Source organism: Abrus precatorius, unplaced genomic scaffold (genome assembly GCF_003935025.1).
Source record: "Abrus precatorius isolate BTA unplaced genomic scaffold, Abrus_2018 Scaffold11, whole genome shotgun sequence".
Classification (NCBI taxonomy): Eukaryota; Viridiplantae; Streptophyta; class Magnoliopsida; order Fabales; family Fabaceae; genus Abrus; species Abrus precatorius.
The window spans coordinates 2,639,681-2,701,318 of NW_020874303.1; the positions used below are offsets into that span (position 1 = coordinate 2,639,681).

A 61,638-nucleotide genomic window follows, 5' to 3' on the forward strand; every position below is an offset into this window, starting at 1 on the left:
TCATACCACTAGCTTTCAAGGCAAACAAAAATGTAACATCCACCCTTCCATTAAAGGATGTATTTTACTGTGTTTTTTGTGTATACCCAATACCCATATGTAAATAGTTTGGAGAACCATGAGATTGAATTTTGTCCAAGCAATGCTTAAAGCAATGTCTTTACAACTGATAAAGAATGCAAATGATGATCAACAAAAAATAATTTCTAATGATAAAGAATGAAGAAAATGATGGATGATATATGAGAGGTTTTAAAAATTATGGATTAAAATGTCTATTAGTGATAATCTCATGAACTAAAATATCTGTCGAATGATAATTTTAAGAATTAACATGAAATAAAAATATATATCATATTATATATAACGATATTTTTATCATATAATCTATCATACACGATACATGTATCAATATTTTGTTACTATCCATTGACAATGTGTGCATAAGGACTAAAATATTTAAAATTTAAACTAAAATCTCTAACACTTAGTACTTGAAGATTTATTCTGTAATATCGCATCAAATGTAACATATAGGTACATCTTCAACACACAGTTTACACATAGCAACCTATAACTTAGAACTGAACCTAAACTACATTCACAGTGTCAATGATGTTGACGCTGCATTGCATAATTTGCATGTGCCCATAGCTGTAAAAGGCTTGTTGGGACTCTTCTTTCCTTTTCTGCACTTTGTAGTTTCCACGAATGTGAATGCAATTAGTCACAGAGAGACCTCTAATTTTTTAGTATTACCTACCAGAATTTAAATCTTTGGTGGCTTACCTCACATCATATAAATGCCCATAACGTTGAAGCTGCATTGCATGTGCCCATAGTTACTTCATATATTTTTTATAAGAGAAAGAGAAAAATTAGAGACATGTAAGTGAATACTTAAATATTTGGAGAAAAAACTTCGATATGATACTCATGGTTACAGAAAATATATGTGATCTAGACATTTTTTTTTACTATTATCACCGAGTTACAGACATATTATAAGAATGCAATTTATCTATTTTACACGCATTAAATTTAAGTAAAGAATCAACATAAAAATTATTTATCTCAATTTTTGCACAAGAAACTTTGAATCTATTTAATAACAGCACACTGTACTTGTTACAATTGTCCAACAATGAGTTTTATATATACAACCTTTACTCCAAATCAAATCAAAGTTGACCATTCAGCATAACAAGATGTGACAAATGTTGTTAACAGTTTTTAATATAGGCATGCAAAGTTTCAAAGTTAATTGTCATAAGACCCTGAATTAACCCTCAAAATTATCAATATTAAGATTACATTAGTGAAGGAAAGAGATCACCAAACTAGACTAATAGGAAAGAGATCATGCAATAAATAGTAAATTATCAATTGAGTTTGTGACTTATGCTATAAAACATTGTTTTTTCAGTCACACTTACCATGAGTTCATGCTTGATTGCTTGATGTTGAATTTTATTTCCTATTAATTCTACTCGTATGATTGTTAATCTGAAAAAGTAACTTAAGAATCTAAAAAATTTATAGTTAAAATGCTCTTAGAATTATTTTTTTTTTCTCATTATATACATTGTCCTTCCAACTAATGCAAATAAAAACGTACAATGAAGAAAATAAAGAACTGGAAGAAAACTAGGATGAGTAATCTATTTACTTGAGGATGAAGCAAAGTGAAACTTATTCTATTTAATATTTTTTATTAACAATAAATTTTTTTATTTAATTATTTAATTAAAAGTTTATATCAAAATTTTAAAATCATATATAATTTAAAAATTAATTAATACTTTACTTAATTTTATTTTTTAATATATAATATTTTAAAATATAAACAAATATAAGCTATAAGATTATATAAATATTTAATTTATTTAAAATTTAATGTACATGATAATTAATACGATATCATATAATTCAAAGATTAATTTATTAAATTTATATTTTACAAAAAAATACATGAAGGTTACCATTTTTCATATTTTATTTTAGACAATATTTAAGCTCTCTTTGTTAAAGTATTTTTAAATTATGAATAGTAATGTATTTTAATTTTTAAATTTAATTAATTTTGCTTTTAACAAACTCATTTATGTGTTCTCTTTCCTTTTTTTGTCTCTATGCTATGGAAATTTCTCACCAACAATGAAAACATTTTCTATATTTCGTATCACAAGTCTCTTAAATTCCTTTATCAAATAAAATAGTAAGGTTTTTGACTTTGTAATTTGTGAGTTAATGGTTCTTCCACTTTGGCTGTATTGCCTCCAAAGAAAAGTGCAATATAATATAAACTTTTGGAAGCTAAGTGCTATTATTTCCCAGAATTGTGGTCCGAGAAATCTGATTTAAGTAACAGGAAAAATAAAATATATTAATTAAACTATAAAAAGATATTATTATCCATTAATTAAAAGTTTAATGCTAAAATGTAAGAAATTCTTAATCATGAAATTAAATAATACAAAGCGACCAAACTCGTTTTTAAACCACACTCCTTTGGTATGGTTATTGTTCTCATGTGTTAATACTTAACCTTTTATAAGTATTCAATAAATCCACTATTAAATTAAAAATTTTCATTAAATAAATATATTTTCAAAATTTTATGTAATTAGTTTAAAAATAAATTATTTTCTCAGTTAATTAAATAGAGGATCAAAATTTGTAAGCTTTTGGAGTTGCTAAGTCTCCTTGTTTTTAAAATTTAACAAATATAATTCTATCATGATTTTTTTTATTTATAATTTTTTTCTCTAATTACATGCATCCTTTTTTTTATATATATAAATAATTCTGTTTGAAACTGGTCATTTTAAAAAATATTAAATATAACTAAGGAACTAAAATGAATTCAAAGAAAATATCCATTTTACAAAAAATGCAAAAATATAAAAATTACTTTCTAATTAATAGGATGAAACACACTCACATATATGAAAAACACAAAGATCATATCGTGAGTTGATCAATTATGAAGAAAATAAATAAATAAATAAATAAATCCTAGTATGAGAATAAATTTCAAATTACTAAGGGATAACTAATCACATGCCCTAAATTACATGATTATAAAATGTCATGTTTGCATAAATTCCATTAAAATACTAAATTTATTTAAGCTCTATTTGAAAAGCTTACATAAATATATCGTGAAAATTTAGGATTATTATATTATCACAAATTATATGATTAATAAGATGCCATGTAAAAGAAATAAATCATTTTAAAACATAAAATTTATTTAAAACTTAGTTTAAAATATTCATAAATGATTTGTAAATTTTATTCGTATTATTATTGTCATATTTAAATTAATATCTTTAAAATATTAAATTTATTTAAGACCTATTTTAAAATAATCACAAATATATAATGAAAATTTATATTTACTAAACTTTTACAACTAAAATATTTCAAATAAAAAATCAATAATAATTTTTTTAATTAAAAAACAGACTGATGAATCTTAATAGTGAGTAAAAACATTGATTACACACACACACAAAAAAAAAATCATATATAATGATCGTAAAAATCACGAACGCATACAATTCATACAAAAATTTCAAATCAATAGAATTCTTTCATTTTTCTCCTTGATATTTCTGCATCTTTTTTATTCTGTATTTTGTATTATTATTTTCATGTTTTATAATTATTTCTTTTATCTTCTAATCTTATTCTAATTAAAACAAACCCGTAATAAAAATTCAATTAAAAACCCCGAAACAACTCTGTCTTAATTTTTTTTTTTCACTATTATCGGATTAACCCATTAGCCCAACACCGTTTTTTTTTTTTATATTTAATTTTACTTTTTCTTTGGGTCAAGAAAATAAAACTAACGCACAACACAACATTCATACTTCTCTACAGAAAAATTTAGCCCATTTTGCATGTGTTGGCCCAATGATCTTGACAAAAATATAGTGCTCGTGTTGACTTGACCAAAAAAGAAAGTACTCGAGAATATGTTTTTGGTATCGTCCATTGTTTTTTTATTATCTTTTGAATTATTTTGTTTCCTTAAATTAAATTTTAAAAGTGAATATGAATTCAATTTTTAATTTTTGAAAGAAAATTTAATGCATTCTAAATATTGAATCCTAAAATAATGATTTATATATTATCTCCAAAATTAATTTCTTAAAACAATATTTTTAAATATTCCACAGTAAAATTTCTAGATAGAAGAGGGGTGGTAAAAATAATAAATGGTAAAAAATATTTAAATAATTTTATTCTTAAAATTTTGTCAAAAGAGATTAAATTTATTAAAGACTAGCTTGTCCAATGCTGATGTTTTATGCTGGGTCTTTGTAAACAAATATTCAAGAAAGTCATGGCTCAAAGCCACATCTTCCTTAATTAACAAGTTATACTAATTTTGAAGATTGCCTTATATGGTTAATTTTAAGTAGTTACTATATACTGGTAAAGCAAAATGAAAAAAAAATAAATTATTCGTTTTAAAATGTAGTACCCGTTTAACAAATCGTTTTAATTAGTGAAAATAAAAGAATTAACAAATATTTTAAATATATTTTTAATTTCTGAATTCTAATTTTAATATATAATATTTGTATCTAATTTTTAATTTTATGAATAACATGTTGTAGTTTTTATCATTAAATTTTTCTTTATTAAGCAGTGAGGTGACAAATGAATTATTAACATACAGCATGATTTAATTATGTCCCATTATTAATTTGACGTTGCATGTATTTTTATAAAATTAGGATCAAATAACTTTTTTACATAGAAATTAAGATAAAAATGACCTTTTTTTTAAAGATAACAACATATTTTACCTTAATTTTTTTAGTATTTAAAAAATTAATTTTAGTATACTATTAACATAAAAACTTATACTTTTAGCTAATTAAAATACTCTGAAAATTAATGATATAACAATCCATAATTTAGTGACAGTATTAATTTTTTTTGCACTGTTAATATATTTAACTCAATTTTATTTAAAAAGTAGAAAACCATTTAATACCTTTTTAAAACTTTTTTATTTGTACATGTTTGGATGGACAATAAAATACTATATGATTACATTTTATCAAAATATAGATGTTTAAGGTATGTTTATTTTTAATTTTTAAGAAGAGAAAGCTCTTTTAAAAATTGGAAAAGTTATTTTTAATTAGAATTGATTGTTTTTAAACTCATACTTAAATCAACTTAATAAATTAAAATTTTAAGTTTAAAAACTTATAATCAATATTACTGTTAAATAACTTTTAAAAAAATAAATAAATTACATGACATTTCATTTTTAAAATAAAATAAAATAAATTTAAACTTAACTAGGTAAAGCATCATGAAGATGGATTTTATCTGATTTCTGTATTTGGCCAATCAAAATGGTTTTCTGCAGCCATGATTGACTATTGTCTATATTAAGTTTGGATAATCTGAGGGCATTGTTTCTGCTATCTGTGTCAGCAAAATACACACAAGTTATTCCACCCTTATTTGGCCAATGTGCCTTGAAACAAATATAGTGGAGTGGTGTTTTGAATATACAACACTTAGCTATAGCCATCACTTGAAAGTTTCTAGGTGTCTAACTTTTCTTGGATATAAATGGTTAAAAAAGTTATAGATTAATACACAAGTAATGCATATTGTGCAAATTATGGCATAGTATGAATTGTCATTGAGATGTGGATTAGGATTAGTGCATGCAAAAGTAATGTATATAATTTGACTTTCTTATAACATTCTTTTTGTTGGATGGGTTTAATGTGCACAAACAATATTTTCTAGTCAATTATTAAATATCAATTTCTTTTTAAGTGTATATGTCATTAAAATCGATTTTATTTCTTTCAATAAAATCTTCTTTTATCTACATTACTAAACATTAAAGCTGATTTAGTATACTTAAAAGCTTTAACTTTTTATTAATTGTGATTGACTTTATTATGGATATGTGATGATCATTTCTATAATTTGTGGCTTGGTGCTTACCATGACTCAATTCCATTTATATATCAGTTAATGAAATTGATAGAGGGTTTATCTATTAGGAGGTGTAATTTGATTGACATTAAAAAGGTGAAAAGCATGGATGACAAATTATCATTCATCATTAATAGAAGATAAAAGAACCATTGCTATATCTTTTCCTTGGCTGGATCACAATTTGGAAACTAGACTGCAAACTAAATATTGTATTATCATATCCTTTCTTTTTTCCTGTTAATCTGAAAATCTTTATGTAGATTTTTGTTTTTGTTTTTAGGACAAATATAAGGGTTGAAAAGAGCCATATAGCCATTAATTAAGAGTTAAGGTTAACGTTATTTTTTAAGCTTTACAAAGCAATTTTATGTTTTTTAAACATTATTTAATTATTTTAGTCTAAAGATAAAAAATTACTCTCTTTTTCTTCAGAAATCCGACTCCCAAATACATCCCTTACTGTAACTATTAGCTAACATTCTGTATATTTAATTTGTTAATGCAAAATATAAGTTATTTAATTTTCAATTAATTATTATCTGTTCAAGATTGACATAAATAGTTTTTGTTTGTTTGTATTTTTACATTTTTTTTTGTGTATTTGGTTGAATAGTTTAATAAATATAATTGTGAAACTAATTCTTAAGTTGAAAGTTGCTCCAAAATTCAAATATCTAATATCATAGTTATGTCTAAAATGATAGTTGATTACTTTTACTGCATCTAATTATTATTAAATAATAAATGAATATATTGAGAATAAAATTATATTTTTCGTAATGAATATTTTCATTTCCCTCTTGTATTGAAAACATATGAGAATTTGATGTGCATTTCAATTAACATGGTGTTGATTCCCATTTAGATAGGGTTCTTGAGGGTATGCCGTGTTCTATACTCCAGACAATGAACAGAACCCAATCAATGGTTTTGGGGGACCACCACTAATTCAAGTGTGTCTTTGAAATGCAAATTTGGCTTCAAAGATTCTCAATAAGTCCTAAATAAAACAATACTCTAATCTAAAAGGGTTTTCTAGTTCAATAAATTAATGTAAATTCATATAAGGAGTTAGCTCAGTAATTAAAATAAAAAACATTTATACTTGAACTAATCAACCATTAATAAATGACCTATGTGGTACAGTTAATTATATCTCTTGAACCAATTAACCCTAGAAAACATGTATTTTTTACTTTAAATTATTCAAGTTTAAACTTTGAGTTGGCACAAGAAAATTATATTTCCTGGTTAAATAGTAAACATGAGAAAATATGTTCTAGTTATGTTTGTGTTTCAAAATAAAACAAAACAAAGCATATATTGTTAACTACACATCACATGTTATTTTTATTTTGGACCATATCTCATACTTGCTTGATAATTAAACAATAATTTTTAGTGATAACACAAAAAAAGTGTTAAAAATGTTTTTAAAAATATTTTAATAACATTTCCCATAACATTTTATGTGTCATATGATCTTTGAATTCTCTGGTGTTGCTTACTTACCTCATCTATCAAAGTGTCTAAACGTCACTTTTTCATACTTTAGAGCCAAATGCCAATTGCCAAGCTTAAGATTCTCTTTCTGATGTGGTAATGGATGCACAAATCACTTAATCACAACCTTAGCCAACACATTGATAAGCAAAAGAAGGTGATATTGATCTTAGTCAGCTTCAAAATTGCTATCTGTCATGTGAGTGGTTTTAGCTGACTCTGACTCAGAAGGATTTGATTCATTTTCACAAAGATTAAACAATGTTTGATTGTATTTAGTTTAATCTACTTTAGATTACGTGTAATTTTTTGTTTCTTAATTTTTTTCCTGAATTAATTAAGTTTCTTCATTTTTAAAATTAAGTAAATTTAGTTTCCCATAAATATTTTTTCTTAATATTCATAATTTTTTTTAGTCTAAATTTTTACAAATTAAATTATTTTCTACTACAGAATTAGTAATCAAAATATAAAATTAAAAAAATATTATCCAAATTTTCAGTCTTCAAAGTTTTATTTTATTTTATTTTATATAATATCCCTCAAATTTTATCGAGTGTTAACTAAATTTCCTGATTATAAACTTTTATAATTATTTTATATCCTAATTTCATCTTACAACGTTAAATATTTAGATAAAAATAATAATACGGGAATTTAAAGTAAAAGAAAATGATCAAAGAAGAAAATTTACTTAATTTTAAAACTAGAGACTTAGTTTTTTTTTTAAATAAGAATAACTTAAAAAGGATTTGTTTTTCAAATTGAGGTAAGAATTACAGAAATACATCATAAAAATTAAGACATGTTATTTTTATTGTTACGTGTCAATATTTAATTTTAAAAAATAAATTTAAGCTGGAATTGGTTAAAATAGCAATAATTATAAAATATAATTTATCTTAAAAAATAAATTACTTTAATTTAATATTGGGTATCAAAATGTTAAGTTATAATTAAATTTTAAAAATATTATTGAAAAAGAAAAAACAAAATTAACTGATTAGTACTATTGGAGCCATGTGGCTTAGTACCCATGAAAAATAACTCCTAATTTTTTTTAGGCATTATAAATCAAATTTATAATTTAAAAATATATTAATAAATAAAAAGAGAGTAATCTCTCTTTTTGAGTCAAAATAATTCACCATATGATTAATTTGGATGACATTAATGTAGAGCCACTTTTATGTAGCAAGTAACAGTTGGTTCACTACACGTTAATCAAGTTTGAAACTTCAAAAAAATTGACTTCATTCATGACTATGACTGACCAAGAGTTACTGGTTTGTGCTATCCACGTAGTACACCTTTTTAACAACTGCAATAGCATAGATATTAAGATCATTGAGTAATTCATATTCTATATATATATATATTGCTGCTAACTTTTCATAATTTGACAGTGATATTTCTTTTGTGTGAGAATTTTCTTAGAATTTTCAGCACCCACAATTTTATTAGTACTTTTTGTTGACTTATGTTATACATTTAATACACAATTTCCATGGTTTTTCCTTCTCTCTCTTTTCATATATATAACTCATGACACTTTTATATCTCTATATATGCACATACAGAACCACACCCTCATTCCTACTACTCCCAAATACCTCTAGTTCATCTTATCCTTGCTTGTTGCTAACTTTTTTCTCATTCACCAAAGCCATGAACAAGTTTAAGAAATCTCAAGTTCTAGTGCTCTTTGTTCTACTTGTTCTTCTTGTGATCATACCCTCTTTACCTTCTTCTCTGAGGCCTACTTATTTGTACTTCATCACAAACTTCCTCATCATAGCACTTGGTGCTGAAGCAGGCCTTCTTTCAGTTTTTGCTAAGCCTTTAGAAGATAAAAAGCAATCTTCTTCTGTTACCATTAAGCCTGTGATGCCCTCAGAAGCCTCTCCTGAGAAAAGGGAAGCTTCCAATTCCATCACAACATGTGTTAGTGTTGTCTCAGATCATGCTGAAAATTGTGCATCTGATAGTGGAGTTTGTGTCACCAAAGTGGACAAGGTGCAAAAGGGTCCTTCAGTGCCTAGCCTTTTCTTCATAGGGAGTGGAGAAGCTGAGGAAGATGTTATGATTGAAGAAGAGCTTGAAGCTGAAGAGGACATTGGAGGAATTAATGGGCAAGAGCTGTTTGCAAAGGCTGAAGCCTTTATTAGGAACTTTTACAAGCAATTGAAGATGCAGAGAGAGGAGTCATGGATTTATCAGAAAGCCTTGTAGGAAGATGCATTAGCTTTTACTATAGAATAATGTGATTTCTTTAATGTTAGATTAGATTAGATTAAATTAAAAACAACGGTTCTAATTTCCATTTTGTACATATCTACAACTTTTGAGTTCAGAGGGGTCAGGTTTGTTTCCTAATTTGTATTATCATCAGATAAAGTTCTAGTTAAGAGGGTTTTAGTTTGGTGGTGTTGTTAGATTCTTTCATACATAAGAGAAAGAGGAAAAGGAAGATGTTATGAATGATATGGTCTGTGTATATGATATTGTATTTAGTGTCTGTTAGATTGATTAATTATTAAAAGCATGTCAGAGTAATATATACTTGTTTTAGGACTAATTGAATTGCTTTGCCACTTTTTTTAAAGTCCTGTGACCAAATTGAGAAATATTACATTTAAAAAAGCATGATGCAATTGGATTAATTTACAAAATTATGTTAAATAACTCTACAATTTTTACTTCTTACCCAAAATAAAGATGAGGAAATAAATGTATGGAGGCAGCTTCATGGGAAGAAAAGAAGATGGGAAAATTTACAATGAGAGAATTCAAGCTTGTTGGGGTGATACAAGTGTCAAGAATCTGTCACATTCATGTAAGTGACTTAGAATAGTTTAAGAGTGAAATATATGGCCTCTAATGTTAAGCAGGGGACAGTGTCCTAATCTGATGGGGGACCATGTTCTGGTCCCTATATGTATTTCAATATAAACCATTGGCACAATTGGAGAAGAGCTCTCATCTGCTTGATTTTTTGTTTCCAAGGTCGTCTTATGTACACAGCATGCATGCTTGTTTGAACACAAAGTGGATACAAGCACTAAATCTTTCATTTATATTATTTTTAGAATCTATTAAATCAAAAGTTCTTCTTAAATTTATAAAGTCTAAAAAAAATACCTTATTCTCGAAGGATTGAAGGTAAAATACTTAAATTTGACTGACATTTAAGTTTACAAAGTTTCATCCATACATAGAATGGGTTTTTGATTGTCCTTATCTGACTCAAATATTTGCTAAGAATATTTTTTGGACTTGAACTTGATGCGATTAAGACACAGTAATGGTGGAACAGGACCAGTTCAACACAATATTATTATAACTAAATCATAAAAATTAATGAAGTATAACATAAAAATATATTTTACAGTATATATAATTTAAAATATTATCTATTAAATCTTATTATTAATATATAATTATTTTTTTTTGAAAAAAAGCTTTACATGATAAAAGAACATCATATCGAACCGGATTTGGTCAATCCAAAATATAACTTGAACATTTCTTTAAAAAATATCGAATCTAATTTGAAAAATCTGAACTTGTAAAATTAACATGAAATGGAGACGAGTTTAAGGTAAAAATAAAAATCGAATTTAAAGTATTCGTTTTGGTTCACAGAGAACTATATTGTATTCACCATTCATAAATTTGTGCATAAACCCACGATGAACACAAGAATGTTTGGTGTAATTGACGTAGGTAAACACGTTACGAGATCTACCGTTCATAAGATAGAGAAAAACAGTAGTAGGTGCACTACAAACCCTGGTTGTAGAACAAGCTGCTAAATATCAATGATATATATATATATATATATTACTGAATGAAATTTAAGATAAAAAAACTTTAGTATTTAAAAATTATAAATACTAAACACAAATAGTTAAAATTGCAAGTATCAAAATTATAAATAGGCTAAAGTATGAAAACTAAACCTACAATATTTAGACCTTGTTTATATTTAAAAAATTTATCATGTAAGAATTTGTTTTTTAATAGTTGCACTATTTTCTCTGCCCTATCTTTTTTTTAATTACCTATTAACTTCAAAATAAGATACATTATAAAATTAACTAATTTTATTTATAACTTTTTTATTATTATTTTAGAATATTCTCTTATAAAGAAGGTATTTAGTCCTTATAATAGTCTTACTCAACTTAATCTAAATTAGTCATATATATATATATATATATATATTTAAGTATTTATTGTTTTGAGTGGCAAACAACTTAACATTGTAAAATCTCTAGTAATAGACTTATCTACCATATCTAAGTGTTTCTGGTGGTAGAGTTTCTCACCACATTTAGTAGATGCACGATTTGAATGAAATTTAGATTTAATGAAAAAAAATCTAATATTTAATTACTAAATAATCATAAGTAAAAAAAATCTTATCTTATAAATAATAGATTAATTTTAGTATGTCTAATCACTTGCAAGAACTCCTTCTGAATATTAGAGCCTAGAGTTACATGACTAGTTAAGGGTTCAAGTCCCTTTCACTCGAACTAACACATTTTAACTAGATAAAGATGTTAATTAATTCAAATTTATTTTACAGATTAAATCAAATCGTTTAATTCAAAGCATTTCTAAATTTTGCTTTATATGTTTTTTTTTTTTTCAATATTTCCCTTTCTCAAACAGATTTGTAAGTTGTGACCTTAATTTGACGAGTCACAACAATGCAGAATTGGCCTTTTCTCTTCTCTAAAAGGAAAGATATTAAGTAATCAGCTATTTTGGTGTTTTAGTGGGGTCAAATGCCTAGAATGTTCATCCAGATTTTCTTTTTCTATGGCGTTATGCATATATTTATATATATTATTCATATGCTATATGTTTCTTATAAGGTTGAATTCCTTTTTATTTCTTTTCATGATCTGTGTACATTAGTGTGATGATGTGGTCATGAAACAAAATGCAGAATATTCTTTCTTTACTTTCAGACAAGAAATTTCACTTTTGATTTGATATGTGGGCTACATGGAGAGGTTGCCATTTATCCTTATCTTATTTTTTCATGGAATATTATTCCCACTATTCTTTAACTGATTAGTTTCATGGTCTTACCTCAAAATCTTTTACATATGTGAGCTACTATGTCATTTTATGATAAAATTGATTTCCAAGTTGCTAAAATATTAATTATAATTAACCTTTGTTTCTAAACAATTAAGGGAATGCAAAATATTAATTATAATTATACCCTTCCACTTGCATCGTTATAGAAGGTTCATTGCAAGCTGTCAATCTTTGATATATAGAAAATCGATAGTTTAAGTGCACACTCAACTCAATAAACAAACAACCCTTTATACAAATGCTTAGGAATTTACTTATAAATTTACTTAAATGTGACACATCAAGTAGCTACCTAATATAAAGATCGATATGAATGACGTTCATAAATATATCAACTTCCAAAACAAGTAGACGTGACTACGTAATACATCTTCGTTGTCATTATTGGAAATACTTCTAAGATAAGCTCAGTTTGAATCCAAGGGAACAAAAAACCACGATGTTTCGTGGTTTGGCTAACATATCTTGTACAAGTTATGGGTGTTTTCCATGTAGCCGTAAGATTTGTCGTTTTTTAATACTGTTGTTACTCACAAATGACACAAAACAAGTTAAACATTAATAGTTTGGTTATTGAGGTGAGCATGTACCTCAATGCATTTTGTTAACCCTAGTTAATTAGATTACCTTAAAAATTTAGAAATTATGTCAATTTTTTATTTAACTTTTTATAGCCAAAAATGTATTATTCCACCTAGGATAAAGTTATTTACTCATGGGATAAGTTTACAAATCTTCCTTACAAAAGTTGTACAATTTGGACTTAATTCTTACAATTTTTGCTAGGATATAATTTATACTTTTTTTTACAAACTATTATTTTTACTATCTCTAGTTGATATGGTTTATTGAAATATTGTTGAGTATTAGCTTCTTGTTGGAACACATCAGGATTAAAATAATAGTTTATAAAAAAATTAAGAATTATATTTTAACAAAATAATTTATAAGAATAAATCTAAATTATATAACTTTTATAAGGATTAAATACGTAAGTAAGCATTATATTCAATAATAATATTTTATTACATATTGATGAGTATTTTTATTTAAGTGAATAAAAATTAAATTGCTTACAAGCTTGAGTTGTCGGCAAATTAATTCTAAGTATTAGGTTAATATTTGAATTAGTGGAGTTAGTGTTGTAATTAACCAACTACCTCTTTAGCCGAGTGATATGCATTTGCACATCATGGTCCCTTTGTGGATTCCCATGACTAAAAGGGGAAATACACCTTTAATTCATGCTTCAGGAAATATTCTTAGGTGGTGGCCTTGTAGAAGAGAACATCTCTTGCTTTATGGACGTTTCATATATTTAGTCTTGGTCATAATGTCTCCAAAGTAAGATAAATCAATGGTAATTCAAAGAGAAATCACCTAATTCAAAAGTTTAACATCAATATTTTAAGACTTAACATTAATATTTTAAAAATGAAATTAGAGACTGATCGACATATCTTGCTACAATGATTGAATTCATTCAACCAATTATATATAATTAAACTGAATAATATTAAAAAAAAATTGCCAATTTAAAATTTTAATTTATTTAAAAAGGATATCTTAATTTCAGTTGAACTAACTTTAGTTGTCACCTAACAGTTATTTCTATTATTCATTTTAAGAGTTTGGTTGATTCCTCCATTCAATAGTGGAAGCGTGAGCACCTAAAAGAGGGAAAGGGGATAAACTACTTAGAAGGGCCTTAGCATCACGGAATAATACTACCAGTACACTCAAATATTCCCAACAAAAAAGTATACATAAAAGTTTCTCCACATGTGCTTAAGAATATATCAAGTGTCCCTTCATTGGCTTTATTGAAGCCATTACCAAATTAGATGATTGTCAAAAGACCTCTAGTAGTATTACGGCAGCAACTAATCATAGAATTCTATAATGAACTTATTAAATTACTTCTCTTATTAAGGTTGTTTTTTCTTTAAAAAAAGTTATTGTAAACCTCTCAATAGAACATTTGAAATAAAATTATAAAGCATCTATAAAAATAGCTTATAACTCATAAGTTATATTTAACTTATTTTAATAAATTTTATAGCAAAATTGACAAGTCTTTCAATGGAAAAAAAACTATTATTGAATAAACACTTAATTTTTACCCTAAGGTACTCCAAACTTTATTGGTAATAAATAAAGATCGCGTTTGTTGGAGTAATATAAAAGGCCACCTTTCATGAATGCCTCGATCGAAATATTTGATACCATAATATACCTACTCAAAGTTGATTAAGGTGAAAAAACCATATAAATGTCTTAAATACAAGGGGGTAAAGAGAACCACCTAGTTGGCTACATACAAATTATTAAAATACAGAAAAGAAAGTCTTTAGTTTCCATGCACCAATAATTACAACCTTCCTTTTCCTCTTAACACCCGAGTTTCATGAAATATAAATATAACAGGACCCAAAAAGCGATGATGGTAAGGCCAGCAATGAAGCATGATCTATAGTTTATACTCAGGTCACAATCATATGATCGAAACCTCCTCCAGCTTGCAGTGCAGGAACACGATTCACTCCAACATTGTGAAGCAATTGTTGTAGCCACCTCCTAGTTGTGGGGTCTTCCTGAATAAGTACAACAAAGACCAGATAATGTAAAAATAAAGTATGAGTATTCTTCTGAGATCATGGAAAATCTCTGGCTACAGATTTGGTGAATAGGATGAACATTTCTAAGGTGTGTTTGAATAGATAGTTTCTTTAAACATTTATTCAATAAGCGCTTTTTAAATGATGAGCTATGCCATAAATTTGACAATGAAACTTATTGAAATAAGCTGAAAATAATTTATTTTGATAAGATATATCAAAAAATTTATTAAAATATGTCAGCTCATAGGAGTCGTAAGCTATTTTTCATAAGCTCTTTGAAACATGTGCCTAGTCACTTCACTACCTTTCTCATCAACCTTTCTTTAATCTAGCCATCCATTCTATTGGTTAATTCAAATTTGTATGCTATTAATATCATGAGAACTGTAAGTACTTACACGAAGGCAACTGCTGAAAGTAGCATCTCTTAACATGTCGGGCAGACAGCTTCTTAATGCATCACAGGCCCTGTTTTAACCGGACCCCAAAGTTTAAATAGAGATGACATTTGAAACTTAAAAAGAAAGGAAAGAGCATGACAAGAGCAAATAAGATGGAAGGGGAGAAGGAACAAGCATTGAGTTGCAAATCACTAACCAACCTTGGATTATCAGACAGGCGAAGATAGCATCGAATGATATGCTTCAAAAGACGAGATGAGGGTTGCTCAGCAAGAGCTGCCACCATGTTTCCCAAAACTCGACCTACCGCAAAAAAGCGCTCAGCTGTAGTACAAATGTAGTCCAAGCCCACATCATCCAACAGAATTTTTTGAACAATAAATGTTGCAACCTGTGTTGGTAGAGCTCTGATTAGACATCCATGATCCATTTCTATTTAATATACATATAGATGATTGAGATTGGCAATTTAAAATGATCAAGAAGCTCAACATCCACAGGACACAAGATCTTTCCACATTCACAACACACCCGTGAATCTATGTCAAATATTTGGCTTAACGATAAAGAATTGTATTTGAACCCATAATACAGTACAGGATGCCAGTGTGCAAATTATATCTTGATGAAAAAACATCCAGGGAAAAGTTAAAACAGTCTGGTGACTATAGCTAAAAGCTTAAATTGAGGCAAATTATTCAAAAGGCAAAGCATGAATCTCATAACACAAGCAGTCTCCTCTAGTAAGCAGCTCATGTGTCAATTTATCTTATGCTAATAAAAGTCAGAGGACGGTTAGTTTCAATTTTTTGGAATTTTATAAAATATAAATAAGTTCTATTATACATATAAAAAATTTGATGTAAAAAAAATTGTAAGTTCAATAAATTTGAGGTTTGGTGCTGGTATGTTGCTAGTACGGTGCAGGGCTGGAGCAAAGAAACCACACCAGCCCTGCACTGAGTTCACAGTCATCCAAATGTTGAAGAATAACAGAGAATGGCTCTCAAGTCTCATCTCAATGAAATTGCAGAAACAAGAAGACAGATTAACACAGTTAAGAACCTATCTTTGGTTTAGAAAATGACAGTGGTTAGGAACTGCTCTCTTTACTATTAATCAAGGTACCAATGCATAAGCAGATATATCATAACTACATATAGCACTATTCATACATGCATTTCAAACAAAAATAAAATAAAATGCAATTAGGCCTTTTTTGCAAGAAAATTTGTAACAAGTTTTAATAGATTGCACAAGTACAGTTGCTGATACGATACAGTGCTAGTGCAGTTGCACAAGTACTAGCACCAGCACTTGCATTACACCAGCACCACACCACTGCAGCACCACACTGAATTCCCAATCAATACAAATGTTGAAGAATAAGATAAAGTGGTTCTCAAGTCTCATCTCAATGAAATTGCAGAAACAACAAGACATATTGATGCAGCTTCGAACCTCTCTCTGCTTTAGAAAATGATAGTGGTTAAGAATTGAGATATTTACTATTAATCAATGTACAAACGCATAAGTAGATGAATCATACGTATGTTTAGCACTGTATTGGCAGAAGCAAGATAGCTTCACACACATACACGCCCATCAGACAAAAAATGCAAGCATTAATGCCAACGAAGCGTAGACCAGAGAATTGTAGCTCATAAATATTAAGAAGGAAATAGAAACTTGAGTCCAATTTCCAAAAGTTTACGCAAGACTAAAAACAAAGATTCGATAAACTCAACTGTTTTTGATAGTTCACTACCCATTTCCATGGTGCGCAAGCACAGAGGAATTATCTCTGTTGAAAGAAGGAAACTTATAACTTCTGTATCATCAACCTGGAAAATAAAATCAATCAGAAAAAATTGTTATCATTAACAAAAACACAGGCACAGATGATGTATGAACGACAGTAGTGTAACATAAATAGGGGGGACTATAATTAGTTGCTTTATATTAGTGATGAACTCATCCTAATAGGTTGGTTTCTGTTCCATTATATATAGATTTATTGGTCAAGGATTTTGTTGATAAATCTTTTTGACAGGTTTTTTGTGACAATACTTTAGAAATAAAAAATGTAGTTTTTGCCGCACAAATATTGCCGCATGAATTTTTTTTTACTTGTAGCTATTTGCATCCAACAACAGAATCAGCAAGGAAGTACCTTCACCAATGCACCAATGACACCAAGACTGGTAAGCCTCAAGTACTCAAATGGTCTTGATTTGCTTGTTGTATTAAGGAAGGGATACAGATATAGAGGTATATGAGCTGCAAAGGAGAAAAAGCAAGTGCAACAATTTGTTGCACGAAATATCAAACAGTTAATGTTCTATTATTTAGAGCAGAAGTCATAATGGATATAGTTGCATCAAAGAAATCTCCTAATTCAATATAAATAAGGTAATACAACCTAAATGCTTCTAGGTTAGCTTGTTTGTGGATAGGATAAAGGTATAGGATAGAATAACTTTTTCTAATCTATCCTATTTTTAATGTTTGTTTAATCAATAACTTTATTCTATCATTCTGTAGTGTAAATTTTATCATATGAGTGGAGGGGCTTGGTTTAAAAATAAACAGGATAAGATTACATAACATATTTAGTTCGATATTTTGGTATGCATCAAACATAAAATAAGATAAGAACCTATAGTACTCTTCTCCTATCCTATTTTTATCCAGTTCTCATATCCCATCCTTTTCTACTGTCACACCATTTTATAACTGCCTAAATAACTGCACAAAGACAAAAAAATATAGACAATAATAACAATACAAATCCACAAATACCCAAAGAACTACCTGAAGACACAAACCCTAATAATTCAGGCCCACTGAGTCTCAGTTTGCTTCTTAGTTCTTATCTTGCTCACATGGTCTATATCATATTACACCCATTTTCATCTTGATCTTATTGTTTCCAGAGGTTTCCAATTCATCATATTACCTTTACCCAGATGGCGCCAACCAAATCTAAAGGAGCTGATAGCATCTCCCAAAGAACTTGAGCAAACAGAAAATGCTTATTTTACGAACTTCCTAGTTCTACCACAATCAGAATGTATAATGCAAAGGTTATAAGTACAAAATCAGACAAAAGTGAAGAGTCCTTTAGAGAATGAGGAAAGTGATATTACCATTGAGGAATAGCATCCTTGTGTCAGGGTGAGATGCTACACACTGAAAGAAAATTACAAGGAAAAAATAAACAAAGCAGCATCAGTTTCTGATTCATTTTAGCATGTTTTGGAAGAAGAGAAGGAGACAAAAAGATCACACTTAAAGAATAATATATATGGCTCGTTCATTTCCTAAGCAATAAAAAACTTAAAAAACACTGCTCATCAATGTCATCTTCTCTTTGGTTGTATTTTACAAAAGCAGGGATCAAACAGTCACCTGACTCGCACAATATATTCTGTTAAAAGTCTTTTTGATTTCAGTAGGTATAAATGTATTTGACAGATGCATATGTGAACGTCGATGCTTACGTAGAGAATTTTTGTCATGTATAATTCACAGATTCAGAATCATGTTGGATGTAGATATAATTTTATCTTATAGGCAATAGTTTACAGCTTTTGGCCCACCACACAGTTCACATAGTTTAAGTAACAGAATCTAATGCACTAGAACTAGAGTGCAGTTAAGTTCAAACAACTTTGGTATGTATGTATGCTTTTATCTAGGTTATGACATTACAAGAATCAAGCTTTTTCCACTAGGCGGGGTTGGCTACATAGATCAAATGATACTATTATGTTCTATAGTGAATCATGTCTATAGACAAATCATTGACTTTTAAATCCTCAATGGTTGCCTAAAGTTTTTCTCAGTCATCCTAGTTATAGGGCTATCCTCCATCTAATCCACTCTTCTTATTGAGAACTCTAAAGGTCTTCTCCACATGCCCAAACCACCTAATGCAAGATTTCTACCATTCTCTCTACATTAGATGTTACCTCAACTTCCTCTCCATTGCATTCATTCATAATCCTGTCTTGTCTATACTATATCTCAACTGTCTTGCCTCCTTGACATTTTTATTAATTATTTATTACAAAACATTTAAAATTTCAATTGCATAGTTTGGTGATCTAAAGTACAAGTCATATAAGGAACATATTCATCAACAAATAAAATGAATGTCACAGTAAAATACTGGACAAAACTTCAATCGGACAAAGTTATCTAACCTGAAGAAGAGCAAGAGCATTGCACACTCGATTTGATTGTGCGGGGGTAAGATTTGGTGGAGAAAGAACAGGATATATTGAAACTATTTCCTGAAACAAAATAAAGTACCAAATTCTCCTAAGTGGAGGACAATTGAGAGAAAACTTTATATTGGAAAACAACTACCTAATAAAATCCAATGCTTAAAGAATGAAATGAGATAGTTTATTTGAGGATAATGCATAAAAAATAAAATATCAATACAAATTAAATTTGGAGAAACAAAGGGCTGTTTGGTTTGAAAAATGTTTCGTTTTCACTTTTAATCACAAAAATGGAACCTTTTTCTTTAATTTGTTTCCCGTTTTAGAAAAATTGTATAGAAAACAATCAAAACAATAAAAGTTGTCTTCATTGTTTCCTATACAAATATTTGAAAAATAAAATAAAATGGAAACAACATAACGTTTTTGTTATTAAAATTGAAACAGAAATTGAAAATGAAAAATATTTTTTTAAACCAAATAGCCCATAAAGGTGTAGTGTACATAGCATGCTCAGACTATCAAATATAAAACAAAATTTAAATAAGGAGCAACTACAAGTGGAGTATGCAGAGTATGAGGAGTGACTAAAAGGTCACTAATTTCCAAGAGAATGACTGGCTTATGTATTACGACAAATTTTTAGTATTAATGGTTTTAAACAAGTATTAAATTAAATCACTCCATTACCATTTATTTCAAACTCCCCATCATCATCCTGTCAGTTTTTTGACAAATTATGATGACAGAAATTTGGTTTACAAAGGAAAATAGTTGAAAGTAAGTAAGACATCATCTTGTCAAAAGCTATAACAGATAATAATGGATTGGTAGGTAATTAAAGCATAAAGATAAAAGAGAAATGTATAACATCAAAATCATAAAAATTAAGTAAAAGTTCACACTAAAGATTAAATAAAGAAAACTATGCGAAACACTAGAGACAAGGAATATGTAATGCAAGTCAGATAGCATACCTGCAAAAGTGCGGCAATAGTACCAAATGAATTCCATAACAATGGAGCAAGATCTTGAAACAGCTCTCTTTTCTAAAGTACCATAAAAAAAAAACATGAAATAAAAAGAACTCTGAGATACAAGTACTTAAGCAATACCAAACAATAGCAAGAAAAGCCAAATCACGATATAATTGCAATACTAAATCTAAAACCAGACAAGAGCTTGTAAACAGTAGTCAGCGCATAAAAAAATAAAGAAAGAATTGAAGTGAAATGGTAGCCATGATTGTTAAACTCACAAGTTAACTCACCTACAAAGCACAGACTCATTTCATCATAGACTCAAGTAGAATTGATCAAACTTGCACAAAAAATTGGAAATTTAGCTGTAGGAGAACAGGTCTTAATGGGGATCTAATATCTTCCCCAAATTGCCAAAACAACTAAATTGCTAAGAAACCCTATCATACAGTTGATAATGAAATTCAAAGAAAGTTGTGAAGAACACAAATCCCTCGTGAACCCAGCATCCAGCCATCACAAACCCAGCTTACCCACGGTCCAGCTGTCTGGAACCTAGCTTTTGCAAATCAATTGAAGCTATGATGAACCCATCTCCTGCTAATTGATCAAAGCTGCTGTGAACCCAAGTTCAACACAGCATGAACTCAGCCTATTTTGAACCTAGCATTCTGCTTGGGTTTTATTTCTAATATTTCAAATTTGAACCCAAGTTCAACACAGCATGAACTCAAAGCCTATTTGAACCTAGCCTTATATTATCCCACCATCTTGTATTTGAAATGGAACAAATAATGTTTAAAATATGATATAAATTATATGCAAATTACAAATTACTCTTGTGAGAGAAATACATATAATTTTTTGACAATACTTTTTAAGTGTTTCACATACACTTTCTCTCCTAAACAATCATAATTGTTTGAGTTTCCATCATGGTATTTCTGATTATGCCGAGGTGTTTTACTAGAGGAGGAGGAGGAGATCCAATGCATGAAGTAAAGGCATATTTTTAGTTGGGGGCACATAGACCATTAGATCAATCATGACAAAAAAAAAAAGTGTCTTCTAGTTTGTAAAAACTGCTTTGTCTCTCTACCAATAGTCTATGACTGAAATTCTCACTAGCAATAGGTGTGTAACCAGATTGGGTTGAGTTTGAGGGAAAGTAAATCCAAACTAATTAAAAATGTTCATTTTGGGTTTGGGAAATTATTTTGGGCAACCCTAACCAACCCAATCAAATTCAAGTGGTTCAGGTTGGGGTCATTATGTTGGGGGCATGACTATAATTTTTAAAAATTAAATTTACTTAAAAATATAAAAAAAACAAAAGTGAATAAAAAAGATTAAAATTATATATCTGGTTGGGTTGGTTGGCTTTAAAATTCTCTAACCTAGGACTCAACCCATCATAGACCAGGCTTGATCTCCCCTCCCATCATGAACCAATTTTCCCCCCCATTGGGTGGGAATGGGTTCGATTGGTTGTGGATGAATTCATTACCCACTCTCACCCTTAGTCAATGACATCTTGCTAGCCTTCACCTTTGAACATACTGCTGGGGGTAAGTTTTGAGATTCGACATTTCAACCAACTAAAATTTTGTTCATATAGGCCAAACTTAAAAATTATCAAAAGTGTGAAAAAAAGTCATAATATTTTTTTATAACAAAAAACTATTTATTGCTATATATAACTAATCATAAACCACATACTTTAACAGACCATTACTGAATTAGGCCTTAGGAATTTTCCACTCTGTTATTCTATATATGGTGTAAAGCAATAATAACTCACAAGTCAACTTTACCTTTTAACTGTTCAATTTTCTCTCCATGAATTTACTCTACCTTATACCTATCATAGAATACCAATAGCTTGAAGCTCAATTGGTTCCAACCCTAATCTTTAAGAGTGGGGTATTGAACTTCCACTAGACCACCATCCCCTCCCCTAGTGCTTCCATCCAGCCTGCCTGCTTCTACTCAGATTATTACCCTTTCAGGCTGACATTGTTCCAATAAAATAATGACTCTCCATTCTTTCAACCTAACAGATTTTTTATCTATTGCAGTCAAGTGTGAATTAGTTTGACATGGAATGAGATATGGGCAAGTTAAGGGTCTTTAAGGAGATGGACTCATGCATCCATTACCCTAAGGTTTTGGAGTTGCATTGTGATATACTAGCCCTTGTGAGACTCTCTACCTAAAAAATTTTTCTATACCCAACAGTGGTATTAGAGTTAGGTCAATCCAGATGATCAGCTAAGACGAGTAAATGAACTACGGCAAAGAGTGTCAATGGTATGGCACCTATGGTCAGTGTGAAAATACACCACAAAGGAAACGATGACACTAGATGAGCCTTAGTAGAGAGCTGGTAGCACCCACGTGTGGACAGTGTGAAGCTCAAAAAATGTCGTTGAATGGACGGTAGCTCACATAGAAGAGAGCAAGACTTGCTCTAGTGTAGACCATGAATACTCGTGGATGAAAGAAATTTCCACTAAAGAGGGAGCTGATATGAATAGATAGGTTCACACTTGAAGGAGAATGTTAGAGTCAAGTATGAATTAGTCTCACATGGAATGAGATATGAGCAAGTTAAGGATCTTTAAGGAGATGGACTCATGCACCCATTGCCTTAAGGTTTTGGGGTTGTATTATGGTGTCCTACCCCTTGTGAGGCTCTCTACCTAAAACACTCCCCTATACCCAACATTACCAAAGGCTGATAAACAATATGGAGAACCTTGTGAAGGAGAAGAGCCATAACAGTCAAAACCTGAAAACTGAATCCAGTTTGTACAGGTTGGCCTGTTTGTTTTTATCATTTTCATTGAAAATAGAAAATAATAAAGAAAAAATGTTTGTTAAGATATTTTCATTTTAAATTTTAAGAAATGATTTCACCATTTTTGGATATAGTGAAAGCAAAAAGAAAGCGTTTCCTGCGTTTCCAATCATCATGTGGTGGCAATTTTGAAAATTTGTATACTTTCATTTCTTCCCCACCCAAAACTATTCGCACTATCTCTCCATAAATGTCACCATCAGCCCCAACAGATTTGAATTGACAAAATGCATCCTGACACCACTGCTGTTTTTCCACAAGAAAGAAGCTGGAGTGGAAATTGTTGCCATTCCATTTGGGAGAAAAATGGAACCTGGGTTTTGTGGGACAAACATGGGAAGCAGAACAAGAGGTGGTCTTGGTGAGATGATGGAGATACAGAAACTTCGGACAACCACCATACTAGAACCACACCATTTCTGAGCTGATTGCAGAACCCATTAGAAACTATGGTATACCAGCTGATAATGGATGAAGACCAGAGCTTGTGTTGCAGGCAAGACGACATTGTTTCTGAACTCACATTAGATGCCATTTGAATCTGTTGGGTAGATGTTGGAATTTCTTGCTCAGCCATTGTGTGACTTGCCATCATTGGCGAAGTCTATTGAACTACTTGTCTGAACCACCAAGACAAGCAATCCCATCACTACCAGCAGAAATCAACAACCATGCTCGAACCATAACCATCATCCATCAAACTCATCACCAAGTCACACTTCCACCATTGGAAGTTTGACACCACCATCATCAATGTACGCAACATGGTTCAAATTATCAAATATATGTAAATATGTTATTTAAAAAAATATTATCCATGTAATTATAGTAATTAGGTAACTGTATATTTGTTCTTAATTTTGTAGCTATGATTATTACTATTATTAACATAAATATACATCCCGTGGTGTAATTAAAAACACGAAATTCCCCTTTCTCTCATCTTAACATGGTATCAAGAACCCAATAAGGAGGAAACCCTAACATGTTCTTCTGGTTCTCTCAATGCTCCATGTGAAAGACATTGAGATGCATTGATTCGCATTTTGAAGTATATCAAAGGTTACAGGAAAAAGCTCATCTACGAGGACAAAGGTCATGATAAAATTATTGGATATTTTAATGCAGGTTATGCCGGCTCTCATAATAGGAGGTCCATTTCTGGCTATTATATTTTGATGGGAGATAATCTAATTTCTTGGAAAAGTAAGAAGCAAAATATGGTTTCTCTTTCTAGTACAGAAACAGAATATCGAGTTATGACTTCAACCACATGTGAACTTATATGGCTGAAACAACTACTTATAGAATTGAGATTTAAAGAAGATATACAAATAACACTCATTTGTGATAACCAGCCTTATACATTGCCTTGAATTTAGTCTTTCATGATCGAATGAACCATATTAAAATTGATTGTCACTTCCTTTGTGAAAAGATCTTATCTAAAATTATTGCCACAAGTTTTGTCAATTCAAATGATCAATTCACAGACGCATTCACGAAGTCTGTAAGGAGTCTTTATATTAAGTACATATGTGACAAGCTTAGTACATATAATTTATATGCTCCAGCTTGAAAGAGAGTGTTAAAAATATGTAAATATGTTATTTAGGAAAATAATATTCATATAATTATAGTAATTCGGTGACAGTATATTTGTTTTAAATTTTGTAACTATGATTATTATTACCATCATTAATATGAATATACATCCCGTAGTAAAATTAAAACACAAAGAATTCCTCTCATACCTTCTCGTTTTCTCTCATCTTAACAAGAATAATTGGGGATGAGGTTAAAAGAAAATGCAAAATACAAACATGCTTTCAAATTTTCAAAATCTGAAATTGAAAATAGTTTTGTGGAAGCGAAAATGAAGAATGAAAATAGAAAATGTTTTCATAGACCAAACAACCTCCAAGGTTTTCCCTTTCAGTTTTGAAGGTGTGACCAGACTGGCAAAAGGACCAGTTCCTCAGTCCAGTTTACAACACTAGTCATTTGCAACTATTGTCTTTTATCTATTTTGCTTTAAGTTTTCCTACTTTGGCAATCCAGATCATATTCTAGATCACTAAAGTACAGCAATCTGGCAACCGACTGAAAATCAGTACATGAGACAACAGAGTAAAGGAGCGAATCTGGCAAAAGGTCCAGTTCCTCGGTCAGGCTTTTACAACACCAGTCATTTTCAATTGTTGTCTTTTATCGAGTTTTCTTTAAGTAAGTTTCCAACTTTGGCAATCCAGATCATATTCTAGATCACTAAAGTACAGCAAACTGGCAACTGACCGAAAATCAGTACATGAGACAACAGAGTAAAGGAGCGAATCTGGCAAAAGGTCCGGTTCCTCGGTCAGACTTTTACAACACCAGTCATTTTCAATTGTTGTCTTTTATTGAGTTTTCTTTAAGTAAGTTTCCAACTTTGGCAATCCAGATCATATTCTAGATCACTAAAGCTCAGCAATCTGGCAACTGCCCGAAAATCCGTACATGAGACAGTAGAGTAAAGGAGTGAATCTGGCAAAAGGACCGGTTTCTCGGTCCGGTTTTTCTAACACCAGTCATTTTCAACCGTTGTCTTTTATATATTTTTCTTTAAGTTTTCCAACTTTGGCAATCCAGATCATATTCCGGATCACTAAAGTACAGAAATCTGGCACCGACCGGCAAATCAGTACATGAGACAACAGAGTAAAGAAGCGAATCTGGCAAAAGGCCAGTCGGTCCGGTTTCTAAGACACCAGTTATTTTCTACTGTTGTCTTTTATCTAGTTTCCTTTAAAGTTTTCCAACTTTGGCAATCCAGATCATATTCCGGATCACTAAAGTACAGAAATCTGGCACCGACCGGCAAATCAGTACATGAGACAACAGAGTAAAGAAGCGAATCTGGCAAAAGGCCAGTCGGTCCGGTTTCTAAGACACCAGTTATTTTCTACTGTTGTCTTTTATCTAGTTTCCTTTAAAGTTTTCCAACTTTGGCAATCCAGATCATATTCCGGATCACTAAAGTACAGAAATCTGGCACCGACCGGCAAATCAGTACATGAGACAACAGAGTAAAGAAGCGAATCTGGCAAAAGGCCAGTCGGTCCGGTTTCTAAGACACCAGTTATTTTCTACTGTTGTCTTTTATCTAGTTTCCTTTGAAGTTTTCCAACTTTGGCAATCCAGATCATATTCCAGATCACTAAAGTACAGCAATCTAACAACAGCCCGGAAATCAGTACATGAGACAACGGAGTAAAGGAGCAAATCCGGTAAATATGCGCAAAATTCTGCTTACTTTTAGAAGGTAAAAACAAAACTAAAGAACTGAATCACCACCAACAAATGGTAGTCATACCATTCACATGTCGCAGAATTTAACAAAAGTAAGTAATAACAACACACATGCCAAAGCCATGAAACCAATTCTCACCCACACCACTCGAACACATAGAAATCGACTCACTTCTTTCTACTTTTCTCTCGAAGAGGAAAACAAAAAAATAATGACAAAAAAATATAAGAGAAAGAAGCAACAAACAAGGGAACCAAAGCTTCTCTTCAATAAGCACAGAACAGCCACACAGAAATTAAGAAAAAAGCTATCTAACTCTCTACACACATAGCAAGCCTAATAACAGTAAACACGCCATCAGCACCATATCTGATCGATTAATTTAACATATGAAAACTAAAAATAAAAAAGTTTCAATATACATATTCACACAAATAAGCAATTAAACAAATTCATAAATTAATTAACAAAACCCTAACCACATATTCATAAAAACAAAAAAGTCTTCAGTTTCCATTTCCATCAAATTTCCACAAACACTAATCGCAGTTGTTCAATTCACCCTGACACCAATTCAACCGAGGGAAAAACCGAAACTAAAACGAGAAAGAGAAAGAGGAAAAGTTATGATTCACCTTAGAGAGTTCGAGAAGAGCATTTTCACGGAGTTCAGGGTTACTGAGCTCGAGAACAAGCTGCTCCGCCGAAGCCATCTTGCGATCCTTGGTAGCGGCGGAGCCTTGGGCGGAGGAAGCATTGGGCGAGGGCGGCGGAGGAGCGCCGGCGCCGAAGGCAGCGCCCATAGACAGCGACTGGGGCAAATTGGTCATTTGAGGAGTGAGTTGGGTTTCTGGTTTTCACAGAGTGACTCAGTTTGGTTTGTTGTATTTTTTTCTTTCTTCGTTTTAAAGACAACACAACGCACCCAAAGACACCGTAAGAATATGAGTTTGGCTTCTGCTACCGTTTTGCGTTGGGAAGAGACACGTGCCTTTCATGCAAACTCAATGCACTTATAACTCTTCCTTCCGTTCGTGCGTGTTTCAAGCACTTCAGATGCTCTTATGACAGAAAAACACTTATTTCAGTGAGAAAAATATTATTAATGACAGAAAAACTCTTATTTTAAGTATTTATATATGATATAATTATATTGAAATTCATATGTTCAGTTAAGGAATTTTCATGAGAAATGATATTAAATATTGAAAAATTACTAAAATTTTAAATAATATTAAATTTTAAAAATAAATACATTATATAAAAAATTATCCAAAAGTACTATCACTTAAAAACACTCTTAAATTTTTTTTTTAATCAACCTTGTTCAAAAATTAGTTTTTGCAATTTATATATAGAGTTTGATAATTGAGAATATGTTAGGAAAAGTGTGTTAATAACACTCTTCTTTTTTTAATATTTTTTATAATTTTTTAATATAAAAAAAGATAAATTTTAAAAGTATTTATTGTTTTTCATATATTTGAATTTTTTAGCATTTAATATGATGTTATCTTTGATTTTATTTATAATAAATAAATAAATCATCAAAATTAAAAAAAAAATAGTAACATGTCATTACTATGTATTATGTTTTAAAAATAATTATAATATTAAATAATTTAGTTAATAAATTTTATATTAAATAATAAATATATTCACCTGCACGAGTAATAGGTAAATGTCGCATTAACTTAAATTTTATAATAAATAAAAGTGTAAAGAGAATTTAATAATTAATGTCTTTGAGATGTATTTTTTATTTTTACAATTAAAACAAAAAATATTGGTAGTTGTTTTTTTACATAAAAAATGAGGTAATGAAAAAGTTTGACTATTAAAAAAGGATAAATTTTGAATGTTATATTTTAAAAAAAATTAATATATTAACTATTTTTAACAATACTTCTTAATTTGTGTGATTTAAGTAAAAAAATCAAAGAGATAAAAATTACAATTTTTTTTTATTATATTGAGTAAATAAGTTATAAAAGAAATTGCTAACCACTTAAATGATTTTTAATAAATCTTAATACAATTTTTAATAAAATTATAATTCGTTAATTTTTTTAATCAATATCTTCAAGACACTGATTATCAATACTTGTGAAGTTAAGAGTATAAATATTAGAAAAAGTGTATGGAATAATTTTTATAATTTTGTTGTAAATAAATTATTTTGTTTTAAGTAAAGTTTTTTCTTTTTCCCTTTTAACTAATGTATATAAGATAGAAAAAACATAGCATTTATACAAATGAAGATGATGTTATGTAAATGTATAAGGTGATCTTATAATAATTTATGCTTTTTTTTTAAGGGTTTAGTTTCTCTTAGGTGTTTGAAAGAGTTATATATTAGATCTTAGGATATTTATAAGTAAGATTATAAAAATAAAATTAATAAAAATTGTATGAATTTAATATAGGTGGTAAGTTAGAGTTTCAGTTTCTATTAATCACTTTGAGTTAGGATCTTTGACTAAAGCATTATCTTATCACCTTAAAACTTGTACACATAATAATGGGTTTTACTATAATTATTTTTATATTTTTTTCTATGACATGACAAAAATTAATTAATAGGGGAAAACCTTAACTTTTATATTCATTAAATGAAAAATGTATTATTAAACCAATTGTACATATATTGATTCATAAACATTTAATACATTTTTATTAAATAATTTGAATATCTTAAAAACCGGTTTAATATTTTATATTTTTAGTTAATAAATGTCTTCTTTTATTACTAATAAACACTGCAAGGGTGGGTGCTTACATGTACTGAAATTATATATTATTATTTGATAAAATTTCATGATGGATATTTTATTTGATAACTGAGAAAGTATTGAAAATATAGTGTTAAACAGTGTATTATTATTTCATAAAAAAATAGCGTCTAATTAATATCCTTTAAAAAAAAACTATTATATTATGCTTATTTAATATAAATGGATACATTTAGATAAGATTTTTATATAAAAATTTATGAAGTGAGTTGTACTAGTTAATAATTTTAAGGCACAAAATACGGAGCAATAAATGTATATTGAAATTATAAAACAAAAAACTTTTGAATAATTACGACATTCAATACATTTTGACAAAAGTAATCATTAATGCAATTTTATTTTATGATAATTCATTGCTCTGTTGTACATTTTTTATTTCTTTTTATTTGGTTACTTCTGCTAAAATATTATTTCTGTTTATTTGCCTTTTTAGAAATTTAAGATAATAAAAGCTAATATCTTTTTAATTACGTTATTTTTTTTTTACCTCATTCTTACGTATTTTACGCATTTATTATAAGTGGTCGAGGAATAACCGTGAATGTCATTTATTTTTTCCAAATAGGCAGAATAATCAACTATTTATTATTTCATAATCAATGTTATAAAAAAAATAAAAAAATTAATGACATTTATCTTTTATGTTTTAAAAAAATGATAATAAATGATAATAATAACAACTGTATTAATGACCGATAATATTTATAATAATAAAAATATAAAAAATTAACGACCAGTTTTAGTCATTTAATTATTTAATTGTTAAAATTTGATGACTAATCAATAACTAATTAAAAGGTTAAAAATTAAAATATTAAATTAGTCAAAAAAAATTTAGTGGTTAAAATTTGATGACTAATTTGGTGGTTAATTTTTTATATATATTTAGTCACCAAATTTTAATCACAGACAAATTTAACAGATAATTTAAAAGAAAATTGTATATCATTTTTTATTTGAAAAATATTTTTTATTCTTTAAAAAAATATAATTTTAAACTTATGATGTAGATATTTATTTATTATTTAAGATGATAGAAAAGATATACCTTTTCAAATTTCCAAAAAATATTTATTTAAAAATATTTTTAATTTTTAAAATTCTTTAAATTTAGAAAGGAAACATTTTTAACCATCGAGAGAAAATGTCCATTTAATGTTTTAAAAGTAGATAATTTTTTTTATAGATTGTATTTAAAAATTATGAAGAACATTTTTAATATTTGAAAAGAAAAATTTTATTTTGAGAAGAAAATATTTTTCTATTTTTTAAAAATGACTAATTTTAAATATGAAAATGAGATATTTTTAATTTATAAAAAATATTAATTTTGACAGTAATTTAAAAACAATTAAAGTATAAAATCTTTCGTTTCAATTTAAATATTCACCGACCACTTTCTTGTAACATATAATAGCAGTAACACACAGAAATTTAACTTTTTTCATAAAAATAAATTTATTACATTTTTCAAATGTTATCTTCATCTTTGGGAAGAAACCTTATTAGCAATTTTCAACTTCTAATTAATTTAATCTCCTTTCATGTAGGAAATTTAGTTTTGCCTGTGGCATAATTAGACTAAAATATACAGACAATTCAGGTATAACTGTAGCTTAAGGTGCAAGAAATCAACAATTGAGTCCAGTGCAACCAGTGACTTTAGTTAATGTAGAACTTAAAAATAAAAAATAATGTAGAACTTAATATAAAAACTAAAAAATTCCAATCCTATAAGTTTCTCCTCATATGAATATAATGTAGAACTTAAAAATAAAAAATAAAAATCCTATCCTATAAGTTCCTCCTTATAAAAACAACCTCTCTCTTTGCACAGAATCTAGCACATTTGTGGTATATGGATCAGCAGGGTCTACAAGCATCATCATGGCTTTATACAACTACAACCTGCAGTGCCATATTTCAGTATCTTACATCTTCATAAATCTAGGATCCATTAGCACTTGACTGAAAGCTTTCAGAAAGATGATAGTATAACCAGTGAAGCACCTGTGTTTAACCTTGGAAAGTGGTTCACTATCAGCCGTTCAATTAACATCTACCCTTTCATTGTACATAGGTATATTGAAGATCATATTAACCTTTTCATTTTTCTTACGTTGCTAGACATACCAAGAGGTGTCAATAGTAAAATGTCATCAAGTTCAATGTGCCTCATATCCTCAAAATACGCCTTAACTTGTAAACCTGAAAAGATATACATACGCTTCAAAAAAATCTGTGCATAATATTTGATTGAAGGTCTGTGATATAGATAAGTTTCGCAGGGAGTAATCCTAGGAGTAATATAGATCAACTTATATTTATAAAAATGAACAGATTTTATTAACTTGGAAAGGAGGAACTTGAGTGCTGAAATGTAGATATGGTTCTATCTATTTCTGTTGTCCATACAACACACGTATAAATTGAAACTATCATTATTTGCTTCATATTCCTCCTATAATAACATCATAAAATTTAATTAACTGCCATATTATATCCATATTATGCACAAACTTTGAGCTTCAGAAATCACAACCCTTTGAATCCATATATTTATTATGGATAAAATGACAGCAAACTGCAGGAGTTGGCTTTTGGGATCAAAATTGTGGCCAAGTTGTTGGGAAATCATTACTAAGTATCAGTTTGGTGTCCCTATAAACAAAACAACAAACTTAGCCTTATCTCACTAAATGAAGTTGGTTTCATGTTCACATGACGCCATTGAACTTAGTCAAAAACTAAACTTTCAGAAATCTGGTTAAAAAATTGGTGAAAATTTCAAAGGACAGGGTTTATATAAAAAAATTGAATGAAAAAGTCATTCCTTTAATTTTCCCTCAAAATTTCAAGGAGAAACCAAGCTGACTTTTTGAAGCTTGTATGAGTCCACACAACAAAAAGAGAACAATTTCTTTTTACCAAAAGGATAGTGTCTCAAGAAAATGTGATGTGATTAGTTTTTTTTTTTTTTCTTATTGGTGAGATAGTTGTTGATATTGAATACATGCTAGAGAGAACCTAGATGAGTGACTTAGATATCTTTCACTGCTTTCTTCACATAACCATGCAGATATATGGTCCTTGGTAATATACTAATATGTAACAGTTGCAACAAAAATACCAACCTGAGCAGTTCTGCTGGGGAGAGACACCTCTAAGCAGTTTCGAAGGCCATCAACTCTGTCAATACATATTTAGCACACATCAAAGACAAAAAATAATACAATAACAACAGAGAAGAGATTCAAGAAGGAGAAAAGAAAGATTTAATGGAACGAATTGATGGAACAAAGGAGAGAGATCTCTCCTCCAACAGTATCCCCTTTAACAAAGAGCAAACAAAAGATAGAAGGTAATGAGATTCAATAAGTATGACTACCTTCTGCTGATAGTTTTTAGAAAATACTTGTCTTCTTTAAGGCTCCCTTGACCTCCATACTTTATTTCATCTGTGTTCAGGATATTCTGTGCCAACAAAAATTAGTTATCCCTTCAAAGGGTAAAACCAAATGCTTAAAAGCTTTGCAATCAGACAGATTAAATTAAGCTAGGAAACCAGTGCATGGAAAAGAAAAGATAAAATTAAATAAATAGTACAAATTTCATGATGATCTGACACTTACTTGATATTCCCCAGCTTCTTCTACACCTATGCTGTAACTATCATAAGAATCTGTTGGATGAAAATTGAAAATAAAGAGAAGGGGGCCTCTGATGTAAGATATAACCTGCAAATAATGAAAGTGTCAATTACTACATACATTAAATGACAACAGGTGGCATGGTATAATAAACCACTTCAAATATATAATACAAATATGTCAGGTTCGTAATGGACGTATCTATAAACAGAAGAAAGCAATGCATGATGATCATCTAACAAATGAAGGGCATACAATATGATAGAAATTCAATAAAAAAAAGACAGTGTATTACAGAATTTAATGGTAGAAAACAAACACAACAGTGATCACCAGAGCCTAAGGCTCCTACAAGATTTCCATGACAAATGAAACAAAATCTCAGCCTATCCCCCAGTAACTCTCCCCCATACACCATATACTCTTTTCTCCCGTAACCAACTCATACCTTACGTTTCCTTTTCTACCCTCTAACTCTTTTTCTTTCTCACATACACCCTCCATGCTATGGGCCTCTCCATCAAATCCATTAACTGGTCATTTGGGCCAACAGCTCCACACAACAGAGTGAATAGACCATTAAACTATCAATGAATATGGCAGAAATAAAATTACACCAATTATCTAAAAGGAGAGAAAGGAATTAAAAAAATTCAATATACCATTGAACTGTCATTCACATGGTGAATGTTTGGAAAACCTCGTGAGAGTACTCTCACATTTTCATCCAGCTTCATCATGTCCTGAAAAGAAGGGGACAAGTAATTTCATTACTAAGCATTTTGATATTCTCTGTTTGCTTACAGGCAGCCCGTCACAAATGTGAAGTCTGAATCTGAAAGGCAGCTGCAAGTCAAATATGATAAACAAAGATTGAATTCAACTAATTGCTAGCAGTATATGGAGAAAAAATAATTAGCAAACTCCAAACACTATATAAATTGATGCATTCAAGATCTGACCAGTTCAATATCCCAATTAATTTCCAAGAACACAGCTTTTATACCAAGAGACCAAATTAATACCTTATCAAATGAAAATAAATCACGGTGAACACCATCTTTAGCCAAAAGATCCCACTGACGATTAGCAAGAGAATACGAGTTGTTGTTGCTTGACGTTGGGAACTCGACTCTCTGGCACAGGTGAAACAATAACACATTATCAGTTACAGACAAGGAAGTAGATATGCATATTTAATGCAAGTAATCCTCACCTTTGGATGCCCAAATTCATTGCCCATGAAGTTCAGATAGGCACGACCACCAATTGTCAACGTGATCAATCTAATCATCTAGCCCAAAAGCCAAGAAATTAATAAAAAGTGGTAAAATTGAACGGAAAAGCCACCTTACATGTTATTTCTATACCAAAAGCATGTTATTTTTTATTTTGAAAAGGGAGGAAGAAATTTTGGAAATAAAATTCAAAAACAGAACTTGCATAATTATTTATGCCAAAATTTACAGCACAATTACCAATACTTCTTTTATTTCTAAATAACAAATTTAAGGTGTATTGAACAGTATACTTTATGTAATGAAGATCCCCTCAATAAAGATTCCTTGTAGTTATGTGAGTTCTCATCTATTTCTCCAAACAATATTTCTGCAAATGACTGCCTTCCTGATATGGACTGTCATCAAGATAAGAAAAAACTACATTTAAAACAATATCCAATAAATAAATCTCATTGTTCTAGAAATTGAAAAAGGATAGGTTACCTGGTTGTGATTTTCAGCGTACATAAGCATCTTATCAGCATATTCTCTATTGGAAATTAATGTGTTAACAATCTACAGCATTAGAAGTAACAACAATGAAACTAAAGAATTTAACAAAAAAAATGACTAACAGGACCAACCCAAACATTTGATTTATTTGAAGGAATGATATCAAGTACAACCTTAGTCATGCTCCATTCATGATCAGGAACACTCTCAAGAAAAGTTGACCACATATCAGGCACAGAAAGGTTGACAAAGTAATCAAATCCCAATCCACCTTGAGAAGTTGGCTCACATAATCCAGGATAAAATGTTGCCTGAACAATAATGGATTCAAACATAACACACAAGAGTTAAGTGAAGGAAAGAGGATAATGGCTGTTTAGCATCAAACCAGCTAGCAGTTTGGAAGCATGCACATAGTTCAAATTCACAATAAATGGCCTATTTGCTTTTTTTCTGTTCACTTTTCAAGAGGAGCTATGCACATAAGTATGCATAGTGTGTAAGATTCTAAATAATTGAAAAGAACAAAAATACTTACATCTTCTGCTATTGTGATAATATTTGGGTATAGAACATGTAGTATCTCGTTGGCCAAGATAAGATATAATAGTGCATCCTTGTCAACATATTGGTTGCAGTACCTGAACGAAACTAGCATTTGTAATCTATATAGTTTTCAATGTCATTTTGTATCCTATTTTAAAAGCAATATAACCAATACAATTCAGTTAACTTGAAATTTTGAAATTTCAAATTGTATCACAAGGAGAAACAAACAAAAGTTGTCAATGATACAGGAAACCTTTAAGAACCTTAAAGCCTTCACAACAACCTAAGGATTCAAGAGATGTCTTGGAACTAAAATATCTTTGTAAAACCCAACTGAAACTAAAAAGTATTTATCTATAAGAAGAAATAAACTTTGGAAAAGGCCTTACTCCTCCAAGTTGCCAGTAAAAGAAGCAAAACCATTGTGAGTATACATCATAGATGAAACTGAATGGAACTGAAAACCATCAATTTGATACTCCACAATCCACCTGTTCAGACATCATTTGATGAGTAAGTAACCATATACTACCAACACCTCCTGCCAAATGCTGAAGCAAGAAAAAGTAATAAACAAATAACAAAAACAAAATCACAGTTCTGTATAAAAAAAAAAAAACCAATAGACTTATCAGATAGAGAAATTGACTCAAAGACGCAAATAAAACTTTTCTTTGCCTTGCAATTGCATATACCAGCTCAAGTTTGATAGAAGGAAATGCAAAACATCAAGGTCACCATATTTGAACATTTTGGTTCCCCAAAATTTGTGTTGCCCTCGTTTACCTATTCAACAAGGAATGCTAAAATCAACATAATAGGCTGTATGGCATTAAAAGTCAGAAAAATACTTTTAAAAAAACGTAGATAACATTTCACAAGCAATAGAGCTACAGCAAACATCAAAACACGACAAAACAATTTACAAAAACAGAAAGAATTCAATGAGATATAAATAAAAAAACCATTTTGAGGATAGTGTTGTAGTAATATGTATTTCAATAACTTTGCAGAGATGAATTTAATATAAAGAACAGACATCAAGATAACATAGGAGACATCATTCATGGATTAATAATTGATGTCAAGTCAGACTGGCAGATTAATATTAGGATGGCAAGGAAAAAAAAACCAACTTGCATGTGACTAAATAAAGAGGTTCCAGCAGCATGAACAGGTACCAGAATGAAAAAAACAGTCATTAGATCCATCAAACATTGATAATCCAACCATCTCATCTGCTGCTGCATATGAATGGACAATTTCTAAGAAGACCAACAGCCCCAGTCCTGTGCAGTCAAAAGCAGAGTTAGCAAAATTGTCTATTGGCACAGAAAAGATGAAAGAGGAGAAATATTATGATCCGTCAATACCAGGTGTCAAACTTAAACACTTACACTCTGCTTAATAATAAAACACGAGATTAATCAACCAACCGTTGATTTGAATGTCTTTATCAAATAGATCAACTTTGTAAAGTTTCATACAAAACAAAATGAATACACTTCATTGAATTACTTTATTTCAACATGTAATAAATTTTTAAAATATAAGGAAATATCAAAATTTGGATAACATACTTAGTACTTACAAATGTTCAAATTATGCAAAATTTATTATACATGATTAAAAAGATAATATAAGATGATTCAATGGTTGAATTAGTCAATCTCACATTTTATGAAAAACTATTAAATGGTGTAAGTGTCCAAGTTTGACACTTAATGTTAATAGATCCTAAATATATATATATATATATATATATATATATATATATCATTTTGGCCTTTAATGCAAAATACGGAAACATGTGAACTAGTGCAGTTACAATTTCTGACTCAATTTGCTTGCTTTTTTCTTTCATTTCTTCTTTAATTTAGCTACATGTCCAGTTGACTTGACAGTCTTAGGAAGATCATCCTTCTATTGTGACAAAGGCAACTTAGGCAAGTAATGAAACTAACCTACTCTATCATGCTATTTCTGTCTCCAAATCTTAATGGTAACAGTTAAGATTAAAATCTACTCACTAAAGTGGTTTCAGGGATATAAAGGATGTCAAAGTGCTTGGCATTGAGCTCTTCCTATAGGATTTTCGCATATTTGGCTGAAGCAAGTTCCAATTCCAAGATCTTCAATTGGAAATATTAATAATAAATGTACTTGTGAAATAGTATATTGATGTATCTCATGTTAAATTAACATGCACTTAGCGTTCATGGGTATTAGTGTCTAGCAAGTTGTACTCAATTAATATTAGCCCAGAAAAGTCTCCACTAAGTCTATTAAAAGCCTATATAGATGGATGTCTTGAATAATAAAGCACTGTCATTCTCTAAATTATCTCTAAAATATTCTGTTGTATTCTACCCTTTCAAACTGAGTTATTATTTTATCCACAAAATAAAAATGGTCTATAATTGAATTCACAGAACATATGATCAGCGTCTTCTTGCATTTCATTTCTCTAGCATTATCTTCTTGTCAGAATAACAACATTGACATTTCACTGTAAGTACAACTACAAAGAACTTCTCCAATAGCTTAATAGCAGTAAAGACTTAATAAAGTAGGAGGTCAATATAGTCAGTACAAAAAATTAAAAGAGGGGGGTTGCTTTCTGCACCCCTCTTTTTTTGCAATGCACACCACCCTTTTATTATGAATTTCAAAATTTAATTTCCAAAAGTGTATTTAATAACTTCTGAAAAGTAAATTGCTGAAATGATTTGCAAATGACTTCCATAATTTAGTTTCTTGAAGGTACAAAACTACTTCTATAGTTCCATAATTTAATTTCTTGAAGTGATTTGCAAATGATTTCTAGAATTTAGTTTTCTAAAGGTACAAAATCACTTCCAAAATTTAATTTCTAGAAGTGATTTGCAAATGACTTCCAAAACTTATTTTCTAGAAGGTATTAAACAAACACTTTTGGAAATAATTTCCAAAAGTCAGTAAAAAAAAGTGATGTATTGCGAATAGCAAAACAGGGTGGTGCAAAAAGTAATCTCCTTAAAAGGGTCATCATTGTGAAATAAAAATGCTAACCATGGGCCTCATCAACTAATCGCTTGAAATCCTCAGGAGTGCCATATCGACTACTAACAGCAAAATAGTTGGTAACCTGCATCGACAGATAGAAGTTTGAGCATGTTCTCAACTAGCTTAAAGTAGCGAACTTCAAATTTATACATAGATAAAATCTAGTTGTGAAAAATGATAATGTCACTAAATGTCACGTTAGCAATAAGCTACTTAAAAAAGTTATAAACAGATATAAGCATAATGCCAGCATGTACAAGGTATGTGCACATTGTTTGCGCCATGAATTACAAGATAAAGCGTGTATGCTTTTTGCACATTACAATTGAGTTTGTTATACAAATCATTTGGCATCAATTGCTCCCAACTTTGTCATATACATTAATATTTAACAATAATTAATTAAATAGATATATTAGGTAAATTCCCCATAATCTCCCAATTCAGAAGTCAACAAAGACTACCCTTCCCCCTTTTAAGTTAACCTAGAACAGAAGCCTCACATCCAGATTTACAATCTTGACACTGAGATTACCAAATTTTCCAACCTTCTAGTCATGTTGAAGTAACTTGAATTGAAGAACTTCTAGAGAAATTTAATCACAACATAATTACAGTGAGAAAATTAATTAAAAATCATGACAACATGTAACTTACTCTGTAACCAACAGTATAATAATCCTTGTGTTCCACAATTCCAATCAACTGGACTGCATTGTATCCAGCTTCCTTAATATAAGGAAGAACCTGCATTGTGTGTATGTATAATAAAATTTCAAGGTGACCAGTTACAATATATAGACATGAAATGAAAGATATATATAGCAGTTAAATTATAAATTCTCTTCCCCTGCCCCAACCCAAAGAAAAGGAAGAAAACCTTGTCTGTGAAATCATTGAATGAGGATATTTTTGGCTCAGATCCACTAATTCCAACATGAGCTTCATATATACGCAAGGAATTTGGTACTTTGGGACGTGTATTTTTCCATTTGTATGCACGCTCAGGGGGTGGTTCCCAGTGGATTGCATAAGCTTGCCTTCCATCTACATCTGCAATGCATTGAATCAACTCCATTCAGATAACACAAAAGTAGTATAATTACAATATATGTATAACAACTAGAACATAGATTGCACATCTTGGTAGAAAGGAAGCCCCAAACACAAAGTGAACTAAGCAAAGAGACCTTTTTCCTTCTTGTTATGTATTTTGGCATAGCATAAAAATACCTCATATATTGACTTTCTATTAAAAATAAACTTTTTTCAACTACAACATAGATTCATAAGTGCTTTTCATACTCAAAATAGGAATTGGTATAAAGAAGTGTATTAGATTACATAGGAAATTGAACAAAAACTAATATAAAGGAAGTGGTAATAATATATTAATTTCTTTGAAGAGTATAAATAATAATGCTAAAGAGTCAAAACAATCAATATGACAATAATAGCTTCTGCAGGGGATGTTCAATGAAGTTTTCATTTACTGGTAGACTGAGCACCATTTTTTAGTAATCGAAACCAAAAATCACTTCCTTCAACATCAAACAAGCTCTAAACAAATACCATGTAAGAATGCATAGGTAAGCTTTTACAAAAGAAGCAACCACAAGATACTACACAGGACCAAATATAATTCTAGTATATATTCACAGATAATTAACTGACTTCCAAGAATTGACATAAAATTTACCTGGCTGCACATATGTAGCCCAAGCAGGTACCCTTTCCAATGGTCCATTAGGAGTGTTAAAGTAGACCCTGTACTTGCTGCCATGAGGAATGCCGGGAGTATATTTTTTCAACCATGCCTTCCTACCTTTACGTGTCTCAAACCAGTATGGTATAGGAGGTTTCAGTGCACGAATCTTCTCTTGCCACTCTGGATCAACTATCACATTAAATATGTCATACCCTTTGCCACTGTCAATCACAGCAGTACGGGAAGGCCCATGCTCTGCTGCCCATGCTTTATATCTTGTTTCTGCATCTGGTATGTCTGGTATGTCCTCTATGGTTTGAGGTCCATTAGGACCGAATATCTGCTCATATAACTTCACCGGCCCTTCAAGGCGATTTTTTAGGAAACGATCCTCTCCTGGTTGCCAGTACTCATCATTTGCTTTCTGTAAGAGCTCTTCAGCAGTGACACCACTATCCCCTTTATCATAATCATCTACATAGTTATACATTTGAAAATAGTATTTTTCTGGTTGCTCACCCTCTCTCAGCTTATCTTGAAGAATGATAAACCAATATCCATAATCATCATGACCAAAGTAATGCTCTCTTGCACAATTTTCTGTAGGTGACCACTCATTGAAGTCACCAACAATTGCACAATAGCGAGCCCCTGCATTTATGTGCTTATCAATAAAACAAGAAGGATGGATAAAAAGCAAGTTCAAACAACTGATTTTTCTTGGTGGCAACTTAACAAAATAACATTTTCACTGCGTCACACTTCTTGGCAAGGACCCATGTGTTAGCTACTAGAAGCAACAAGTTAGGATAAGGTTTTACATTAATAACAAGGGACAGGTAGATACAGTTATAGCTCAGATATAAAAGACCTAACTACATTTCTCAAAGAGAAGAGACAATTTCAAGTTAGTTGAGACCATCCACAGGTATAGCTCAGATATATCAAACATACTGATTCAAATTTTTAGGGAGGAATAATATAAAACTAAAGATGATGAAAAATATGACAAGAGTTGAGGAATGATTCTGGCCAAAATAAACAAAATAAATTAGACTACACATTCAACATTTGGGATTAGATAATCAGACAGAGCCTAAAACAAAAGACTAGGGATAATGTCAAACCTGGAGCCCATTCCATATAATCCACCCGGCGTTCTGGATGACGATGCATACCCAATAATTCATACCTGGAGCAACAACACATGCACAGATTTGTGAGATGAATACTGAAAAGTGGAACAGTAACTTTAAATATCATAATTCCATTACATAAATAATTTCAAAAACACATGGGAAACATAATACATATCACAGTTTTTCCCCAAATTATGTTTGATTGAATTGGTAATGAGCTAAAATATTCAAAGACATTCATTACAAGGACTGTAGCTTATGGCTGAGAGAACCAAAATGCACAATAATGCAACAAAGTAAAAGCTTAAAACTCAATGCCACCAAGCGGTACTAACCCGGAAGCCATAACCTTCAAGTTCTCATGCCGTTTCAAAATTTCATCTTTCAGGTCCTTCAATGCTTTATACCTGTAAAATCAATAATAATTATAATGCCACACATCAAATTTCCAATCCACCTAGGAAAAAAAAAGTGCCTAAATTAGCCATGTCGTTCACTTGCACATCAAAATATGAAAACAAACAAGTTTTCCCCATTTTATTCAGGGATAGTTACAATTACCTCCTTATAGTTAGCAATCATTACACTAACACCCTTATTAATGAAAAGTTACACCTCCTTCACCTTACTTTATATATTATTTTTATATCTCAATGCCGCTCTTTATTAAGAAAAAGCACATGACTTCTTACACGACTAAAAAGGTTAGTAGGGTTAGTATTGCGATTGTAAAATGATAACAATGTTGTTAAGAATCTATTTGTGTAAAAGACCTATTGTGTATCTCAGTTGGATATCCCGATACATCATGAAAGTTCTGTATTCTGTCTCAAATCTCATCTCTTTTCTCTATTTATCCTCTGGTACCTATCAACTCCCTTATTTTATGTGAAGTGTATAACATCATGTAGAGTGATATAATATAATGGATTTGGATCCTATTATGGTGTTGGGTATCAGCATATGGTCATGAACTCATGCCAGAGGGAAAAAAAACACAATTTTTATTAATAGATGCTTCAACCAATCATAGCAAGCCCTTAAAACTGTGTCTTACTCAACAATTACCCCTTTTACTAAAGCTTCCAACTTTCTATCATAAACAATAAAACAAAACAGACCCAGAAAAACCAAACGCAAATTCCATCAAGCACCATGTAACTTTTTCTCATTTATGTTCCAATTTTCTTGCCTTTCACGAAGAAACTGGCCAAAAGCTTTGTGGGAAATGCCGCGTTTGGCGAGAAAGCCAGCAGGGTCGATACCCTTTTCGTGATCAGAAGGGCTGTTCTTGGTTTTGGACTCTGCATGGTTCTGCTTCTGCTTTTGGCGTTGGTGGGGGTTCTCAGAGGCAGAACAAGCCGTTGTTGTTGTGGTTCTTCTGCGTTGGAAAGTAACGGTTTGGGTTTGGGGATGAAGGAAAGGGGTGGTAGTGGTTGGGTGGAAGCAGATTTTGAGTGGGATTGAAAGTGTTGTCATTGTTTCAGATAAGGAAGAAGGAAAACATAACAGCGTAGAACACCTACCAAGTAACGAGTGAAGTGTTGTGTTGAGTTTTAAGAGAGGTTTTTGAGTTGACTCAGAAGTGAACCGGCAAAAATCTGAAAAAGAAAACAAAGATTTTCTACCTTCCAATTTAAATATAATATATATATTTACTATCCCATTATAATGATTATATTAAAATTCTATTTGTATACTGTAGAATAATCGTCATCCAACTATTCACTGTATAATAATCATTTTTCTATAATTTATATACTATAATTCATAATATAAAAATCATTTTTAAACATTTAAAAATATATAATAAGAAATTAATAAATAACAGTTTTTAATTAAAAATTACAATAGCTAATGTTATTCATTCGATGTATTATATTCTATAATTTTTAATAAAAATTTATTATATATAACTGTTTATTATATGTTTTTGACACATTAAAAAATTTATAATAATACAGAAATATCCAACCTCAAGAGGACTTGTTAAGATTTAGTGTAATGTTAATTTAATATTAAGAGATTTTCATTTTTAGTATTCCTAGTCTCACTATATAATAAATCTGTTCATTTAACTGTCACCTGTCATTCTTCTGAATTTTTGTTTCTTGCTCAATCATATATATAATGACTTTTCGGTGATTTGTTGTAAAATCATTAGTAATAATTTGCATGGTCTTTTTTTCTCCTTTTATATATTTATACATGGAGTTCTATTATACTGTAATAATCTGTCTAGTCCTGGCAAATTTGCTTCTTCTTTTCTTCTACATTGAGATTTGCTTGGGTTGGTTTATCCAATATATTGGAGCACTTTGATGACATATTTTTAACACGTTAGTGTGCCTAGTAGTAATTAATAAAATCTGCAGGAAGGGAAAGAGATCCTCTCACGTGACTTTATTACTACATTTGATCACAACCATTAAAAATATATTATTATAATATAAATTTTTATTAAATAATATATATTGATAAATTTGAATGGTCAAATTAAACACTACACATCTCTAATGTGAAATTAACACATGAGATTATTCTAATTCTCTACGAAGTTACTCCATGTCCACTCTCAATGATATCAATTTTCATATGAATGTCTTTTTTATTTACTTGTCTATGTAACTCCAAACATATTAGTATCTCTTTCCATTTCTAAAGGAAGTTTTTTCCTCTATTTCTTTAAAACTTCTAATCACCAAATTTAGTCTTTGATTTATCCTCCACTGTTTAAAAAACTTTCAATTATTCTTAAATTTTCTTCTTATCTATATTATATATTTAATCTCTCATTTTTATGTGACATTGATTTGTTATTTCTTTTGTTATCATTCAATGACATTTTAATTATTCATGCATAAATTATTGATATTTTAGATTATGTTAGTTTTTCTTGTAAAATATGAGTTATCATGTCTAGACAAGGTACTTATTTATGTTTACAGATCATTTATTTATTATTTATTTATTTCTCGCTAACTTCTTTTTAATTTTTTTTAAAGTTTTATTTTTATCTCTTTGTACAAAGGCATAAATATTTTATTTAGTAATTAATAAAATATATTCAAAAATCTTCTTCAATTTCAATTGTTGGTTGCTTTCATTCGAGTCCATTATTTTTTTTAATGTTTTGCTACATTTCTTTCTTGGATTTGTGAAGCCTTGAAACAAAAACAGTTGTTGTCTTTATGCTTGAAAGATAAGGATTTAAATTCAGTCTCCTAACTGCATCGTCTCGTTACGTTATTTTGTATTTTCATTTAAGCTAATAAATTTTTGCTTAAACAAAAATATAAAATTTTGTCTAAATGCATAGTGCAGTTTCCGCGTCAACTGTACCAAATCTCAATCCGAAAGATAAATTTCTTTCCTACTCTTCTAGCCAATCAAACTTTTAGTCATCTATTCTAGCTTTTTCCAACTCCAAGAGAAGCCTTACTCCATCTTCCAACTGTTCTTTAATCCACTTCTTATTTGCTTACTTCAATGTTGAGATAACATGCCAAAATTTTAGTTCCTCAAGATAATTTTTTTGTTTTAATATATTTTTCCTTTGTTAGGGTTGATAGCGAAAATAGCACAAGAGTTAGGATGGTCAGATGAAGGTGACTCTAATGCAACTAATTATCTAGCTTGTTTGTAAGAAGGTTGGGGACTTTAGGCCTAGCAACATATTGTTAAGAGACAATTTTATACCTCAGTATTTGATTTTGGATTGACTTAAACAAATGAGAATAATGGACACGTTTTTGTTTTGAAATTTTAATCTCTTCACTTTTTCGCTTTTTAGTCATCCTCACATATTAAAAAAAGGTTAGTAAATAAGATGAATTAATTTCTTGACCTTGTCAAATGCATTTGCCTCTGTAATCACTTATTTTAAAAATATTTTTGGGATAAAAAGTTGATTAAATACTTATCAAATGAGAGCTTGTTATGTGAGATTAACTGTAAAAATTATAGGAATAAGCTAAAAGAGTTTAGTTTATTTTTATAATTTTTTCCGCAAAAGAAAGTTAAAATAAGTTTTAAAAAAGATTTATAAAAATGTCACAAGTCCCTTTCGTAAGCTTATAACTTCTTTCAAACATTTTATAGTTAGAGATGACAAAATATTGTACTCCTACCACCATCTCAAAAGTAGGAGGATAGGTTAACTTATTTGTGAGAATGAGTTGGAAAACCCAACCCACTCCACTTAATGGAGGATTGACAAATCAATCTGCTTAAATAATGAAACATTGAACAAAAATAGACAATAAAAAAAGGAAAAATATAATTAAAAAAATAAGAAATCTTATGTTTGCAAAAGTAATATATATAAAACTTATGAGTCAACTTATCCTGCTTCACTCTTGACCTATCACAACTTACAAATTATGCGTATAACCCATTTTTCTATCTTTGCATTTTCACCACTTATAAGCCTAAATCCTTAATCTTTTAAGTTCTGCAATACGCCATTTTTTGTTCTAATAGTAATGCTCATAATATTATACAGATAAAATACTCCCAGGCTTCCTAGCTAAATTGTTTGTATGAGATCTCAATTGAGCTACAACGCAACGTCAGATACTTCGTTATCATGCAAAATATAGATAGTATTCAAACGCCTCTAGGTTGTTTGAATGGAAGAAGCGATTATTATAAAACAATTCTCAAACATTAGCTGTAATTATTTTGTTTTCTTTCTGCTGATAACTAACCACTTGATTATTGAGTAGCGTCCAGTTAGCTAGGAGAATAAAATATTGGTTGCTTAAGAATGTACTATTAAGAGTATAAATCACATCATGTATTGGCCTGCAAAACATAATTCAAAGTTTAAAATTTCTAAAGCATTAGCTACAATCCAGTTAGCTAGCAGAATAAAAAAAATGCTTGCTTTAAGACAGGATCAATGAGAAGATGAATCACAGTGCAAATTGGCTTGCAAATTAAAATTTGAAGCAAAACATGTTTATTTCTTACTAAATATAAAAACATTGACGATATTAAAATCAAAAAAATCCCATAGCACAAGTATAAACCACAATAAGCCCAGAAACAGGAACCAAAAACATGATGATAGCATGCTGCAACTACATACCATCTTATTTGCTGTTCTCTCTGTCTCTCTCACACACACACACAAACACACACACATTCTCTAGTTAGCATGAACAAGCATTCTGTAAGAAAACAAGAAAAAGGACTATTTGTGTATTCTTTGTTATAGAGACCAACTATGAACTTTATTGTTATCAATTCAACGCATCAATTACAAAGGTAAAGGAATACAATACAATTCAGGACATTTGTGCGTGAATGTATACAGTCTATTTATAGAGAGAGGGTGAGAGAGATTGCAACTTCCTCTACTCTTGTTTCTTTGCATACTCCCTTGGTCCAAATATTGTGGACCCAATTCTCACATTAGTACTACCCATTTCAATCTGAAAAGGCAATTGGATTTAGAGTAAAAGAATATCAGTTTATTGAGAATCTTAAAGTTCAAAAAAGACTCTAGTGAGTAGTAACTTATCTGTCAAAAAGTATTTCCAAAATGCTTCACAACCAATATTAGTTAAAAGAAATGTGCCAGTGCGGCAGTGTCATCATAACAATCTCTATCTATAAACTATGAAAAATGCTAACAATACACTCTATTACAGGGTGAAATTTATGCAGTGCTCACTAAATAATGTGGGTTCAATCCCCTATAGAATGAGTTTCATTTATGATTTAGTGGACCCGCATGAATTCCATTTAACAATAGCATGTAAGAGTGTTTTCCTAACATTTATCATAAACTATTATGATCACTGCAAGTATCATAGAATCCCATTCCTAATGCAGTTGTCAATCCATTCCCTTATCAGCTAAAAAGCATTCAGAATTGTGAGATAATCACACATGCAATAATAAATGCAACTATCAAGAAAATTAAAACTGAAATTTTAGCACACTATTCCATACCGCTAACTCAAAATCACCAGACATTCCCATTGACAGTTCACATTGTTCCTCTGGCATTTCAAGTGCCTTGCATACTTCAGTTCTGCAATTTGATAGGGTCTGATTTTTCACAATAAGAGAAAACTTTAGCAAATAGACAAATATAATTTGGAATGCAAGGCACATAAAACTGCACTACAAAACTACAAAATGATTGTAAAAGCGAAGATTAAATTTCAATAAAACAATACTAAGACAAGAAATAAAAAATAATTCTAAAATGGAAAAGTTCTAACAAATAAGAACCAGATCATTTCGAGAAGTTCTCCACATGCTCAAAACACATGAATAGAATTTATCACCTGAAAGTTCTGTGGAGTTGAGGTATAGTCAAGCATCCCTATTGTCATTAAGCCAGAGAACACTAGGTTTGGGCAGCTCGATTTCACATGTTTTGCAAGCTCAACACAATTGGAAGGATCAACACCAGATTTGGCTGCAAAAGTAGAAAAATCCAACATATATTCTGACATACAAGACACTTCAACATACTTGAACAATGCTAAATTGCTAATACATAATAGAAGAATATGATAGACTGTGTTAACAAGCAATGAAAGGACAGCTGCAATTCTAGAATCAAATAACTGTAAATTGTGTTAACAACTATCTTAGGAGTGACTGATTAACATGACTGTTTCATTGTCTAAAATGAATAATTGAATTATCTATATTATAATTTATGGAATCACATGGGAAACATTACAGAACTAAATATGAATAATTATTTCCTGATGCCAAATTAAGAAGACTCAGCACGTGAAGACAAGGTCCCCAAATTACCAAACCACAGAAATTACAAGTTAAAATGTACACAATCAGGATTTTCAATACCCCAAGCAAGAATTAGCATCAATGCCAAAGGGAGTGGGTAAACCTCATAATAACAGAAAACTGCAACAAGGATTTTGAGTAACTCATTAGTTTAAGCTGAACATACATTCTTCTCCACTGGTGTTTACTTGAACCAAAACCTTCAGAGGATTTCTTCCAAGGGTTAATACCATGCGGTCAAGATAATTTGCTATCTGCAGTTCCAGAGGCACAAGAACACTAAGGTTTGTCAAATGGCAAAATGGTATTTGTCAGAAAATTAGCCATATTAAAATCACAATTTGAACTTTTAGCTATTTGTTTACTAGCTATAGACCTAGTAAATGGCAACAGCAATACCAAATAGTAGTTAATAACTGAGAACAACATGAAGACCATTTTTATCCAGACTACTTCAAATTAGAGCACAAAATCAAAATTAAAATAACAACAAATTCACATCTCTAAGGACTAAAAGTAATATTGATTATACATGGTTACCTTCTGATTGTCCACACTCTCAACCATGGCCAGATTTGGAACTCCACCTGCATAAAGTATGCAAGGTTAACATTCACCAGGTGTTGATGAAAGGAACAACCGAACAAGTTCAAACAAGATACTAGAAGTCTAACAACATTTTCAACAAGTCAAAAGCCAACTAAACAATGTAAAAAACTTTGAACCCAGCTCAGATAGCAAAATTGAACTGGTATCACCAATCAAACACCTTTATATGTGAATTTTAGTCCCTATTTCATCTCTGCTGTTGCCATAACAACGCGACATTTGTATGGTGCTACCAAAATAAAAATAGTCATCATGTATAGGGACCAAAAAATAATATTCAAGCGTCACTATTATCAATTTATTCCATACACTTTATAGTTTTATAATAGATTAGGAAATCAAATTAAAAACAATTGTATATTTACATACATACAGTACAAACACAAGGACAGGATCCAACAACACCAGACGTCAAACTAAGTAAAATGACACATTCAATAATTTATTTTATCAAAAGTGAATTTTATCAAATAAAAATGAATTATACACACACACCACACTCCCATTTGTTTCCCTATACATGAAGAACAAGAAGCACTGATATGATGTCAATATTAAATTCAAAGCAACCAAAGGCTCAATTTTCAATTCAAATTCTACTGAAAGCTCTACATTAATATAACAAAAATGAAAAAAGCTTAGAAACAAAATTTAAATAAATAAATAAATACCCAAAAGTGTTTTGACTTTGTTGCTTTGCAAATGCCCAATGAAATGCCACTCAACATCTTGTGGAAGCTGCAGGCATGCCCCAAAACCAAATTATTAGAAATTTCTCTCCAGAATGGATGAAATTAACGTAGCATTTTTTTAATGAATTATAAAATATCAATTTAAATAATAATAATAACACCAACAACAGCAGTAATTGCAGCACCTGAGGAGCTTTATCTACGATTTCCTGAACGTAGTTTTCGCCGAAGCATCGGTGACCAGCGTCGTAGAGTTGCCGAATCAGAGTAACGGGTTTCGTCTTCGAAACCGCCACGACCCGGACCCGGTCCGGTTTGGACCGGGATCTCTCCGCCGCCTGCTGCACCCGGAGCATCACCGACCGGAACGCCGCTACGGCACCGGCCTCCGCCACCACCGGAGAAGTCATGGGTTGCGGTTTGGCTTCTCGCACAAAGAGAAAAGAAGTGGAGCGTTGTGTTCCGCCTGTGTTGAGGTGAGGTGGTCGAACAATGAACACAAAACAAAGGCGAAGGTGTCACAGAAAGTTTAGTATTTGAGAAATGAAACATAAAAGTGAATATATTCTCCGTACTTTCACACCATGAAAAATATTTGTGAATTAAATATTTTTTATTTACATATTTATAAATTTTATTAAATTAAAGTTCTTACATAATTTTTTATGCTTTTATAAATACAAATATTTTTCTATTTATAAAATTTATTTTAAGTTTTTTTAATTTAAAATTTACTATTAACAATTTTATCTCTTAAATTTATAGTTGTTAATTTATAATGATAATTGACATTTAATTTAAAGTTTTTTTTATATTATATGATAAAAGTAATATTTTAAAATAGATTATATTTCAAAGTTACTTAATTTTATTAATTTTTAATCATTTTAATGCATGCTAATTTTTTAGCTAGTTAATACATACTATTCATAATTAAAGAGTTAAGTTAAAATAATTTTTAAAATTTTATTGTTTAAAATAATTTTACTATGCATAATTATTTATAAAGTGAAATTTTTTTTAATTATTTATATATTATAAAATAAAATACTTATACATTTTACATGATACTAAAGTAGTCAAATGTAGTATTAAAATCAATTGATTAGAGGTTATTTTAATGATTAAATTATAATTATATTATATTAATTATTTGTGTTAAATTTTGATAAGACATCACTCTAATATAAATACCTAAATAAACCATCATCTCTTAAACAAGCACTATTACGTTAGACTAAATTGAATTTCATTCAAATTGAACGTTGAAAAATTTGGAAAAAAAAATTAAAAACATTATAAATATAATAATTTATTTTATATTTACTCACAACAATATATAACACTAGTCTTATTTATTAGATAAAAGTTTATAATTTTATCTATAAAAAAATTGTAAGGTAGAATTTTGACAATTTTTTCTTATAAAAAGTTGCAAAATAATAAAATTACGTTGAAAGTTAATATATGCAAAGAAAAAAGTTGAATTATATTAAAGTTGTGTATTTTTTTTCTTTTTATGTGGATACTTTTAGAGATAAGAAATGCATTTAACTCTTTTTTTTTAACAGTGATATATATTAGAGTTAATAATTTATTCAAGTAATCCTCTCAAATGATTTTTGAAAGTTGATGGTGAATACATATGATGAGATCATTATAGTGAAAATTTTCTTGATATATGATGAGATTATTATATTGAAAATCTTCTTAAAAGACAACTTATTCCATTGATGAGAGTTAATAATGGTAATAAGTTGAAAGTAGCATTAGTGAATACAATGACTTTGATTTTCTTAAGTAAATATAAATATTTAAAATTAAAAGTTGAAAGATTTTTGCTAAAAAAGTAGTATACAATGAAATAGATTCATACTTGAAAAAAATATTGTTCAAGTAACAAATATAAGTAATATAAATGAAGAAATCTCACATTAAATAATAATAAAATATATATAACTCACAATAATCTACTCAGCCTAAGCCTAAATTTATATATGATGTTGAAATTTGCTTGCAAGATTTGCTCATAACCTATTAACAAGATTTACTCGGTGTTTCTAAGTCCCGTGATGTAAACCCTAGAAGATCAACATTTTCCCCTTCTCATGAAAATGCACGAAACCCATTTGCACGAAAATCCAATGCACGGAGTTTGTATTGCCTGCAAGCATGTGAATACTAGCGGCTTTCGAGGAAAAATCCCATGGCACTTTAATTTGATTCTAATCTATAAGTTGGATACTTCATTTTGCAGAAACAATTTAAGTTAAAGGTAGCTTTTCTGGTCAATATGTTAACTTTAATTACAAGTTTTCAGATTCGTGGCACTTTAATTATTTATCCTGCACACCACATATTGAGAAATTTCTCTTTTGAAAAATTAAGTAGTGAATCACTTTTTTTTAACACATTTGATTCCAAAACACTCTTAATAATATATGCACGGTTTAGAATTTGTTGCAAAGCCACCAAAATTTGTGCTGATTATAGACATGCACGGTGCTTCCAATTTGTCGATGTGATTTTATTTTTATTTTTAAAATCACGTTCATTTTTAGTAAGAGATAAATAATTTTACCCGAGCTAGAAATGTCAATATTATATAAAACTAATTCTCTTAGTGACAATCTTTTTTATATGAAAATTAAATATAAGAACTTATTTCAAGAAAATTATATATATATAAAATCAAAGAGAATAATGAATATGATACTTGAGATAATAAATTTTGGTTAACTTTGGTGTACATGAGAGTAAATTAATGTTCAATTACACAATATATTGAGGACACAAAACCATTATCTTTCGTTACATTTTGTAAACCTGTCTTAATTATCTATCTCTATCCAATATACATAAAGAAAAGAAACAGAGATAAAAAGAATTACAAAAACATGTCATAATTTGTGGTAGTACTTATTAATTTTCTTAGAGTTAGGAATAGCATTATGCTTTAGGAGACACTTGGAAGACTGCAAACTTTAAGGGCTATATAACAACTATATGTATACTATATATGATGGTATATATTTTGTTTGAGAACCACGACAAATGTGGTATACTTTATTGAATACTTTGAATAAAATCACAAACCTCGTATAATATAAGACCCTTCTATATTTCGAGACTCAATATTAATCTTATGCATAATCGCAGAATCCATAGATACAATATTGACTTCGTTCACACCGGTGGTTACAAGCTCCACAATGCCTCTTGTCAAAGTTGATATCAACACATTGGCCTCTACAACATATCTCAGTGAACTTGCATTTCTTCTTGCATGCACCACAGTTATGTTTATCATACCCCACATCAATGCATTTGTTGTTGCAGCATGTGGAGTTCTTGACACCGATTAAGGAGCAAATCTCATTGTCCTTGTGGCAATGATCGGCAGCGTTTGGATTTTTAATTTGAGCCAGGAAGCGATTCACCCTCTTAGGAGGAAGAAGCACATTTTTTTGATGATGGGATAATGGTAGAATCAAGGGTTGTTGCTCATGTGAGGGTAAATCATGGTGCACAAAAGTTGGTTTTGTTTCCTCTTGGGTTATGCTTTTCATTGTGAGTGTGATGGACAAAGCCATGGTTATTGCTATGATGAATATCACTTTTAGGAACCCCATGGCTTTGCCAGTTGCAAGAGATAGTTTGAAGGACTCAAGAAAGAGAGAGGGAGGGAAGAGAAGAAGAAGAAGAAGAATATGTTTCTCTGTGTGTTTGTTTCTTGGGAAAATGGTAGAAAATGAAGGGGGATGATCTAGGGTTTATAATAAGGGGATTAGGGGGAGAAGTTGACGCCGCAAAAGTGGTAAAAGGTAAGGAAGCTGCATGCTGTATGATGCAAATGAAAGAGTGTGGTGGAATTCTAATGCATATTCTATTATTTGACCTCAAAAAGCTTCATATACTTATATAACTTGAGCACTCCAATACTAATATCCATCATTTTAAACTTCATTATTCTCTTTATGCTCTAGTATACCCTTGGTTTCATGGTTATTTTATAGATGGGTTTTGGGAAAAAAAATTGCTTTATAAATAGAATGAGATTATGTAATCATATTTGATCTCGTACTCATAAAGGTCAAAGGGTAATAATGACTTTTGAACACTTTCAGCCACCCATGCTGCTAGGATAAGCAAAGGGCTTTATCATACATATTATGCATTTGATTAAACAAAACCAAAACTCACAAAATCCAGCTGCTACGTTTCTTGTGTTTAACATGCACAACAAATTAAAACAAACTTAGGTTCAAAGGCTAGCTAGTTCCCATGCTATTCATCTGACCAATTAATTCCTCTGTCGGCCAACTAAGACATGCATTATGCAAGTAAGTTAACTAAGCTTCAAGAATTTAAACTATATTACTACACCTCGACTGTGTAAACCCTACACAAACATGAGCAATTAAGAATTAATAAAAGAGGGTTTGATTTGCAACTAAGAACTCCAAATGCCGCCTTATAATAAGTTGTTGATACTTGATACACTTTGAATTTTTTTATTGAAGAGTGTGTTACAAATAGTATGTTGATAATATTATTTAATTTTTTTTTCAATACTAACAATAATACATTATTTAATATATTTTAAATTATGGTTAAAATTTATTAAAAATTGTAAAAATAATATTTAAAAATATGTTAAAAAGTATATTAGCTTCTTTTTAATTTTCTTTCACCCTATGAATTTTTTTGGTCTTTGTGCTTAGTTATTGCAATAGTTTGTTTTATCAGTAAAGAAAGACGTAAAATGTAAACAAGACTAATGTGTTGACATGATAGTCCTAATTTTATTACTTACATATGTAAGAAATATTCTAATATATGCTAAACGCGTATTGTTAGTTTATTACAAAAATCCACGTACCCTCTTACGTATGACATATGTTGTACAAGTTGTAATATTCTAACAATTTGAAGTCTTTTCAGCCTTTAAGAAGTGAATGAGAATAATCTTATTTGAATAATATTAAAGTAGACAAAAAGAGTGCACATGTATAATGCCCCTAAAAAATTATTTATTTTTGGGAAAAATATTAGACATTGAAATTATTTTTGTTAATATAATTTTTATCAAATATAAATAAAAATTATTAATATAGCTATGAAGGGTTATCAAGTAGAGTAAAATAAGGTCTTGTATATAATATGTGGCAAGTTTGAACTCTCACTTATTTTCTTAGAATGTAAACGCTTTTTGAGTCTCATAATTTTCTTTGTACCAGAATATTAAATTACTAAAATTATTTATTAGTATGATATACTTGTTAAAACTGGTTAAAATAAACAATCTTAAAGTAAAATTTTACATTATCCAGGTTTGTAAAAGAAGAGTTATGAGGTAGTTGAGCAAAAAACAATGTGTTTATTTTTTGTCTGTCATTAAATACAACTACTATCATTTTTTTCTCTAATTTTAAAGTTTTTATGTTAATTTTTGTGTTGTAATTTTATTCTTAATATATCTTTTTTCTCTATATTATGGAGGAAATTCTCAAAAGAAAATGACTCCCCCCCCCCCCCCCCAATAACATTACACTATTACAGTATAAAATTTTAATAATAATGTATTTTTTCAATTAAAGGATATATTTAAAGGTTAATTCAATATCAAATTGTTAATTAACACATTTTTTCTTAAGTGTGCAACAAAAAATAATTATAAGTATTACTACAATATATGTAAAGTTTTCTTTTAAATATTTAATTCAATAAATATTATAAAATTTTTATTTAGTGCATATTTTTAAAATCATTTTATTTAATGAATAAATCAATAAAGCCTAATAAAGTGATTAATGTTATGTTTAGAACTGGATAACAGCTTGGAAAAGGAAGATCAAGTGAGAAAAGTTTGACATTTTAAAGAATTAAAAATATAGTTCAACCATTAAAATTTAGTGCATTTTATAGTAAGTATTTCTTTATATTTATTTAATGTGTTTGAATATTTTAGTAAAATCAATGCTATGGTATATTATATGTATATTAAACCAAATTGAAGGTTTACTCTTGTTTTTTGTGAACCAGTAAAAATACGACAGAGATCATTATGAACCAAATAAAGTGGACAATTTGTATCAACTATTAGTACCACAAAAATTAAAAAAAAAGTGATATTAATGGGCTGAAGTCGCAATATTTGTGGAAGTTAATTTGGGCTTAGGCCTCACATGTTGGGCTAAAATTTGGAGGGTGAATCTTGCTAAAATGAAGCCTAAGAGGATGTTGCCGGGTGGTAAGCTGCTTTGTCAAAAAACCCAATGAGTCTAATTCAAATTAATAATAACACAAATTATAATGAAATAACTAGACTTGTGTGTGTTTAGATTATCATCTGCAATAAAGTTCTCAGTAGGAGTATTTAATAATTATAAATATTTTTTTATTAGAAACAATTTTGTTTAACTTGAACAAAATTATTGTATATTTATTAGAACTTGAATTTAAGACTATAGATTAAGTTGAAATAACTTATTGCTAGTTAATCCATGTATTTGATGATAAATAATGAATTATTTGAAATAATTAGATTGATTTAAATCTAAAATGAAAATTTTAATTTAAGTGTTATATTTAAACAATTGAAAATTAAATAACTCAAACCAAATTCATACATATAAAAAAAAATCAAGATTTATGTATAAAAATAGGTCTCATAAAAGGAGCATTACTCTAGATGATTGTTAGTTTTTTTTTTTTATTAATTATTAGTAATGTATTTAGCTATATTGAAGCATTATTAATTTACAAATTTATTGAATTGTGATAAATTGTAATTTTTTTGAATTATAATATTTAATAATTGTTTTAGATCTCTTTATATATATTTTTATATCCTTTTACTTTGAAATAAAAGAAATAAGTTGGGTTTAGAAAATAACAACAACCCAAACTTTATTTTATTTAGTGAAATAGATTACATGGATCATATAATATCATCAAATATGACAAAAATTAAAATTTTTTAAAATTTTATTAATTAAACAATTTCTTTAAAGATTTTTTAGGTTTAAAAAAAATTGAAGAATCTAAATCAAAGAACATTATTTTTTCTTCAATCCAATTTCACTCCTAAATGATTTTTTTTAAAAAAGTTTCCATTCTACAAATGTGATCAAATAGGTTATCTATCTGCTGCAATGATCATCCAAATAAAGGTCAAAATTGGTCTTAATTGTCCATAACTCCTTCATTCAACAGGTAAAAACCTGAACCCTAGGCGGCTAGGTTTGTTCTCTTGAGTTCTTTTATTTATTTATTATTTTATACATGTCGAACCCACTTACTTTGTGGTGATTTTCAATGTGTATGACGACAGATATATCTTATTGAAAAAATAAATAAAGATTTTCAATGTTGTATTCAAATGACTAATGGGAACGGTGCTCCAAAAATGGCAATGTCTAAAATAAAATTAGTTTGCTAAGAGCATTGAAGTCAATAATAAACACAGTAAACACCTTCTTCATTGCTTAACTCATTGGATAACAACATGTATGATCCACTTGGTGACTTGGGGCCAAAAGAAAAATACCAATTAACAAGTCTAATATATTTTATTTTATAATTTAATACAAATTTAACCATGAATTTATATCAGCAAGAATTATTAATTTTTATAATAATTAATAGAAAAATATCTTTAATATATTTTAATTAGTTGATAACGTAATTTTTTTTACATTAACAATGCAATAAAATTAAACTTTTATAGTATAATAAAAGTTTGGAGAGATTTGATGTTGCGTATTTTAATATTATTTTATTATTTAATAAAATGAATTTATTAAGAGAAATGGCTCAAATACAATTTTTTTAAAAAAATATGAACACATTAAGTAGAAAAACTACTACACTTTACTTTTTAACGGTGAAATATTAGTAATATATTTTTTAAATATATGCTTTAAATATGTTTCATAAAAAACATCAATTTACAAGATTAATACTTTAGTTTTTTTTTTAAATTGATTAATCACAAAAGTGTGTTTAAAAATATATATTTATATTTCTAATATAGAATGATCCGAATTGAAATAGACCTTCCAACAAATTTCAAAGTTAAAACATTACAAGTCTAAGCAAAAATGCTACTATTTTGAAATGCATAAATAAAATCACAACCTTTTGTTGATGTTCAACGTTATAGTTAAGCCAACATTAGTCAATAAAACAAAACAATAAAAACAGTGATACAACAGACCATGGATTAATAATAATAAAAAAAGTGATATACATATATCCCTATATATGCATCTTACAAAGCATAGATGACCACAACTACACGATTAATTATAGTTTAGTGGAAAAGAATGAACTATATAATTAGATTTGAGCTTGACATTTCTATAACCTATAACATATATATAGAGTGTGAGCTCAATGTTGAAGAGGAAATTTTGTTGACATTGACGATGGATCACTTCCTTCATACATTGAATTTATGGGAACAGACATAATTTTAATGTTTATAAACATTCAAAATTGTACAAGTGATTTGATATTAGTTAACGTAGGAATTAAAAAAAGAAAAGAAAATTATTCCATGTTGGGTGGTAATAAAATAAAGGCTTATTTATAAAATAAATTTCTAAACTAATGTCATTTGAAAACTATTTCTTTTTTTGTTAAAAATCTCCTTTTTGTCACGTTACCATCTTCCAAATGGAATATTTATTAAAAAAATATTCTTCTTTTTTATATATAATACTTTATTTTGAGATTAACAGGTGTCATTGAATGTGTTTAAATTTTTAAAATAAAATATTAAAAAATTTAAAACTTAAGATAAATAACTAGTAAAAGAATATATTGCATGTTATGGGTGGAAGGAAAATTACTTTTGATTGTAACATGAGATAGAGATCCTAACACTTCTTTCTATCATTTTTATTCTTTTCTTAATAAAGGTATTACTTTGATAATTTATTTTTTAGAGTATATTTGTTTAGTAAATAAGCCTAAAAAATATATATAAGTGGACTAAATATTTTAAATTTAAATCATAGCTTATAAAGGTTATGGTTTAAAATTCACCTTTGACAATCTCGCAAAATCCACACTTCTTGTGATATGAGGAAATATTTTACTATAATTAATATGTGTTTTGTTATGTATTTTACTATAATATTACGGATTCATCATAAATAAGCATGTATAACGTATGTTTTATTTACAATTTATTTTCTTTTGACCAAAGTTTTTTTCTTAAAGAAAAAGAGGTGTGAACGTTTCATTAAAAGTGGTGCGTTTGAAGTTTTATATGAACCATTCTTCTTTTAGATAAAATTAAAGAGAAATAATGCATTTACAGAGGTTGGTAGCATCTGAAAGTGGGAATCGTGGCTATTCATTTTGTTAGCTAAGAATTTGAAAGTCTAAAATTAGTTTTCAACATTTTCTATGATCTTGGTTTCGTGATATCTAATATCTCTCCACTTGATTAGAGTGATGATTGATTATGACCACCCAATATTTTGCTTTTCCGTGAAATTAAACTGAAAGATTAATGGGGGTGTAGAAAGTGGGAGCCATTACTCATGAGAAGGCTTTGACTAATATAAAACAAAGATAATCAAGATAGGCTTAAGTTTTTAGCTTTAACTTTTATATATATAAATTTGAGAAAAGTTATATAATTGATGCACTTTTTCTTTTTTTAAAAAAATATATATTTGATTTCTTTAAAACCTAAAATATATAAATTAATTTCTCTAAAAATACTTTTTTTTAAAAGATTAATATATACTATAGTCTATTTTAATTTGTTAATAACAATGAACAATTATGGTTGGATTTCCTTTGAGTATTTTCTTCAATTTTTAAGCTCACCGAAATTAATTTTAAACATTGTATTATTAATTTTCGGTCTTTAATAGATACATTAATCGCGGAAATACTCATATAATTAACTTGGAAATTTTTCTCAAAATCTTCATTTTTATTTTCGGAAGTCTCATTTTCACAATAACAATTTAACACTACTTGTTAATAATATTGAGAGTCATAAAAATTTATCTTAAGAGATTTATTTATATTAAAATAAATTAAATCATTACATATTATTTTTTTAAAAGGAAAAACATAATTTTTAAAATAAGATAAAAGGTTATGACAATATAATTTAAGCATTTATTAAGGTAGTGAAGATTAATTGATACATTTTTGTTTTTAATAAATCGTTTGATTTCTCTAAAACCTAACATACATAAATTGACTTTAATCTCTAAATATAGGTTTTGTGATAAGGAAAAAACAATTATTTAATTAATTAGTTGTTGAAAATATGTTTGATTGTGACCCAAATACGACATTATCAAAGTTTTCGACTGAAGCTGGCGTTTAGGATTCATTTTATACGGATCACCTTTGACTACATTCAAACATAGAGTAACCCAATGATATGATGCAACAGTTTAATTAACAAATATCTAACCTGCTGAAATGATTATCATAAACTTGGTTACTGATTGAGTTGAAAATTAAATAGGGACATTGATCCACATTTTTACAAAATTTGTAATCATGATTTGTTATATCGTGAAAAATTCATGATTGATAACACGACACGTATGCAACTCGACTAAATTAGATATTACTGTGAATGATTTATTTTTAATACACTATTTCATACAATAATAATTATAATTATAATAAAAGTCAGTTTTAAATAAAACTTTAGTTTATACTATTTATTAGAAAATATCCACACACACTTTTCTTTAGCTTTAACGCGACAAACTACTATTTGATGTAAAAAACCCTTTTTATTTATTACATTTAATCATGGCATTTAATTTCTGCGGATATCTATTATTACGATTATAAGAGACTAATAATCCTTCAAATAATTAATACTTACTATAGATCTTTTCAACAAAGGCATCTCCAGGGTAATACATAATATAAATACGTTAAATCTATTCCATAATATTATAATAATTAACGAGAAAATTTATATAGCATGTAAACAAAAGAAGTTAGCTGGGTTTGGAAATATTTTTTCTTAAACATAATGTTTCTTTTTTCTGAAAGTTTTTCTCAAAAAACTATAACAAAAAGAAGCACTTTTTATAAAAACAATTTAATTTAAACATGTATTTATTTTAATATAATATAAACAAATATTTTTCTTATAATATGACAACTTACTATAAAGAAAAGTTCTTTCTTTTTGAATTTTGGATCCATGAAAATGTGTGGTTTCTTAAACCGTTGTTCTTGATATTCAACCTTTAAGATCAAGTTGTGAGTGGGATTCACATGCAGTGAGGAGAAAATGGAGGCAAACTTGGTCGTCAACGTGGTTGACCAGTATTAGATTAAGCAATATAAGTAACATAGATGTACGAAGTTACATTCAGCATAGTGTTAATCTAAACTCTATTTTCTACTTTCGCTTTATAACAATATCTATCTCCTCAATACTATATATTTTGCTTAACATTTTTGACTTTCTTCAGTCTAACAAAGTTTTTCAATGTATATATATACGATAACTTAATAATTATATAATTAATTAACAATATAAAGTACTGTAACGATATGATTGGAAAAAGTCAATAGTCTCAAATCAGTGTTGTTAATGACTAAATAATTATTGAAAAAAGATGAAAGAAACTTGCAAACAACTATGCGACAGTTGTCAGTAAGAGATGCTATGGTCGTTTGTATATATATAATTTGACCATAAAATATGAAACAAATGGTTGAGATTAAGAGGGGAAAATTTTTAAAAGCTTAAAAATGGATGGTATGGGTGCTTCTGAGTCTTTTATTTGAAGAATATTAAGATTAAGAAGAAGAAAAAATTAACTAAGACCAAAAGAAATATCATATGTTTAATTGATTAATTACATTTGTGATTGATTTTAATTCAAACCTATATATATGACTTAAATGGATAGATGTACCCAATAAATTCAAGTA

The 61,638-nt window shown here is 29.2% G+C and overlaps 5 protein-coding genes across 11 annotated transcripts; 1 reads left to right on the forward strand and 4 right to left on the reverse strand.

Annotated features, from left to right (window-relative positions):
• Positions 1-9,036: 9,036 nt before the first annotated feature.
• On the forward strand, positions 9,037-10,037 carry LOC113856414. The gene has a single exon (XM_027488213.1). It carries the CDS (start codon positions 9,040-9,042, stop codon positions 9,724-9,726), a length of 687 nt encoding a protein of 228 aa, XP_027344014.1. The 5' UTR covers positions 9,037-9,039; the 3' UTR covers positions 9,727-10,037.
• A 4,656-nt stretch (positions 10,038-14,693) lies between these two features.
• Positions 14,694-27,987, reverse strand: LOC113854635 (CCR4-NOT transcription complex subunit 9-like). Of its 2 annotated transcripts, XM_027485764.1 has the most exons (9): positions 27,634-27,987; positions 20,844-20,915; positions 19,843-19,932; positions 18,784-18,826; positions 17,808-17,914; positions 17,383-17,478; positions 15,835-16,025; positions 15,632-15,701; positions 14,694-15,206 (listed from the first exon to the last, which is right to left on the reverse strand). In XM_027485764.1, exons 1-9 carry the CDS (start codon positions 27,826-27,828, stop codon positions 15,096-15,098), a joined length of 975 nt encoding a protein of 324 aa, XP_027341565.1. In that variant the 5' UTR covers positions 27,829-27,987; the 3' UTR covers positions 14,694-15,095. The 2 variants fall into 2 exon arrangements, with proteins under 2 accessions (XP_027341565.1, XP_027341566.1); XM_027485765.1 differs by lacking the exon at positions 20,844-20,915 and having other exon boundaries at positions 14,805-15,206; positions 27,634-27,911.
• A 1,510-nt stretch (positions 27,988-29,497) lies between these two features.
• LOC113854085 (1,4-alpha-glucan-branching enzyme 3, chloroplastic/amyloplastic) lies at positions 29,498-43,154 on the reverse strand. Of its 4 annotated transcripts, XR_003502732.1 has the most exons (22): positions 42,810-43,154; positions 41,953-42,024; positions 41,606-41,670; positions 40,470-41,129; positions 39,651-39,823; positions 39,428-39,517; positions 38,777-38,852; positions 36,907-37,014; positions 36,421-36,511; positions 36,115-36,216; positions 35,715-35,817; positions 35,350-35,487; positions 35,168-35,239; positions 34,975-35,079; positions 34,660-34,737; positions 34,469-34,579; positions 34,106-34,186; positions 33,426-33,530; positions 33,182-33,267; positions 32,928-32,982; positions 31,804-32,001; positions 29,498-31,701 (listed from the first exon to the last, which is right to left on the reverse strand). XR_003502732.1 is itself a non-coding variant. In XM_027484930.1 (21 exons), the coding sequence occupies exons 1-21, from the start codon at positions 43,094-43,096 to the stop codon at positions 31,969-31,971; spliced, it is 2,691 nt and encodes an 896-aa protein (XP_027340731.1). In that variant the 5' UTR covers positions 43,097-43,142; the 3' UTR covers positions 29,498-31,968. The 4 variants fall into 4 exon arrangements, 3 of the variants coding, with proteins under 3 accessions (XP_027340731.1, XP_027340732.1, XP_027340733.1); XM_027484930.1 differs by having other exon boundaries at positions 29,498-32,001; positions 42,810-43,142; XM_027484931.1 differs by lacking the exon at positions 39,428-39,517 and having other exon boundaries at positions 29,498-32,001; positions 42,810-43,121.
• A 3,407-nt stretch (positions 43,155-46,561) lies between these two features.
• On the reverse strand, positions 46,562-50,230 carry LOC113855003 (pyridoxal phosphate homeostasis protein). 3 transcript variants are annotated; one of them, XM_027486415.1, is made up of 7 exons: positions 49,878-50,230; positions 49,672-49,738; positions 48,932-48,978; positions 48,558-48,645; positions 47,920-48,053; positions 47,579-47,677; positions 46,562-47,055 (listed from the first exon to the last, which is right to left on the reverse strand). In XM_027486415.1, exons 1-7 carry the CDS (start codon positions 50,100-50,102, stop codon positions 46,978-46,980), a joined length of 738 nt encoding a protein of 245 aa, XP_027342216.1. In that variant the 5' UTR covers positions 50,103-50,230; the 3' UTR covers positions 46,562-46,977. The 3 variants fall into 3 exon arrangements, with proteins under 3 accessions (XP_027342216.1, XP_027342217.1, XP_027342215.1); XM_027486416.1 differs by having other exon boundaries at positions 46,637-47,055; positions 47,567-47,677; positions 49,878-50,191; XM_027486414.1 differs by having other exon boundaries at positions 46,637-47,055; positions 47,579-47,701; positions 47,902-48,053; positions 49,878-50,191.
• Positions 50,231-52,835: 2,605 nt separating this feature from the next.
• On the reverse strand, positions 52,836-53,324 carry LOC113856545 (stigma-specific STIG1-like protein 1). The gene has a single exon (XM_027488400.1). It carries the CDS (start codon positions 53,322-53,324, stop codon positions 52,836-52,838), a length of 489 nt encoding a protein of 162 aa, XP_027344201.1.
• Between the last annotated feature and the right edge of the window lie 8,314 nt (positions 53,325-61,638).

Excerpts from the sequence above, each read along its gene's own strand:
- LOC113856414 (XM_027488213.1), top strand. The coding sequence starts at position 9,040 with ATGACACTTTTATATCTCTATATATGCACATACAGAACCACACCCTCA.
- LOC113854635 (XM_027485764.1), bottom strand. The coding sequence starts at position 27,828 with ATGACCAATTTGCCCCAGTCGCTGTCTATGGGCGCTGCCTTCGGCGCC. Across the intron at positions 15,702-15,834 it reads CGCCTGTCTGATAATCCAAG|GGCCTGTGATGCATTAAGAA; the intron begins GTTGGTTAGTGA and ends CGGTTAAAACAG. Across the intron at positions 15,207-15,631 it reads CTTTCAGCAGTTGCCTTCGT|GAAGACCCCACAACTAGGAG; the intron begins GTAAGTACTTAC and ends GTACTTATTCAG.
- LOC113854085 (XM_027484930.1), bottom strand. The coding sequence starts at position 43,096 with ATGACAACACTTTCAATCCCACTCAAAATCTGCTTCCACCCAACCACT. Across the intron at positions 36,217-36,420 it reads CTTCTATCAAACTTGAGCTG|GTGGATTGTGGAGTATCAAA; the intron begins GTATATGCAATT and ends ATGTCTGAACAG. Across the intron at positions 35,080-35,167 it reads ACGCTGAAAATCACAACCAG|TCCATATCAGGAAGGCAGTC; the intron begins GTAACCTATCCT and ends TCTTGATGACAG.
- LOC113855003 (XM_027486414.1), bottom strand. The coding sequence starts at position 50,102 with ATGACTTCTCCGGTGGTGGCGGAGGCCGGTGCCGTAGCGGCGTTCCGG. Across the intron at positions 48,054-48,557 it reads AAACACCAGTGGAGAAGAAT|CCAAATCTGGTGTTGATCCT; the intron begins GTATGTTCAGCT and ends CTACTTTTGCAG. Across the intron at positions 47,056-47,578 it reads CTGGTGATTTTGAGTTAGCG|ATTGAAATGGGTAGTACTAA; the intron begins GTATGGAATAGT and ends TTGCCTTTTCAG.
- LOC113856545 (XM_027488400.1), bottom strand. The coding sequence starts at position 53,324 with ATGGGGTTCCTAAAAGTGATATTCATCATAGCAATAACCATGGCTTTG.